We start from the raw sequence: 70,870 nt of genomic DNA, 5'->3' as shown, positions 1-70,870 counted from the left end.
GGTCTGCTCTGTCTTGGTCTCTTGCCTCTTCGTGACCCTGCTCCCCAACAGGAGATGGAAAACCATCCTGTAAACAACTGGTGAAGGTCAGGGGAAGGAAAGCCTGACACCACTTAATGAAAGACAGTTACAGACAATCTTTTGCTCAGTTGTCCGTGTCTGGGAGGCGTGGGGATCTTCGTGTTCAAGCTTTTTAATTTCCATTCTAATTTGCAAGTCATAAAGAGAGACAGTATGCCGTCCATGGTCTCGCGCTTAATTTCTTGTCACCCTAATCATGCCAGTTTAACCCTCACTTGCTTGCCTACGTGTTTGTTATGCTCAGCCCTAGCTACCACCTCCTCTGTGAAACAGCTTGCCCAGGTACATTAGTAGTGTCCGGCTTGCACTGCAGATTTGGGGTTCTAATGCTATTCCAATGACTTCTACCCAGATGCATTTGAGAGCTACAGCCCGTAGGAAGAGTGGAAAACAAAGAAACAAACCAAAAACAAACAAAACGAAAAATCCCAAAGCCCACAACTGCCTCCTTTTAAATGTTTGGTTGGGTGGTTTTTAAATGAGAGGGTAGGAGTAAGAATTACTTTTTCCGTGCTCTGCCTGCCACTTCAGAACCGCCTTTTCCCCCGGTGCGGGACACGCTTCCGGGGAGTCCCTGGCACGGCTGTGCAGTACAGGGGGTGGGCACAAAGGCTGGTCCCCTTTCCGTGCTGCCGGCAGGGACGGGAGCCCGCGGCGGCCCCCGGCGCTGGAACGGGGGCGGGCGGGGTTCAGCACCCTGGAGAGCGGCCCCGCTCCCGCCCCGCTCCGGCGGCCGCTCCCTCTGCGGGGGAACCGAGATCTCCGCACGACTCAGCGAGGGGCACATGTCGAAGAAAAAAAATCTATTGACAGCAGCTGGGCGCTGTGGCTCAGTGTCCTTATGGCTTTGGCGGAGGGATCGCGCGAGCTGCCAGGGACTGGTGGTGACGGACGCTCCCGCAGAAGTGGAGCTCAGAGGATTGTTCTGCTCTCTCCCGTGACAGGTTTGCGTTACCGAGCCCGCACAAACAGAGGGAGAAGCAAGGAAAATCACCTGTTCCTTAAACAAGGCAGCAGCCTCGCGCTGCCCAGCTCCAGGGTGGCTAACTCGGCTCCGCTGCAGGGGTGTGAACTGGCATTGTGTCCTCCTCTTCCTGACATTGGCAGAGTGACTCCGGATGGCCGGTGAACCCTTGGGCGGGGCTGTGAGAATCCCGGGCAGCAAACGAGAACTAGGGAAGACTTCATGCAGGAGGAGGGCAAAGAAAAAGGGAACAAACCAGCGCTGATTTCTAGCCTTAATCAAAGAGTTCCCCATCTCCCCCGTAGGGCGCACATAGAGGCATTCCCAGGGACGGTCTGCTTTGTGACAAAAGGCTCGCTTTAAAAACAAGCATCTAAACAACCATATTTCCATCAAAGGTAAAATGGCATCACAACAAACGTGAGAATATCCAAGGAGCTGTAGCAGAAAGATTCAGCTTTGCAGGCCATGCATAGCCTGGAAGTGAAGCCTCCTCCCCTTCCTTATCCTCTTCCACACAATGAAGATTATATCCTAAGCAACAAAGTAAAAAAAAAAAAAGTACTACAGAGAGCTCGGTGTGGCCTCATCTTCTCAACTCACATTAGTGGAGCTTACTGAGAAATTGCTGGTTTTATTTCCTATACTACATCAAGTCTTGAGTGCATTTTTCTAACGGCCCCAACCAAAGCCAACATATTAATCCTTTAACCAAGCAGAGAGACTCAATTTCCCAAATCAAATTTTAAAATATATTTATTTGAAAAGAGAAAACTGTGTCTCTCAACTGACAAGAGGCTGGTTTGCCAGTGAGAGGTGCAGAACAGGGCAGGTGTTTATATTTTATCAACCAAGTGGCTCCTCAGAACACATACCACTCGCTGAAACAGGCACGAACTTTTTGATTGAAAGACAGTGGTAATCCTGAGAACTACACCGGAGGCGCTGGATTCCCAAACCTGGGGAAAGACATATACCAGGGAGCATCCATCCATCCATCCATCCATCCATCCATCCATCCATCCATCCATCCATCCATCCATCCATCCATCCATCCATCCATCCATCCATCCATCCATCCATCCATCCATCCATCCATCCATCCATCCATCCATCCATCCATCCATCCATCCCCTCGGTGCTCCCGGGCCGCCCGTGGCCGGTGCCGGGCTCTCCCGGCAGGTGGCGCTGCCCCGCCAGGAACCGGCCGGGACGAGCCGAGCGGGGCGCGGGGGTTCGGGGACACGGGGACACGGCACCGGGACACCGGGAATGCCGGCATGGCACTGCGGGAATGAGGCCGTGCGCTCTGCACGTCAGAAAAGGTCCCTACACAAAGCACATTTCGCAGAACCACAGAGCGGTTTGGGTTGGAAGGGGCCACTGGAGGCCATCTGGTCCAACCTCCCTGATCAAGCAGGGTTCTTCGGAGCAGGTTATTAAGGATTGTATCCAGACAGCTTTTGAATATTTCCAGTGAGGGGGATTCCACAACCTTTCTCGGAAGCCTGTTCCAGTGCTCAGTCACCTGCACAGTAAAGAAGTTATTCCTCAAGTTCAGGTGGCAGTTCCTATGTTCCAGTTTCTGCCCACTGCACCTCATCTTATGGCTCAGCAGTACCAAGAAGAGCCTGCCTACATCCTCTCGACACCCCCTCTTCAGATACTTACATACATTGGTGAGGTCCCCTCTCTGTCGTTTCATCTTGAAGCTAAACAGGCCCAGCTCCCTCAGCCTTTCCTCATAGGAGAGATGCTCCAGTCCTTTAAACATTCTCATTGTCCTCTATTGGATTCACCCCAGGAGCTCCAGGTCTCCCCCGTACTGAGAACCCAGAACTGGACATAGCAGCACATTCTGAGCCACTGATCATAATCCTCTGAGACCTGCCATTCAGCCAGTTCTCAATCCACAATGTCCAGTAAATAAACAGCAGACCATCAATAGTTCTCTCTCTCCCCACCTCACCCCACCCCATCCTGCGTGAAGGTGCTTTACAAAGGAAGTTTTAAAATCAAGTGCCTAGATTAATTAATTAACCAATTAATTGATTTATCTTCTTCAGGAAACCCTTCTTTTTCTAGTTATTCATCTTTGGCACTGAATTTTTGGCTACATATTGTCTTTTCTGTCCTAGGATAGAAAGGGTGAAGACCTGAATCATTGTCAGGGCGCTGACAGCCTGAGAAAGAAAAGGAGAATCGATGCAGTTTTCTGTGAAACAAGGCAGAAAGGGGGTGTGAGAGAATCAGTCCTGCACATGGAAAACATTGCTGGAGAGCCTATGACACAAAAAGTGATGACAGGTTCTTGCAAAATATGACAGTTCAAACTCCAAATGGTTCCCTAAACTGGAAAAGCACTCCCTCTGTACCCATTGTGACCCAGACATTTTCAAGCTACAAATACTCTACTGGCACATGAGGCTCCCATGGGCTTACCAATGTATCTCTGGGCCATTCTGAGCCAGGAGTCAACATACATGGGGAGCACGACCAGCTACAGCCACTGGCAAAGCAAGCAGTTGTCTAGAGCAGCAGGCAACCAGACATGGCCAAATGACCACCAGCTCCAGTGCCTCTATTTCCTTTGCCAAAGCTCTAGAAAGCCAGGCCAGAAGGTGTGGACCCTGATGTGGTAAAAGGAAGATCTCTTTGAACCTCATACAGGCACATTTCCACCACAACTGTAGGGATACCAAGCCAGAATCTCCCCCCACCGAGTATTTTTCTTTCCTATTGCAGAAGACACCTGGACAATACCCTTTATTTATAGGAGAATGTGTCAAATTTTGGTTCTTTTTCCTGCATAGCTGAGAAGCTTTCAGCCAGCTCTGCTAAACACATCAGGACAAAACAGTTCATCACATAACAGATGCAAATTGATCATTCAAACAAAGGAAAAGTTTGTTTCCAGTGGGGAAGGACAGAATTCAGACACATCTCCAGAAGATTAAAACAATAACTGGGAGAGGCAATCTCCCTGGTTCACTGATTCTGCTAACTAAAACATAACTGGGTCTAACCTGGAAAATCTAGCAAGAGATTTGAGCAACAAAGGTTACTTTCTCCTCTGGTGATCCTTCTGGCAGGTGGGAGTAGAGGAAGAGGTTAGAGTGGAACAGGATTTGGGGAATGCAGTCAGGAAGAAGAGGCATGAAGATGAATGGAAACAAGAGGGAAAAGAGAAATAAACAGAGAGCAAGCAAAGATGAAGGGCAAAAACTTAGTATTCCCACACAGAGGAAGATGCCTCACTGGGGGAAAGAGATAAACCTTCATTGAAAAAGACCCCAAAATAAATGAGTACCTAAGACTCTTTTCTACCCCTTTCCTAAGAGATTCATCCTAAATCCCATACCAGGACATCCACCCCCTTCTTGCCTTCCTTTCACCTCTATTATCAAGCAGGCACAAGCACGAGCTGAATACAGCACAATAAACACATTGCCTGGCTGCTTTCCTAGGCCAGCACCTCCCCACACCAATCCTGCAGCGAGATACCCATCCACCCACTGCCAGGCCACCATTTATCTGCTCCACAAACAGCAACAGCTTCCAGCTCCTCTGGCAACACAGCAGCTCTCCTGGCCCCACAATAACCTATTATTTTCAGCTCCTTAATAGATCTTGCTCAATTTCCAGTACACAGTCAGGGACAACCCCGGTTTATACAAGGTTGCACGTACTCTCCCCAGACTCCCAACCACTCAGAAGTCATTCACACCTATCAGGATGGTGACAAAAGAAAAGCCTTTGGTTATACTGCTGATTACCCTGGCAAAGATTATGATGATAGTTTAAATTTTATCAACATTAGTGACCCAAAAGCCATGATTGAAAGCATTCAAATGAAAGACCTAAGGCATCCAGATTAGATCCTACAGCACTGGGACTTCAATGGCTCCATCTTCTCTCCAGCTTGGACAAATAGGGTGACACAGCATATGCTACCACCAAATGGCCCTTTCTACTTTGTTTTTTTTAACAACCCTCATGTGAGAAGGAGAGGCACATGAGTGGATGGTTTGCCATTACAATTAGGTCAGCTCATAGTCTATTTTTTTTCCTTAACTACTTCATTATATGACTTCTGGTACAGCTAAATGTGGCAAAGCAGTTCCAGGGACACAGGGGCCATAGGTGTCTCCTCTTGTCTCTGAGGGAACTTCTGTCCCTGGACAGAGCAGCTGCTACCAGCAGCAAAGGGTATCTCTTGCACAATGCTCAGCCACGCTGAAAAGTCAGCTCTTAAAGGAAGATGGGCAGCAACTTATTATTATTACCATTATATTCAGAAAGTTTCTCAAGAGACATTATATAAAAGGCTGACTATAATCTTTTTGCTCTTTCTGGAACCTGTGGTACATGGAAGACTATTGATAGATGCTCTCAGTAGAAAGCCACCTGAAGCCAGGTTAGTTCTCTGTCAAAAAATACAGTTTTATGCAAACACATTCTGGATTTGTTTCTATTGATCAATAAATAATAAGTAATAATAATAAATAACTTAATGGAACATACCCATAGGGTCTCTCATAGAAACACTGCTCACTGATCACTACAGCATCACTAAATAGTATGTAAAGTCACAGTTGTAAGGGTTCAGACTGACACCAGCCCAGATGTGATGAGTATTGGACAGCCCATGAATACTGGCAATGCCTGTGTTCCTGAATGCTGACAGGCTGAAAGATGAAGTATCTTCCATGTTGACTTTCTAGACCACTTAAAATTAAGTCTAAATATGAATTTTGGAGCTAAGTTTAGTCTTTGAGTCTGGAAAGGCATGAATTTGCAGGAGTCTGGCCTCTCCTGGAATATTAGGTCCTTAATACACAGTGTGCACAAACATAAAAATCCAGTGCTTGTTTTCAAAGTAATGTGGTCACTGTTTTTTTCTTTAAACCCTCATTACCAAATGGAATGCATAAGAAGAGCCAGGAAAAATATGTTTGTATTTACTAGGGAAAGAAAAATAGAGAGGGAAGACGTGAACAGCATTATTATATGTGATGAATCTCCTGTTTATTTTAGACAGTCTGGAAATTGCCTTATTTTTTTCAATTGGACGACCATTTTTTTCAATTGGTGTCCTTGTTAAAGATGTGTTCCACTCCAAACCATAAATATTGGACATCCTATTAGCAGTGCTATGAAAGAGAAGGAACTAGATTATCCCAATGGAAGGCATTCACACTTCCTCCTGACTTGCATTACATTCGATGTAAGTGAATCTTCTACACTCCCTCCATAGCAAAGGAGATTCTGTTCAGGAGCCTTCTGTCCTCCCTTTGGAAATGTCTGGGAAGATAAGCCTCTCATACATGCCATCTAAAATTGGTGTCATGTGAATATCCTCTTCTGGCCTTACAAAATTCGAGGCTATGAAAACAATAAAACACTATTCTTTAATTTGACATGAACACAAAACAGCCTTTTACGATTGTGCATCTGAATCTGGTTAGAGGGACCCTGGGATGCCACCACTTTGACCTTTTGTACTTGGCACTGTGCTGCTCAGGTACAAAGCCAAAAGTGGTCACAAAGAAACCTGCACAGCTCTGCTGAGTTCACACCAAGCTGTGTAAATGTGGCACAGTAGAGTATGGCCTGATGAGGCAAGTTTACACACAGGCTGCAGCGAGGGGAGAAGGATCAAACTGAAACAAAAATCCTGTCTGACCTCCTAATTTTAAATCACCTTTTAGATCTTACCCATTTATTGGGGAGATTAAAAAAGTTGTCATACTCCTGAGGAAGCTAACCTTCAGGGAGGAAAAATCCAGAAGGAAGCTCTAGACATTGGAAAGAGAAAGGCTATGGTGCACAGAGTCACTTATTCCTGCTACAAATCCACCTTTGCCTGGAGCCAGGTGCTTATGAATTCTGTCCCCAGGCAACAGAGTAATCAAGGGAACCTCTTTTCATATCTCTTGCTGTCAGAATTTCAACTGCCCTTCTCAACAGCTCACCAAAAGAAATTTTTCCATGTGTCAATTGAGCTTCACAAGCCTTCTGACCTGGTAATAATTCAGCAAAACACAGACTGGGCAAGAAAATTTTGGGGAGTGGGAATCCCTGGTTTTACCTGAAATGAAAAATCCACAGATCACTGTAGCAGTTTTAGCATCTTCTGTCTGTTTATTCTGTTCCATCCGTGTACACAAATAACTGGTGTTTTTCTGGGTTTTAGCCCATGTGAAAGAGAAAAGATTTGGCTTTCTGTTTGGATGTCATAATATTAATAGAGAACATCTTTGGAGGCTTATTACAATGCAATATTGCCGATTCCAAGTGTTAGGAAAATGAAAGAAAAAAAGAGGACATAATGAATCATTCATCCCCACCCTTCAACAAAAATCACGAGAGTAAAAATGGCTTCAATTCCATTTGTTTACCAGTTTCTGAACATTTCTGTGTCGTCACATTACTATTTCAGACTCTTCTGCCACAATGAGAGCTAGGAACTGTCTTAAATAAAGATTCTCATTGTCTTTAAATCACACAAATCCTGAAGCTGAAGCCTTTGGGGGAAAAAAAAAATCTAACAAAATAAGCTAAGAAGGTAGTTGAGATGAAAATACCAGAGCAATTAATGAACCATCAACACTGAACAGGTTCCCAAGGTTGGCTGTGTTGCAAAACCCAGAAAATATGACATTTGCTAGAACCGATTTAAAATGCCTGAAGTGAAAAAAGGGCCAACATACTACATTTTGAATATTAACCCAGATCAACTATGCACAATGCTCCTAGGAAAAAAAATAATTAAACAAACACCCCCAAAAAACCAGCTGGGGCTTTGTTTTTATGCCAGCTCTCCCAGTCCAGATATCTTATGGAGTCAGGAAAAAAGCTACTGGCAGGAATAGCCCTGTGTAAGAGTCTCGAAATGTGGTAACTAAACATTATTATAAATTTATTTCATCTTGACACACAAGCCACCTCTACAGCTGTTTTATGATACTGTGAAGGTTAAACTACTGCAGAACAAGTACTCCTGCATGCGGCTACTATAAAAGTGTCACTGAATTATTTCTAATTTTAGTGCCCGTTGTTCTAAAAATTGCTTCCTGCTGCACTCCAAGAAGCAAGAAAAAAGGTGATTCACATAAACCTAGGCAGCTGAGGAACTAGATGGGCATTTACTGGTGGAGCAGAGCAGCTACAGGGTTTGTATTGGACTAAGGCTGAGGAAGGACTCCCAGGGGGCTTAAGCTGCCATGGTCCACAATGTCTAAGTCTTGTAACTGATTTAGTGATGCTGCCCCACTTTCTGGCAAACTAACAGAGACAGGTATTTTCAGGGTAGGATGAGACTCCCTTAGTTCAGCCACCCAGCTTAAGATGATGAGTTGAATCACACCTGACAATAGCCATTTGTCTGTACTAACCATATAATTAGTTTGGGGAACTAGAAATTTTATTTACTTTTTTTTTCAGGTGAATATTATCCAAGTGTCCAATAAAAGGTAAATTGGCAGAACACCACTCCACCTACAAATACAGCTACACCTCCACCTCATGGGACTCAAATATCTCACAAAAAAAGAGGGGGAGAAAACAAGCTCAAACAGTAGATACTACACCTTGCCAATATGCTTGGCAGAAATTAATGCTTTCAAAAGCCATTTCCTTTGCTGCTATTCCCAAATACCATTAAAAACAAACAAACCAAACAAAAACAAAAACAACCAAAAAAAAAAAAAAAAAAAAAAAAAAAAAAAGAGAGAAAACACCATTATCCATGAGCTGGATCTATCTAAGAACATAACAAAGATGACACAAAGCCATGTAAGCTAAACAGAGATGTAAATCACTGGTCTCTGTTAGTGAGATTATCACCAGCACACAATATCACAGAATTGTTTAGGTTGGAAAAGACTTTGAGGCCATAAAGTCCAACTGTTAAGTCAGAACCACCTCTAACCCTGGACTCCCACAAACACAGTAGCAACTGAATAATTTTATTCTCAGAAATTGCTGGATACCGTAAATACCCTTAAAATGAGCATAATGGAAATTTTAAATCACAGGTTGTCAGTTTTTTTAGTTAAAGAAAGAATCAAAACCAACAAACCAGTTAACAAAGAAATCATGCCTTCATTGTTACCAAACAGACTTTGTCACCCCATTTATCTTATGGGGATGCTATTACTGTTGATATGGGCAATTAACTGTATTTGGAAAATACATTTTTCAAAAATTATCTGCATTTTCCATCATCAGTTTTGAGCAGAAAATTACTTGCAGGGAGAAATAATTTCAAGACCTGCACCTGAGTTGGAGTAAGCTGTTACAGCTACACAGAAATAGATGATCATACACCAATTTATACAGGCTGAAAGAATGGTCATTAATTCATGCCTAGAGAGTTGGAAGCTTCCAGCTATGAGGGAATCTTTTGTGTCCCCCAGGTGAATAAAGCAAATGGTCACATAAGGCCTAAGAATTTTCGATACTTAAAAGTGGTAGATGTGTGGTCTCTCAGCATGAAAACTATTGTGTGAACAACATTGCAAGTACAATCCCAGAAGTTAAACATAACCCCTCCTCCCCCCGTGAATGCTTACTGCTGATATCTATATAAACTATTTGGTATTAATTTTTTCATAAAGCAACTTTTACTCTTAAAGAGTTTTATTAATACAACTACCTTGTTCGGAGATGCAACTTGTCTTGTTCACGAATATGATGCCTAAGTATGTGCCTAGGATGCCCTGATTGCAGCATTACTCAATGGCTAGTAGTACCAGTATCTAGATTGCTTCTGTGCAGAGGGGCGTTATTCACCAAGAAAGGTGTGTTCCAAGTTGCTCTTTCTTAATTCAAATGTGCATTTGATTTGAATGCATACTTTACCCAGTGTTGCTACCTGAATCTCTGACCAATCAGCATCCCACCCAATGTATTTGTGTGTGCACTGAAACTCCTGGATGCTGCCAAAGCATTAAGCAGCCTACAGAAAAGGGTGGGGAGGGAGGAATGTGCTTCTACTTCCTCTTCTTGGGCAGAGCAGACAGTAAGAAAGACCTCCTTAGTCCAGAGGTTCGTACAAAACCAAAAGGTTTAATCCACCTATCCTTCCAGTCTGGCCGTAATACCTTTGCTATTCATTTTAAAAGGGAGTAAAAAAATTAAATGTTATTATCCAAAGGCCAAGATTCCAGTGATAAGCAACTGAAATATAGTCTGGGACTTTAATAGTAAGAGCTAAAAGCATGCTCTGCAACTGCGGGGCAACATTTTACTAAGTTTGGCCGAAAAGTCTCCTCCCTTCATCCCCTCAGGCTTCTGCTTAGCTTAGACAATATCACAAGGAAGGGCTGTTTGCCCAGAGGTTTTCATTGCGAATTTGTTGGGGATTTTTGTTTGTTTGTTCATCCACATGGCTTACTGCCAGCTCATGAAAACTACAAGCCTGTCATCAGGAGTTCACCCAGTCTGAGAGAGGAAAAACAATAGTTAGAAGTCAACCTGATACCATACCTCCAAAACGTCACAGAATAAATCACAGGAAGAGATGTTTCGGTAATGTTGTGACACTTCCCAGTTTCAGTGATGGACTACAATGAAACATCAGTTTGTGTAAGCAATCAGGAGAGGTTTGTCTTGACATGGACAACGCAGTACAAGACATTAAGATCTTGCATTTGTGTAGGCACAGCCTCACCCACAGGTTTGCATGATTAACATTATCCTTAAAAAAATACAACTCTTTCCTTAGCCCCTGTCAAAAAAGTTTCTTCCAAGTTTTTTCAGGGCACATTACACTCAGTCACAGGAAAAAAAAAAACCTGAATCATGTTGAGCTGTACTAAGAAGACTGAAGAGGATTCCCTCAAAACACGAAATTCTACTTTGTACAGCTAGTATTCCTGCTGAAGGCAGTGGACAACTCAGATAGAGCCAGCTGAGAAGATCAGACTTATCAACTGCAGATAGGCAAGAGAGGAAAAGCATCGGGTCAAATCCCAGCTAGTGCCAATCAGTGTAACTCCACGGAAGTTAAGAGGGCTGTGCCGATTCAAGCCAGCTGTGGATATAACTCAGTGTGTTTTGCAAGTCTATTTTCAACTCTTCAGGGCTCTGCTCTGTTTAAACATCCACAACACCCACTGAAATTAATGAGAACTGTGTGTGCAGAACACTAGTATTACTTTTTAACTATTTGGGAGGTGCTCAGACACTGTGATAATGAGCACCATATATTAGAACCCAGACAGAATGGTATTGAATCATCAGACCCTTAAGTGGGACAGGTCATTAATCTTTTCCTTGGGAGAGCATTTCAATTTTTGCCTTGGCAAATGAGAATTCATCATTAATAAATGTGGGGGTTCTACGTTTGCCAAGTCCCAGACAAAGTGTGTTTTTCCATTTGCCTTGGGCTTGTGTAAGCTTGCCTAAGGAGGCCAGCCTTGCAGTTTGAGAAACACTGCTAGCAGCCACCATACCCTCATTCCCAGCTAAATTAAACCCTATTATGCTGTAATTAACCTTGCCTAACTTGTTCTGAGTTACAGCAGCAGGTAAAAATTATGCTTTTCCTAGGCTGTACCCAAGAAACATTTTTACGTATCAGACTTGTCTACTCTTCAAATATTTCCAGTTATTCTTGGAAGCTCTTCTCCTGAAGATCACAGCTCAACTGCAGACATCAGAACTCTTCTTGACTTCAGTGAGGGCAGAATCCCCTGCAAATTTACTCGTGCACCTCATGTTCATGCCAGATGGCAAATTTTTGGAGCAAACTGAAGTCCATATAAGCAATGGCGAAAATACACATATACAAATTGTTAGGTTTAAAGGTTTAAAACATACACATAGCCAGGGCTCTAAGTTTTCTTAGTCAAATTTAAAGCAGTAAAATTCGATTTTATGAATTAGTCCATCGCCTTTTTTATTTAAATGCAAGTTAAGAAAGATAAAAAGAAACCTCTTACATTTCTAGTTTCAATTCAGTACTTGGGATATGGGTGAGAAGAATGAGCGCAAGGTAGAAGAGAGGAAGAACTTCTCCTTTACAAAGCTACACTTCTATAAGAAAAATAAATTGTTGGCAGAATTGCAGTTTTCAGACTTCTTTTTTTCCCCTCCTCTCTTAAAAAAAATCAAAATTCTTCAGCTGTATTTTGAAAGATCCAGGATTTTTGCTAAGGTCCATTTCATTAAGTCCACAGACCTTCAAGCCAGGCCATCATTGCCACAGTTCTAAAAGCAGACATCCTTTGAAGTAATTCAACCACGTTAGGACAGAAAGTCCAGATGTCCTTTAGCTGCCTGCAATAAGTATACATACAGAAAATACAGTACAAAACAGCACAAGACAAAGGCTACGCTGCCCTAAGTAAAAGGGCAATCAAAGACAAAAGAAGTGCTATGACTGAATACATCTTGCATATTATTACCAGTGGAAAGTTAGGAAGCCCTCTGGAGAATGCAGCCTAGAGAGTCAATCTGATTTTTTTTTTTTCAATCTGTGCATCTGAGTGTATGGTGCAGATAAAGGAGAGAACAGATGGTTATGCAGTAAGTGGATCACCCTGTCTCTAGCACAGCCAGATGACAGCAGCTGCAGCAGCAGCAGCAGGATTTATCCTACCTGTTCCTTTTAAGTTATTAAACTCCTCGGTTCCCACAGGACACGAAATAACGTTTGTTTGTTTGTTTGTTTTAAGCACTTGCACTGTCTTTGCTCTTTCCTCCATCCCCGGAGCGGGACCCGCGGCCGGCGGCGGGTGCTGTGCTGGGCCCGTCCCAGGGGCTGCGGGCCGGGCCGGGCCGGGCCGCTCCCGCCGGGCCCCGGCTCCGGCTCCTCCTCCCGGGGCCGGCCCGCGGCTCCCCCGCTCCGGCTCGCTCCGCCGCGGGCGCTGCAGGTCTCCGCCGCTGCCGGCCGATGACCGGGCCTCGCTGGTCAAGTGGTCCTAAACATTTCACAATTATGCTAGAGAACTGTTGAACTGTTAAGAACCACTGCACCAAGGAGGCTGAGGGTCCGCGGGGAGAGCAGCGGGGCGGGGGCGCGCTTCCCGCCCGCTCCTGCCCCGGGCTTGGCTCTTCCTTTCGCCGCGGCGGACCTGGGGACGAGACAGAACACACGGGACTGGCGGGCGGGCGAGGACAGCGCCCGGAGACAGCGCCCGGCCCGGCCCGGCGCCGCACGCCCGCCCCGCACTCCTCGCTCAGCGCCGCCACTTACTGATGGCCACCGTCCCGCGAGCATCCCGGCCTTGCGCTGGGGCTGGGAGAGCTTGACGGCAACACGCTCTCTTTACAAAGTGGAAAAAAAAAAAATTTAAAAAAAAAAGGAAAAATAAAAAAGAAAAAAAGAAGTTTAAAAAGAACAAACGAAACAAAACCAGCCGTTCTCCTGAGGGGCCGCAGCTCGGCGGCAGCCCGGGCCAGGCGCCCGCAGCCGCTCCCCGCCACCCATGTGCCGCAGCCACCCCTCTGCCGCGCCTGGCCGTGCGGGGCCCCTTTATACCCGCGCGGTACCTCGCGGTGATGAGCCGTCCCCTGCGCGGCAGCCAGGAATGCTGCCCTCGCCCCTCACACGACCAGTTTTTCCAGGCTGCCTTCGCACTGACGGGGCGGTTTTGTTTCCAGCCATCATCTGGGGCGGCCGAACGTCAGCAGGTAGAGAAGGACAAACCTGTTCCGAGGCGGCGCGTTTCCTCCCTCCCTCTCTCCTCCCGCCGCCCTCCTGCCCTCCGCCCTGCCACCGGGGGAAACTGCTCGACAGGTTTCGCCGAAGCTGGAGGTGGCTCCGGGGGGTGAGTAAGAGACTCCACCCTGCGCCCTCCCGACAGGCGCTGCCGCTGACGGGCCGCCTGCCCTCGCACCCTTGCCGGCCCCCCTCGCCTGGCTGGCAGCCCTGAAAAACAAAACAACAAAACAAAACAAAAAAAGCCTTAAACCGGCACGTCACGTTCTCCGGGGGATTTCACCGCCGCAGTATGAACGCCCGGCCTGGCCCGGGCTCCGTGCTTGTGGCGTCGCGCCTGGCGAGCATGGCCGCTTCCCGCCCGGCCCGCTGCCCGGCCCGCCTGAGCTCTGCTCTCCTGCCTGCCCTCCGCGGCGCTCAGAGCCCGCTCTCTCCACTTTCCCCACCGGCCAGTGTTCTCTGAGATGGGAAGGCAATCTATAAAAGCCCTCTGACATCCGTAGGTGAGCTGGCATTGTGGCCATGTGCTGCCCAGCCCTCCTGAAGGGTGGCACAGGTACCCATTTCTGATCTGGAAGTGTTCATTGTCAGATTGACTGTCTTGAGTGTTGTTTCAGGGGTTTTTTTTGTAAATGACACGAGAAACCACCTGCTGTGCACGAATGGCTGGGTTTGCCCTGTCTTCCCCCAGTATCCCTGCAGCTCTGCTGCAGTTTCTCCAGGTACCCTGAGGAGCCCCCACTGGGGAGCACCAGGCCTTTCCAGAGGTCACTTTCTGCTCCTGAATGTTCTTGACCTTGGTTTCAGAAAGGAAGGACTAAGAAGCCAGAACTGAAAAACGTGAAGAAGGTCCTGATGTTCAGAGGTGTTGGACAGCCAACAGGGAGGGAAGATACCCTGAACTTTGACTAGCAATGAAATCGAATTCATGGAGGTTCCAAGCCGTGTTGTTGGGGTGAGCTGCAAGGCCCTCAGAGTGGGGATTATGGTAACCCCACAGGCAGCTTCCCCATGGTGGCAGGGGCAATGCTGGTTGTTGGTGGTGCCAGGCTGCCTGCACTGCCTGACCACATGCTGCTCTCGCCAGCCAGCCCAGGAGACACCATTTCAACTAGATGTGGATGGTAAACCTGGCTCTGCTAGTGACTCAGCCTCTGGCCTCAGCTAAGTCGCTTTACCACACCTTGAGAGGGAGATAATGCTTACCCGCCTCATCTTATGAGGCTTCACTAATGTTTATATAGTGCTTTGAGTGTTTAAAGAACTGAGTGCTGTTTATGCATTTTGGTGTTCCAGATCCTATGATATTTGGCCCTTTAAAAATATATAGGAGACTCAAGCAGTCCCAGAGGAAATGCCCATACAGGAGGCACTCCAGAGCAGCAGAGCACGGAGAAGGCCTTGTGGCTGTGCACAGCTCGTGTGAACATGGTGCTGCAGCAGAAGCTGGAGTGCTGGAACCAGAACAGGTTGCTCTAGGAGCCTATGCAAACCTGATGCTGAGGAAGCTTCCTGGATCTAGGCTGGAGGCATTTCAGTCTGCTTTGGTAAAGCCAACTCCTGCTCTTCTGCTCTGCCCTCTCACAGTCAAACCCAGAGATTAATTTTGTGCCTTCTTCCAGATAGCCCAAGCCATAGGGGATTTCTGGACCATAGGGGGTTTCTGGACCTTCTCATTCTCCCAAAAGGATATTCGCTTGCCTTGGATAGAGGAGGGTGCAGTATTTGTGAGTTCTCTCAAAGGACACCTCTGTCTTTGGCATCTGTTGAAATCTGTGGAAGCAGGACTGCTATTTAGACCCTGTAAGAAGAGGTATTTGTGCTATGATACAGTGTTCTAGGTCGTCCACTCCTGCCAGTGATGTGTACAGCATGTGCTGCATGACTGCATGGGCTGTATTTTATATATAATCCTTCACTGACTACACTGGCAACTCTCACCTGCCTCTGACAAACACAAACTCACACCCACACCCACAGCTCACAATACCACCCAGCTAAATAATAACCTGACTGTCCATACTAACTGGGTTCAAGAGTCCTTTCCAGCCAAACCAGTCAGAACCTGCTGCTGCACTGGTGAGATATATAATCCCCAGGGATCCCATTGCTGTTCTGGTCCTGGGTCAGACGAACATGACAGATGGTCCCTAAAGGACTCTGAGCACTAAGGGGGAACCTGCCTGAGGCAGCCAGGGCTCTCTGAGGTACCAGAACCTGTATGGTGTTTAGGCAGGATGAACCATCTCCTGCTTTGGACTTCTTTTTAATAAGTGTCAGTGGTTTTACAGTGAATGGGTAAACATACCTTTCATTTAATTATGTAAGTATTTAGTAGGTTCTGTTTCTCACACATATACCCTCAATTATGAAAGTAAGAAAGTTAACATTGTGTTTCCTCCCTTCACAAAGTAGAGTCTTAGAGAACAGGCTAAAGGCTTTGAAAGACAGAAGAGTAGAGGTGCCCAAAAGTGGAAATGGACATGCAGCCAAGGGATGAGCAATGTATTGTTCTTCCTCTATGAAAGTATGAAAGGTGATTGAAGCATTAAAATAATAGAATCAGTACTGAAATTTTATAGGGGAGAAAAATGAGGAGTATTAGAAGGAATAATAATTATTCCATTGTTTCTACTCATGGTTAAAACTAAGTGTTGTTTATGTCAGCAGGACCCGAATGAAAAGGACTGTGTCACCCCAGCATGGCCTCACCACACTGGATGCTGAGCTCTCTGACTGCATCTACAGTCCTGAAACCTGGAGGAGCAGCACACTGCAATGTGGATCATTACATGTGATGGCTTGAGCCCCTTGTACAGCAGGCAGAGTTTTCTTGGATGGGGAAAGCAAATACCAGTCACCTGATGGTGTCAAACAAAGAGGGCAGCACAAAAGGAGACATAACGCCAGGGGTGGTTGTAGGAGACAAAGAGCTGGTCTGGGAGGAAGTGAAGATGAAGGGTAAGGTTGTGGGAGGACATAAAAGGCTGTGCTGTTTGCATGGCAGAATATGGAAGATCATGAATGCTTGGTAATGAGGGGAGGATTATATTTCAGGGAGGTTCTGCTTTGAAAAAATGGAGTTATGAAAAATGAGTGGAAGGTGCTATCATTATTACCAATCAATATCCCTACACTTCTTTGGCAAAAGCTCCCAATACTTTCCTTGTAGTTCCTTAGTCCACAGGTAACATTAAGGAAGGTCATAGGACAACCCAAAGAACTATTCCTTGTGTGACATGGTTTATCTGACAATTTTGGACTTAAATCCAGCACTCAAACTAAGCATGGACATGGAACTTACCATTTCTCTGCTTATAGTTTTTATATTCCTCATTATTTCCCTACTCTTGCTCATTAATGCTCACCTAAAATTAGGCTGGAAGTTTCTTTAAAAAATCTCAGAATCTGACATGTCCTGTAGAGTACTTTTAGTATTCTTGGGTCTGGTAAACAGAAAAAAAAAATAAATAATCTCTGTAAGTGGATTTTCTACCTCCCTGGAAAATCAGCATTCCATATGTTCATAGCACACAGTGATGGGGCAACTTCATGTTTACTTGAGTTGGTTTAAACTCATTTGTCAATACAGCAGCCCACTATGTGTCACATGTAAGCATAATAATAGCTTGATACTAACTTGATTTGCAGTAATAAACACCCTGAGAGATGGCCTAATGCTTCCTCATATAAATAGGAAGCCTTTTGAGATTACTGCCTAAGTAATATGAAGTGATTTATAGATAAATGGATGAGGTGGGATGTTTTTCCAGCCAAGAACTTTTAGAAAGATTGTGGTTTTGCTATTCAGATGGTAGATTAATATAGAAGTGCTGGAAATTAAAATATGGCTAGCAGTTTCTTACGAAGCCAAGAATTCACATTTTATTTGAAATGCTACTATTGTGTGCACAAAATTTTGATTAAATCCAAAATAATCAATTTAGTGGGAGAGATATTTGTATCTCAAATGCCTTATCTAAGCATACAGTTCAATGTCCCTGAGCACTACTGAGGTTACATACCAATTTAATGTGTAATACTGCTTTTCACCATTCTCCTTGTTCTGGCTTAACGTCTTGCTCATTCCAGAAGCTAATTGTGTAAATTACATTATACAAATTAATGTAGTTTTCCCCTTTTTGGGAGAATTTTTCAAGTCAAGCTCTGTCTGTATTCAGTAGCACAATAGCAAGCAGCAGATTACAAATTTTCTGGTTTCTATTTCAAATTTTCAGTTTAATTGTTAAGCACGTCAGTTCTTCTAACAACAAGTCTAGAACAAGGAGACCTCAAGGCTTTGCACCCTTCCAGGCCGGTTCAGTGGGTACAATTTCCTGTGCATCAGCAGCTGCAAAAAGAAAAATGTGTGAAGAGCAATGCTTGTCCTGCAGAGATGGTGTGTGAGCTGTCAAGCAGATGTGTCCTGGGAGATCCATCCATCCCTGCATTGAGATCCTGATAATAAGGAGAAGCTTCAACTCTGGCCCTAAAAAACATTAGGAAAAGCACATTGCAAACAACAAGGACGTATTTTGTGCAGCCCTGATGTAGATTTTACTTTGCCATGACTTTCCACTGTAAGTTCCAGAGCCCCAGCCATGTGTTGAGATGATAGCTGGAGATCACATAAGCACAGAATAGTCAGGGTTGGAAGGGGCATTTGGAGATGATCCAGTCCAACCCTTCACCAAGGCAGGGTCACCTGGAGCAGGTGACAGAGGAACACATCCAGGTGAGTTTGGAATGTCTCCAGATAGGGAGACCTCTCTGGGCAGCCATTCCAGTGCTCTGCCACCTTCAACATAAAGAAGTTCTTCCTCACACTGAGGTGAAACTTTTCGTGTTTTAGTTTATGGCCTTTGCTGCTGTTGCTGGGTACCACTGAAGAGAGTCTGGCACCTTCCTCTGACACCCACCTTTGAGACATTGGTATGGGTTAATGAGATCTCCTCTGAGTTTTCTCTAGACTAAACAGGCCCAGCTTCCTCAGTCTCCTCATAAAGGAGATGTTCCAGTCTTCTGATGTGGCCACTGCTGGACCCTCTGCAGTAGCTCCTTCTCTGCCTTGTACTGCAGAGTCCAGAACTGGACAGAGAGACGTGTGCATGAGAAATTAATCCACTGAGTCCTCTTTTGCAATCAGCTCTCCCTGTGGTATTTCAAATTTCAGGAAAGCATGGTCTCATGGTTACTTTTTCATCTCTTCACAATTAATTCTGCTTTCTCTCTCTCTCTCTCTCTCTTTTTTTTTTTTTTTAAGTTGTAATAAAAGTTCAAATTAAATAGCCAGTGAACACAATTCTGACATGACCAATTTTGAATGCCTCACTTCCTAGATACCTGACTCTATAGACCATAAAAAGACCTGGCTTTCATTAAATGCCAGCCACCTTTTACTCTACCATGAAGTTTCAGGCTAAACCCTGGAAGCTAACACGTAAAATCTCTCATTTTTTCTGAGCATTTCAGCTGAGCAATTAATATTTAAGGTTAGCTGCTATGCATTAAGTCTGCTTCAATAACTTTATAATTGATTGCAATGCTTAATTGTGATAGCCATCACAAACCTTGTAGCAACTTGATTTTTCATATTCACCAACCAGCTGTTTTTCCAGAGTTGGCATGATTACATGTCCTGTCCCATAAAACCATGAGAAAGGAAGTAATTACTAATTATTTAACCATCTATCAAGATTTCCTAGGCTTTTGCTGGTTCAAGCTATTGAACATACAGAGTCAGAGTGTGACTTTGCACTGACGTAGCATGGTAATTTTTAGCAGCATCTCGTATTTCTGGTCCTTGGAATATAGAAGTTTCTAAACAACAGTGGTGAACAGTGACATAGTTGTGGGCAGAGATCTTGGTCAAAGTGGTCCAAGTAAATAAACTGATTTATTTCACATCACACTCTTGTCAGACAGTAGAGATAATAGGCCAGTTGTCTTTGCCCTGAAGCCCTGGAGCTCTACAAAGATCTTTGCTGGATGCCTCAAGGGTGCTGGAGTCATGTCATCCCAATCTGACCCTTCAGTTGGAGTAAGAAATTCAAATGTGCCACTGAAAGAATTTGATGCATTGAAATCCCAACTTTACTGGGCCCTGGTCACGAAGATCCACAGCAAAACATTCTCGGGAAGGAAGCCACACCCCCTGGAAGATGCAAGTGTGATTATTCATGTACAGACAATCAGCATCAGAGAATCTCCCCAGCACAGCAGCTTCTTGGATGTGACAGGATTAATTGACAACTTAATTGTCTGTTCTAATTGTGATAACTTCATATCTCTCAGCAAATGATTGTCATTAAGATTCCTTTTTTCTTACCCTTCTTTCTACTGAATTCTTTTCTTTCTACTAAATTGCCAGGATTGTCATTTCCCTTCTATGCTAATAATTAATCATTTCATGTAGAAATAATCAGCTGGTGTAAACAAACATAATTGTTATCTCTTGCCCCTTTCGTAGCACCTTTTGCTGTGTGGAGTCTCATCTAATTTCACTTTTAAGCCCTTAAAACCAGGATTTGGGACTGTCAAACACCAAGCACAAGAGCCTAATGGGATCTACAACAGTGGCACTAGAGGAGAAACACATTAATTATGCACATAAACATGTAATAATGAGGCTTATCTGTACTCAGAAGTGCTGCAGAGGAAACTTAGCAGGCAGCTTTGGCCAGGCAATATCTCCCCTGGCCACCATTCTTCTGATCCCATGTGGAAGCTGAGGAGATGTGAAGGAATAATGTGGCTTGAGAGAGTGGTTATTTATTGCTGTGGTATTTACTGCTGCTGCAAGACAGGGAATGATATCTCAGCCTTTTCCTGCCTCGTTGTGCAACGTGCCACGCATCAGGTCGCACAGTGCTGAGGCCTGGCAGGGCCTGTGTATGGAGGAGGCTGCGGAGCAAAGCTGCAGGATGTTGTTGGTTGGCACCTTCCCATGGATTCCCTGTGATGTGCAGCATCCTGGAGTGGGAGGGAGGTGCTGGTGTGAAGCTCAAAACGCCAGTGGGAGTACACAAGATATGCACCGGCTGAGCGTGTCCCAACAGGAGAGCCCTGGCAGGGCAGGCTGAGGGGGAAAGGGGCACAGCTTCTGCCCTGCCAGCCTGCGAGGAGCGTGGGCCACACTTGTTATAACCTCCTGGTAATCCAGGGCAGATTTGGACATCAACGACCAAATCTTTTGACCCTGAGATTTGAATCGACTCTTCCCAAATGGAGCCACGTTGAGTAGTGCTTTTAGTGTGGTTCACACTAGACATTTTGCTGCCATGATTTAGGATTCCTCTCAGCTACCCTTTTGAGACACAGGCTTCTGCCTCTTCCCATTCAGCTGATCACAGGTAAACAAATGTATGTATAATGAAGTCTCTAAAGTAATTTTCAGATAGACACTTTGCAAAATAATAAATCTGGTAGTACGAGATTTTATTCTGACTCATGGACTATCTAAGATGGCAACATTTGAGTCCCACAGATTCATTTGTATGGTTTAGTAGAGTACTTTACATATCTTATAAGCTTTCTACATTAGTAGCTTTTCTAAAAGAGTCACTTAAATTAAAATGCTGTTGGAAACATGCAATCAAACACCACTGTGTCATAAAACATTGTTAAAGAATCATGGGAAGACTAGTCTTACTAGTCTAGAAGATGATTATACTGCTGATAGAGTCCACTTGGAAGAGACACAAACATATCAGCTGTGCTTCTGATAATATATGCTGTGCACATTTGATCAGTCCTTTATAAATTTCTTGTTTTCACCCACTATGCAATTACTTCAGGTTTATCTCAATGATCTAGCAAATTGCTGGTAACTAAAAGGATTTTGTTTCTTAACTGCTGTAATAGGTCCTGCAGAGGGATGAACCTGGAGAAGGGGGTTACCCCCATGGCTGCATTTGATCACTTTGAGTCCCTTAGTGCTTTGTGTAAGTGGAACTGGGCTCACTTTGTCTTCTTGGCACCAGAGACACACTTCCCTCCCTACTCATCTCACTACTTGAACAAGCCTTTAAAATGAAGGAATCTTCCATCTAGATCACAATCCTTTTGGAAGAAAGTTGATCACACTCTTCAGAAGACTGCAAATAAAGACACTGATTCAAGGAGGGGTTTAGTTCCAGATGAGAGATTTCATTATCACTCACTGCTGAACGCCAAAATCCTTGTATGAGACAACTGAGACATGCTGCAGTATAGTAATTCTAAGTTAAAACGTGCAAAACTGGAGGTACTTAAGCCTTGCTGAACATGATTTAATTCAGCAAGTACTGATCAGGCAGTCAATCCATCCGGGGGTCAGCCAACCTTGTCAGATGTCAACAGTTTACAATGTCAACATTCAATAGGAGAGCAAGCACATGCTGATTTTTCAAATAATTAAGAGTGCCCGTCCATGACAAAAGTTTTATAAGAAAATCTCCAAACAAAAACTTATTTTCAGCCATCAGTAGAAAAGAAAGTGGTTGCATTCAGGAAAGAAAAGCTGTAGCTCAAATCAGACAGGAACTTGGACATGTTAGTTGTGCAAATCTCTGCCTTCTGCAGTGTTAAGAGAAGTGCTGACATAGGCCAAGTAGTCCCTATCCCTTGGCAGTATTAGCTGGATCATTAGGAAAAAGAAACAAAGTGGAAGCTGGGTGTTGTCTTTCAAGTGAAGAAAGCTGTAGAATTGATGTAATGTTTGACTTTTAGAGGAGGCATTCATAGCGTCTCCTCTGTGGAGAGGCAGCAGAAGTTCCAGCACCAGCATTCATTTCCAGAACGTCACTGCAACTTAAAACATTCAACACTGGAAATAAGCCCAGCATTTGTGCAGCAGTTTCAAGTGTCACATTGTTGATTATGCCTTTATGCTGTTCTACAGTCACTGCTGGTACTTTGTACAAAGGATGGTCCAGACCCTCAGGAGCCTTTCTGACACTCACGCAGGTACAGGTTGGGAGCCTGTGCAGTTTCCTAATGTGGCATTTGACCCAGTGGTGATTCTGCAGGGCAAGGAAAACTCAGCCTGACCACTTGCGTTATTACACTGAGGCTGGAAAAGAATGAGAGCCACTGCCATTTACTAGCAGAAACTAAAATGCCATGTTATATTCCAATTAAAAACTGATAGTAAATAATATCACAACCTTTTCTGCACAAAAAAAAAAAAAATCCACCAAAACGAAACCCAACCCAAAACCCAAAAGTAAATTTATCTAGCTTCCACCATGCCATTTCAATGTGTACTGTGTGTAAAATACCAAGCACAGATCTGCAGATGATCTTCACAGTGCTGGATCTCTCAAACTGCAGCTGTATGTAGCTATGGAAGGGAGTGTGCACATCATGGGTGTCTGGAGCTAAAGCTGTTTGAGGAGTTATGAAATGGACCCACAGTTAGTTCTGGCAATGGAATGAGTGTGTTTGCAATATCCATAGCCCTGTATGGCTGCTTAATCTGCAACTCTTTACTGAGCAGAAGATTGCTGGATAAAAAGAAAAGTGTATTGGATCTTTTCAGGAATGGTCTGAAGGAGAAAAGTTAGGATGTTTAAAAAAACTAAGCTGCCTCTGGGATGTCTACCATACTTTAACTATTGAAAGACACTGCTGTAACTGAAACATATAGGTAGAAACAAATAGGAACAATTTTATTCCTTACTAATATTTAGATTTTACTTTTGAGCAATAACTATGCAAAACTTAATGGTTACTACACACAAATAGATCCAACATAAGACTGGGAGTTATCACAGAGAGTATAATTATGATTATTAAATCACCAGCACGAAGCAAAGGGTGTAGTAGACGAACAAGACAACACAGGATCTCCAAAGTGTTACTGAAGTTAATCTCCAACATTGAGTGAAGAGCTGAAGTTCCTGGCCTGGGTTGGGTGATTCTTGCTTCAGCACCCTATACATTTAAGTTATGTTGAGTTTCTCTTAACACTTGTAGATTGTTAACAGTTCCTGAATGAAATTCTGAAATATATAAAAGAGATCCAGTTCTTTCTCAGATAAACATTAAATTTGCTTCATATGTCTGCCATTAAAACACACTGGTTTATTTATAATACAAATCACAAATTTTCTACAAAGTTGCAGAACGCTCTTAGGCAAGATGACATATTAACAGGATATATATTTCTGGAAAGATTTGTAAGAAAGTAGCTAATACTGCTTTATTCTTAATTAAAACATGAACCAAACAATTTCATTTTTGCTTTATGAGCTTCTAACTAAAAGTCTTCTTACTGGATCACATCTCAAAATGTTGTACTTAATGTCTTTACCTGGCTTATATGCAGGACCAAATTGGTTGGCTGTTTTCTTCCCTGTCCTTCAGTTTTACTGTTGAGACCTATTATTTCAGTAGTTCACACCAGAATTTTTCAAAAGAAAAAGTTTTTTTGTACTATAGATGGATATTTTAGAAATATGTTACTGTTTAGAAAGTTTTCTGTAGATCAGATGGGCCTTTATTGAAAAGTATGAAGAAAATACTGATGCTTCTGTCTATCCTGCAGTCAGTCATTTTGGTACAGAGGTAAAGAATGGATGCTGTTGTGAACAAATGATGGCATCTGAGAATAATTAAAAAATAGAAAATATTCTAATGCCAAAAAAGTCACTTGTGGAGAAGTTTATCAAGGGATTGCCTGGTTCAGTGCATCAACACTTAGACTATTGATGAGGCAAGATAATAGTTCTGAACACCACAGGAAGAAGAGTCTGTGCATGATTTTACTTCTGATCATAAAAATTTTCACAAACATTACTTTGCTCCATACATCATCAACTTTATGTATTTACAGATAAGACACCAAAATATGAAAAATTTGATGGTGATTTTTGATGTTAGATCTCATTTATTTAATTCTGTATTCATTTTATTCAATCTAAAGCATGTTCATTGCTATGTAATACCAATTATTTAATGAGACAGCTTAGTTTTTGCGACCATAGCAAAGATGTGCACTACTCTTCACATTAATCAAGTATTTTTATGTTTGGGGTTTTTTTTTTAATTTGAGTATATACAGCATTTTCTCGGACTGCATGCACAGTTCCCTTGCTTTGGTGTGATCTGACATGCAGTATACCTTGGGAAATTTTTAATACTAGCAGGCTCAGCAAGTAGTCCTTGCAGCTTTTCTCCATGATAAGAATAGCTGCGGGAAGGTTGAGTAGTATAAAGAGGAAAAAGAAAAAACTATCTGCACTTCAAAGATTCCCTTCAGATGTAGCAGATAGAAAATCCACACAGATTACTGCAGAAGCTGTAGGTGAAATTAAAAGCTGCCATCTCCAATATATGCATTTGCCTGAAGTATTCTCTATGTTTACATATGCTAGGGCCGACACAGCTGTACATATCGTCTTCTTTATTTAGTCTGAAAGTGTTGGGACTTTAAACTTGGGGTCTGTTAATACTGAGATCCCATTTACAGTCCAAAGAATTATGTGTCCAGCATGTAGCAATCTTGATTATATTCCGGTCAGGATGTGGGAAAGATGCTATTAGAAACAAAACAATCAATTCACTCAGGCAGTCCCACAAACATGCTTTATGGCATCTGCCTCCTACTCATTTCAAGTGAGGGTTTATAGTGACACATTGGTGAAGATTAGTACACAACTGCAGGCAGATGCCCATGACTGATTCAATTGTTTGCACTGACACTCGCAATTGCTGTAATTGCAGCTGGAGTGATAAAAGTCATTGCAAAAAAACAGACAAAGCGAAATCAACATTGTTCCTCAGAGATTTTATTAGTTGAATCCCAGAAATGCACAATCCACTGTTTTTCCTTGGTATGAATTCACCACAGCATTTCCATTTGCTATGCTTGCAATACTGTCCTCAGTGGTTTAACGTAAGAACATTCAAAAAACCTCTTTAAAATCAGAACTTGTAACAGGAACAGCCTTGCATTCCGGCCTCACTTGCTTAAAAGATTTTCTTTCCAGAAATGTGATTAAAAAATAAAGGCAGCAAATGATTTTTAGACAATCAGTATGATCCTAAATAAAGAATCTTTCTAAGCTGTAGCTTTCCTGTATGTCCCAGGCAGCGCTACCATTGTTCTTTTCCTCCCATAACAGCTTAGCACCATTAATGCTTCAAGCTGGTATTTCTGATGAGGAGTGACCATCTTCTACAGCCCCTGGAGAAAGAGAGGATGGATGTTTAGAATGGGCAATATCCAAAGCCTGCCCGAGAACAGATTGTCCTGTAGCCTGCCAAGCCAGTTCTCATGCAGTGCTGAAGACTTCCTTCAGATTGCCTACACTACTGGTGGCTCAGTCCAAAGGAATTATGAGGTGATCCATGGAGGAGTTGAGGATTAACACATTCACTCCTCACTTACAAAAGAGAAGGGATTTTTGCAGACCTATTTCAATGAAAATGGAAATCCCTTTGCAGCCTAACTCATATTCTAGAGGTATTTTAGCATTGCCATCCTGACTACTGGAAAACTTTCATTTAAATGCTCAAGATTGTGATTGTATCTAATCCTTCTATATTGGGTAAAACCAAAGAAAACCTCAAAACTTTAAAGGAAAGCAAAGAAATCTGCCTGATTGTATCCTTCATTAATATAATGAAGTAAAGTGAAGTATGGAGAAAATCAAAAATTCCAGTTGCAGTCCCCACTAATATCTCTCAAATGGGACATAGAAGTGGCCAGATAACCATCGATGCAGCAAAACCTTTAATTATATTTTGTGCTAATTTTAATAAATAAAGGAGATAATCTCCTCCCAATATTTAAATTGGGAGTAGACTTGCCAATATATGGGAGAAATCTAAATAAAAAATACATTGCATCAGAAAGGAGCTCTGAGAAATGAAAGGTGAGTGTTTTAAATGCTTCCAGTTACAGCACAGCACTGGAGTAGGTCAAACGCCCCAACAAGTTCCCTGTATAGAGACACTTCAGATCTGATGCTCTGAATACGAGGCACACACACAGGGCCAGGGAAACACTGGATGATGGCAGCACAAAAGGGATTCATGTCGGGCACAACTGGGCATCTGTCTCTGCAGCCTGAGGAAGAGGGAGGCCATGGCACTGCCCTGTCCTGTGGCAGAGCAGGAGCAGCCCCTGGGCACAGCTCTCTGTGACAGAGCTTTCTGCAGCCCATGAGTGGAGTACAACTAGCTCTGGTGTCTGACAAATCTGGCACACGTTTCCCATGTGGTTGACAATGTTACACTAGGAGATTGTCTGGTTTAGGGTGCTCCACTGAAAGCCAGAAGGAGAGGGCAGTTGAAAATGCTGCAGGGGGCACAGTGGCTGCTCCTGAATGGCAGTGGTGGCCGTGCAGCTGTAATGGGGAAGGGAACGCTCCTGTGCTGGGGCAGGGCACCCTGAGAGCTGGGCCTGGCCAACATGCCTGATAAAAGGCATTTCCTCTCCAATGCAGGCAAGACAGAGGAGCCTTTTATTGCAACAGGCTGATGGAACATCACATTGTTGCCCTCAGTGGTTTTATTTTAGTAGCTTTTACATTCCCAACCAAGTTCAGAACTACACTGTGGAATGCACAAAGAAGCATTTCCAGGTTTAAGCAGAAACAACAATAAACATTAGCCCCACTCTACAAGGAAGGATTTAAGTATTCAGAGTCAAATCAGAAACCAAGACAGGGGCAGCAGATGAACCCAGATGTCCCATGGTGTACTAGGGCTTAAATACAAGATCCCTCTTCATACTTGTGCTGATGATACATTTCAGAACTCCAGCACTTGAGAACAAAATCTTACCTTTCCTATTGCCTTTGTCTAAGGAAGTCAAGAACCTCCTTCTGTCCTGTAGCCTCTGCCTGTAAGTAGAAACATGATTAAATCCTGTCATCCTGTGCACCAGGACATGCAAATACTCACTTGTGAGAATTAAGACTATGTTACCACAAAATAATTAAAATCCAATTTAAATTTTAATTCCTCTGACATAGTTGAGAAAATTCTTGTTCCAACTATTTATTACTTCACAACAGCACCAGATTTGACTTTGTAACAAATTCTAATCCAGTTTATAGCCCAGCGTATATTTTTCCCAGATTAGTATTATCCAAGAGCACGTGTTATTACTCAGCTAGCACTTCAAGGGAGCACAGCTGTATGGACACTTACTACTTGGAGAGGATTCCTGCCATCATAACCAGTTTGGTCCAGGTCTGCACCAGCCAGGTACCAGGCATACAGCCCATCCACATCGCCTTTAGCTGTAAGGCTGGAAAAAGAATAATTAATATTGGTTGTAAATCTTTCTGCTAATTTCAGTGAGCTCCTGGGTCCTCTCAATGAGCACAGCAGGTGAAGGCTAAACCAGGCTCAACATGGATGCCAGGGTAGAGAGGTAAGGAACACTATTACAACAGCTTTGAATAGCTGAGCAAGCAACACAGCTTGATGAATCAGTTCCTTAAATTATTAGGGCTGTGCTATAAGTACTTACAACAGGCTAGTTTCACATAGTGGGTGTGACTATGACCAAAGGGGAAAAAAAAGTCACGCAGTTTCATATTTCACAACATAATATTTATCTCATGGAATGAGTTGGGGGGAGGGAAATGGCTAAATCAAGGTGCAGCTGAGTGAGAGCACAAGCACATGTGCCAGCAATCCACAGGATTTACTTAAAACTCCTAAGAAACCCCCTTCACAAGTTTGCTCTCAGTAGTTATGACATTAAGTACATTTATGTGATATTATTTGGACAGTAACACAGGTATATTTTGAGTTTCACAAAACAATTTGTAGGATTTAAATGGGCAGCAAACAAAAAAAAGAAAAAAGCTTTTCAAAAATTACCTCTGCCTGCCACATATAACAAGCAATAGAAAGGATCAGAATGAATCATACACGAATAAGTTAAAGTTTTCAGAGGAATGCATACTGGGTTATTTCGTTGCACATCTGCTGCTGTGCATTCCTATCCACAATACTTCAACTTTATTTTTAACTCTCATTTTGGTAAAAGGGCTAATAGTCTGTACATATGCAAAGTCATGCCAGTCTGTACCAAGCCTGAAGACAGGCTGAACTGATGGGAAGGTTAGGAGGATGACCTTCAGTCTTTTCAGGATACCAGCATCTGTAAAGCTTCAGACCTGAGTTTGCCATGAGCTTGCAGATTGTTTCAGCAGAACCCTGCTGGTAATCATCAAGTGAGGTTGAATCTCATTGGGAGAGGGGAAACCTCCCCGGCATTATTAAGTTCAGAGTTTGCTGCCTTAACCAGAGCTTGTTGTGGGTGACAAGCACTGTGCTGGTAACAGGGATGGAGATGGTGATGAGCTCTTGGGAGTGATGACCAAGCCAGGCAGACATGGTGAAGAGTGGAGAAGGCTCAAGATGCAAGGGACAGTCATGGAAGAAACCATGAAAGCAGAGCTGCAACATTCACTTCTCTACTGGGTTGAAACTACTTCTGTTGTTAATTAAATCACTTAAGTACCTGAAAATATGTTTTCAGGGGAGTGGATGCCTCTAATTGCAGCAGTCCCAGAGGTTGGGCACGAAAAGGGAAAGTAAACAGTCTCTGTGTTCCTCCATGCAATCCCTAGGTGACCTATGGCTGAGGCCTTTGGGGGACAGGGAAGTGGTAGTGGGGTACTAAGAGGTTTAACAGTGCTGCAGTCTGGCATCATGAAGGAAAAGATCAATAAATCATTACTGAGAACTGCCATCACAAAAGAAAAGGCCTCTCAGAAGCAATAAGGAAACAGAGGAAAGCAAAGGAGGTCCAACAGGCAGCTCAGTGGGAGGTTAGTAAGGAAACTGGAAACAGGAAAGAGGCGAGCATTAGTCAAGAAAAAGTGTAAGCATTAGTAAAGCGAAGAAATCGCTTAGCAGCCACTTCTGGAACACATGAATTATATTTATTTACAAAGACTAGTCTGTTGCTGTTAACACTGTAAGGTCACAGGCTAAGGAAGAAACAAGAAGCCTACCTAGAGAGTTATGAGAGTATCACCAACACTGGACAGGAGAGCACATTGTATTTGCCAACCAAATTGCATCGTTCAGCCATGTGCAAAGCAGAAACCGCTTTGGACAAAGACTTTCAGAAATATTACCTGCCAGGGCACCACAGCTACATCTCTGCAAGCAACAAACAAGGATGGCTGCACTTACTGAAAAATTAACTGCCTATTAACAGCACTTATTCTGAAAGAGCAATTTAACTCTCACCGCAGAGGTCAAAACCATGATCTCCTGTGAAATCAGAGCAATCCAACTACACAGAAGTATCTTCAATTTTGCAGCAGCCATTTACTGATCAACTGAGAACCTTATTCTGTGGGGACTGTGACCAGAGAACAAAGGATGATGTAGGTTGTGAGAAAAATTAGATACCAGTCTAAACAGAAGATACCTACTATTTACTAGATTGATTATCATCAGGAGCACCACAAAACATTTTCTCCAAATCCAGATTACCATAGTCAAGCCATACACATTTGGATTTCCTTTACACACAGTAAGTGTACTTCATATACTAAAATATATACAGAGGACTTCTCAATTTACACTATAGGAACCCTGGCTCTGTATTTGTCTCAAAGGTATTTATGCCAGCAATGCTAACTACAAGTGCAACCTCTAAGCAGCAAGTCCATCACTATTATATAATGAAATGGAATAAAGATATCTTCAATATACCAGGATGTTTAGAACCTGCTTTGTTGATAAAGAACTATCTACCATAGTTTACTAAACTGACTGATACCTTTGACAATTGATAATCCCAGGCATCCTGCCTATCAGTACTCTTGCATTCAGAAAATTATTATGTATCCAGTTCACAGTTTCAGCAGGGCTAATGTAGCCATGATGATGGCAGAGCTAAGATATTGAGAATTGTGACAGCGCTCTCTATTCCTCCAATTATACCAGCATCAAGCTGCAATTTAAGGAGTGCTCTGTTACTGCCAGGGGACCAGGAGTGAAGCTTGTCAGATCTCAGAGGGTTTACCACAAGAGCCAGTGCAGTTGTAGATTTGGGAAGTAAAAAGTACAATGAAATGACACCTTGAGGTTCCCTCCTGCCTCTTCACTTATTAGGATTTCATCTTTCCCTGGAACACAAAGCTGTACTTTATCAGCAATTCTCCTTTTTCTACTTCTATATAAAATAATCAGGACAGACTTTCTTTTTTTTTCAGGTGTGTCATCACCCTGACAAAAGAGGAAAAAAAATTTTTCTTATTATTTTTTAAGATGAAGATCCAAAGAAAAAAAAAATTCCAGCAGTCCAGCACAAGGCATGGATTGCTCTGTCCTCAACACATTTGGGAGTGCTGGTCTTAGCTTGTGTCTCCACATGTCTCTCAGCTCAGACAGACTTCTTTGAAAGACAGCAAGCAGTAGAAGCTTGGTCCTTATTCCTCCAGAGGCATATTTACCCTTCCTCCCCCAGCCCTACCCCCTCTCTTTATGTTAAATTGAAGAGGCATCTTATTCTGAAAGGTGGTGATTTTGAAAGGCTGCATCCTTGTATATATCATACCATATCATAGCATTTTATGAAATTTAAGAATATGAGGAAGCTGATTTGGCTTTATGCCTCTGTTTAATTTTGTGAAGTACAGACCTGAAGTACCTCAATTCTACACACGCTTTTTTCCTTTTACAAAACAAACACAAATCAACTGTTTACCAATTCCAGAAGTCCAGAAGCTTTCAGAATAAGTCTTGAGTGTCCCAATTTATCTCACCATGGTTTGGTTTTTCAGACAGATGACAATACTACTGCAATATGAGAAGATATTCTGACATTTTTAACAGATTACTAACACTGAGATCTCATTTCGAAATAAAGCCATGAACCAGATACCAAACATCAACAAAGTGATTCTAAAACCAGACTAACACCTCTCACTTTAAAAAAGACATCAGCAAATGAAACCATGAAAGATTTAATAACTATGTGCATCTCCACTTCCTACACAAGAGTTCCCACTGATACTTGTCCAACCCTCAGTTCTGGCTGGTACTCCTTTCCCTCTCAAACATCACCAATGCCAAATGAACACATTTATTTTTATTTTAGCTCCATAATCTTCCAAGTGAACTATTCCATTCTATTTTAAGATCATTAGTCGAAACAGAAGGAGGCTGAGCAGACTATTAGAACACAAAAATCACTGTTCATGGTCTTTCGTAACAGTCTGTTTGAGGATTGGTAGGTAGCAAAGAGGGAAAACATGCTTATAGTTTAACTCAGAGAGAACTGCATGGGGGAAAAAGTTAAGTTTGCTAAGTGCAGAAACACAGAGCTTATCAGAAAGCAAACAGCTTCATCCTTCTAAACCCCAAAAACTTGACATACTGTCTTGGTGACAAATTCAGACCGGTAGAAATTTCAGCTTAAGGCAAAAGATAGAAGAAATGTAGGAAAATAGTTCAAATTAGACAGAGGGGAGATGTTATAAACAGCTGGTTCTATATGCAGCTTGACCACGTGGCCATGTTGACTGTCATGAAGGTGCAGTGCCTGCAAAGAGGGGGCTTAAAACAAGAGAGCAGACAAAGTGAGCCAGAGCATGCTGGAAAAGTGAGTGTATCAGTAAGGTCATCTGAGGACACTGTAGAAGTACCAGAGACATTTTGGCAAGAGGACAAACACCAGCACCTCAGATTTAGTAACTCATAGGTAGCTGAATAACACTCTATGGGAAAAGTCCACTTTGTTAGAAATGAGTATGCCAGGCCCTCTAAAACAGCAGAGCAAATGAAGAGCTTCAGCTCTACACGAGCAGGGAAGGAACAGCACTTCAGTCACTGACCACTGCCTGGCTTTGCTCCTGCCACACAGATCCAGGTGCACAATGATCTCTAAAAAGCTGTAACAAACTGCATGAGAACCCCATTTTGTAATTTTGTGTGAAGAACCCTTTTCCTCTTCTTGGGTTCTGGGTGGGGGTTTTTTTGGTTGGTTGGTTGGTTTTTTGTTTTTCTTTTTTTTTTTTTTTTGTTTTGTTTTGGTTTTGGGGGTTTTTTTAAGGTTGGTTTTTGGGGTTTTTTTGCTTTGTTTGTTTGTTTTGGACATATTACTGCCAGGTCAGCTAGCCAAACTGGTTCTGCACATGCCACCAGGACTAAGCAAGGGGCCCAGTTTATTTGCAGGGGAATGTCATTCCCCAAAGCTTTTGGCAGAGGCAAACTGCACAAAGCAAGGGTTTAGTTCTATCCTATCACTTGCAGTGCTCTGGGAAGTGACTCCATGGTAAAAGCCTTATTACCCTGTCTCCTCTGAGAATGTTATGACAATGGAAGCACTCCAGACAGTGTTCCTTAATTCCAGAATTATATCCTCTTAAAATTAAATATATTGATGGTGAGCAGCAGTTCACAAGTTTAGGGGTTAAACCTATTTGTCTATTTAATTTACTTATTTTTAAGAACAATACTACATACTAATTGGAATAGAAGCCATTCCAATATAAGTGAAAAGTGGACTTTAAGGCAATAAAAATGATACATTTTGTGCAGCTTTATTTTTAAAGACAGATGTTACAAAATCACACCTTGAACAGCTTCTTTTCACCATTCCTCAACAAGAGACTTTGGGGGGACATGGGGTATTTATTGACTTCCAGCTCACTTATCCTCACAGTCCTCTCTCCTTTGGAACTCTCTGAGTTATTGGCTCTTTGAAACAGAGTTGATTCTTAATTTCATCACTTCACTTGTTGCCTTATTATTCATCTATCACAGAAAGAGTCCCCTCATGTGCCAGGGACTCAACTGTTTATTGAAAGTGCTCCATTTTCGAGTCTCCTCTGAAAAGCCATCCCACTCCACACCCATTTTAGGGCATAGCACTCATATATCACATTTACCTGCAGAGTATTGTTCCAATATCCTCCAAGTCATGGCTTGAAAGGTGTGCTCCTGTTTCTCGTAACAAGTTAATGACTGGTATGTGCCTTTATGAGAGAAATAGAAAAAAATGAGAAAGTGACTTGACTTGGAGTGGCTTTTTTTCCCCCTGAATCCAACACTGTCATATACACCAACAGTCAGTGAAAGTTCTCACATTCTCTTTTCCACAATCACAGAACCAATGAATCTTTTCCAAGGTGACAGATGCAGTAAACAGAGCTTTCCTCCCGCTCAAAAACTCATTCACACACTAAGTTCAAGGAAGTGTTAAGTTCAACTCTAAAAAGGAAAGGGATGCATACCCTTCTCTTCCAAGAATTCTTAGGATCTTAACCTTAATTCTAGTTTAATTCAACAGTAGAAATATTAGTAACTGAAATACATGCAAACTGGGAGAATATTTATTACATAGCATCATTCCTTTATTTTAAAGACTACAATACCCATATAGATCAGTCTTAAATAAAACATTGTGTCTTGCAGAGAAGCAATGAATCTTTATGCTAATGGAGAAGCTAATTGGATTTCAAAATGATGGTAAGTATTCTTGTGAACCTCTGTCAAAAGCACATCTTTTCCTAAATTCTTCCTCCCAATATCTTTATTATTGATTTCTACCTGGAGACTTTAGGAGGTCTTCCTTGTCCTTTCCTTTGAGATAAAGGGACAAATGAGATAAAGGGACAAATGGCACTACCAGCCAAGACCTACACCTTAGTCAGACTAAGAAATTCCGTGCAAAGGTTGCTCTCTAAAGGTACTGCTGTTGGTAGAAAATAACATGAGAAGTAAAAAATCTGCAAAATACATTTTTCATAACTAACCTAGTGGAAGTTTAGAACTAGGTTTGAAAAGGAGATGACAGAATGCTCCTCTGTTAAACAACTGATCTAGATTACAAATCAAAACACAGGGTTTTTTTCTGCAGAAAGAGCATGATGACCCAATAGATCAGGAAGAGTTTCATAGATCCTATTTTAACTAAGTTGCTATAATATAACACTTCAAAACAAGGAGGTAGGCTTATCATTTAATAGGAAATACATAAGATTTTCCAACTAAAAGATCATCTGTAGTAATTAAAAATTAAAATATAGACTTTCTGCTTAATCACTTGGTGGTAGCCATTGGCCTTTCCATTTTTGAATTGGACTAAACTACTTATCTAATCTCTCTGCCTGTTTTTAGGAAATTCCATCTTCAATCAGAAGTTACTTTACAGTTATCCACATAAAGCCTATGTAAGCTTGAAAATGAATTATCCCTTGAGGGTGTGGTAAGAAATTAAAGGAATGCTACTTATTTTCATATAAGATCTTTAGTGTCTAAACTAACCAAAGAACTATACATGTCCTATAGGAATCATCATAACACAGGTTATTGACCCTAATAGAGAGATTTTTTTTTTTTAAGTTGCACTTTGTTCCAATTGACAGCTGAAGAAAAAGATCTTCCTTTGCTTCACAGCAAAGCATTGCTGGGACAGCACATGCCTCAAGTTTGTTCACTTATCTAAAATATTTTCTCAGGTGGGTCCCTTACGACATGGCTTGTCATCCACAAGCATCTCCTTGAGCCAGCAAATAATGGCATGGTCTCCTACTTTCCAATCCATGGTGAAGCATGAATTCTACATGCATGAATTTCTTAGTTTTAAGTCTTAATCCAAACAGTAATTAGCTGAAATGATTTTTTTCCTGAAATAGATTAAAGTAGAACATGTCTCTTCACTCAGGCTCTCATTGGGCACCGAAAAGAACATGGGGAGTGTCTGTTTACTCTCCAAGGACTGCCCTGGAGTGTTCCTTATCTCCCACCTTATAGAGGAAATCTCAGCATGAAATGAGCATTTTTTAAAACAAAAGCTTTGCTATAGGACAGCACTAGAAGATAAAAGGCTGCTAAGCATGCTGTAATGTTGTGTGGTATCTTCCCTCAATGTGCTCCACCTACGAGGTCTGTATCTCTAGATACCAGCAAAAAGACATTTTCTCTTCCTTTTGTAACTATTTACTCCTTACTGGTAGGAAGAATCTCTCTAGAAAGCCCTTCACATCCCACTGACACCACACAGCCATTACTGCTCTGAGTGGGACCCTGTAAATATTTGGTACAGACAGATTTGGGATCATTTACCCTGCTCATTTAATACAGCAAATTTAAACAAGGAAAAAAAAAGTGGCTTGAAATAAATTAAATTTGTAGGCATTGTAACTGATAGTGTTTACATTAAATGCTTACAATAAAACATTTCTAAACAGAAGTACAATGTCCTGATGCGTCACTCAAAGTCACATTTCTTGGTGAAGTGGAAAGAAGTGCTTGTGCACTACTGCTTGTTAAAGACAGGGCAAGGGAGAGGAAGAGTAGGGGCAAATAGTAATGCAAAAAATGTCAGATTTAGTACTGTAGCTGTGAAGTGCAGATCTGTCCAAGGAAGCAAACAGACCACCTCTGACATTCCCACCACTCAACATGAAAACTATGCGGGAGGCAAGGCACTGCAGCTTGTTCCTACTTGCACCCCAACGCTATCTACATTCTGAACAAACTTAAGCCTTCTCCAGAGCACCACTTCTGCTGTCTTGTACCTACCACAAGGGTATTATTTGTATCTCAAGAGGCTGGCTGTGAATTTTCTGATACTGTTATGTCTTGGGCACATGAGATGTATTTGTCTTTAGAAATTGTTTCTTTAAGTGCTTGTCTCCTGTGGCTTTACAAAAGCCTCACAAGGGTCACAGTTGAACTGATCTGAAGTTCAGGTGATGTCATGAGACACGAACTTCTTGGGAATGGCTCAAATGCAATTCCTCTTCTAGAGTGACAGCACAAAACGAAAAACAAAAGAACTGCTGGACAGCCAAAGCTCACGGTGCAGAGGGATGGCAATATCCTCTTGTCAGCCCTGGCTTGCACAGCTCCATGCTCATTTTAACCCCATCTGTGAGCTGTTCCTAACCCTCCCTTTTCCTACTGTGTTCCGCCACCAAACCACGGCTCTTGGTCAGAGACAGGCTGTAGAAACATTGTTATTCTGCATATGTTACTTGAGATAGCTTCTTAGTAGTATCAGTTGTTCATCCCTCTCTGAAGAAGAAATAGACAAAAGGTGTTTCTAGTGTCTCATACCTGCTAGTTCCATTGTTGATAACGCTGGACATTAAAACTCGCGTGTATACTAATATTTTAATCTATTAATATCAGAATATCTTATTTGGTGCAGTCTTCAACATTCAGCACTATGAGGAAAGTTTGAGTTCCAGGTACTCCTACCAGTTTATGAGGGCTCTGGATTCACAGGAATCCAGGTTCTGTACAGTACCTATCATCCCAGGTCCTCACCTAGCAGACACTTATTAAAAGTGAATCAACTTCAAAAGGGATGAATCATACATGTGAAATTAACACACATGTAAGAGTTTGCAGGATTGGGGCCTTAGGGTGCACACCTTCCACCAACTCTCGTTAAAGAAATGCAGGTGTAATGCATATCCAAACTTGACTGGCTTCATTCTTTTTCATGCTTGCTCCCCTAGCAACCAGAATGGTTATGGCAGGATCAGCTTAGTTTCACTTATTCAGTTTTCTGCATGGTATCAGTGGGAATTTTGTGCTCAAACACTGTAAGGACAGGCTTCAGTGCACTTCTTGGAGTCAGTGGTGGTTAGATTTTCTCTCTGCCTTAGATTTCCTGAAGTAATGTAAATGTAACCTTGCAAAATATCAAGTATTTAAATTCATATTTATGTGGGAGGTAATTTTACTACCTCTAATCTGATGTTCTCACAGCACTGTATGAGCAACTCCCTATTTTCAACCTTTTACCACTGCTCTACAAGTAAATGGAAGCACTTTTACTACTTAAAATATACACAATTTTTTATTCAAGACATTTTCCTGCTTAGAGAGTTTCTGTTATTAAAAAAATATTATTCTATTGTTTTGAAAATGAATTATCCCTCAAGGGTGCTGTAGGAAATTAAAGGAATGCTACTTATTTTGATATTTTGATATGTTAAGCAACTGGCCTAAATTAACAGTGGTCTGTTTAGCTTCATGCATAAAGTGAGTGAGACTACAGGCAAACTGCAGTTACAAATGAAAAAGCGGAAATGCAGTCGTTTATTTCTTATTTAGAAAAAACAAAGAGTCACTTAAAGTAAAAAAATTTAAGAGACCATCAATGACATAAATCAAGTCACTAGTCTATCAGCTGACAGTGCTATGTTAAGAAGCTTTTAAGAAGAGACATAACTCCTGATCATCTTTATAAATTAATAAATGGAAGAGAGAAATCAGTCACCATTATACAGGTTTGCATGCTGGTTAAAAGGCAAGCCACTGAGCAATGTTACATAAAAGACTGGAAGAAAGCTATTTTTAAGATTAGTGGATACTGTACTGCAGTTAAATGCCAATTAAACAAATATTAATTCTCAGAAAATGGGATTAAGCTGATGCAATGTTCAGTAAAATTGAGAAAGTTACAATATTAAACAGTTTAAAGCATTTACTACTCATTATCATCAGTTTTCCCCCTCACCCCTTCCCTCTCTGCCACTTTCTATCAGGATTATATCTTTGCTTTCAGCTTGCAAGTGTTTAATAAATAGAATTTAAATACTTCTGTAGCAGAAATCTTTTTAGTGGGTATCTAATTACACACATATACAGCTGTCTGCTCTTTAGCATTCTCCTTTATATGCTTACCAGTGTGAAATGCAGTGTGAGTACACAGCAGATCATAAATACACATTTATGAGATTAGTTCTAAGTCAACTCTTCCTCTCATTCCAACAGTAGAAACAAAAAGAGAAACTGAAAATGGTTATGGTGCAGTTTCCTTTTACAATTCCCTGCATCAAAATGGGTGTGCAGTTTTAAAGAGCTTAAGAGTCATAGTAGGAGTCTAATATAGGAGTGGCAATTCTAAGGAATCCAAACAACAAGCTCATGTGAAATTCCTCAGGCGGTAGATGGGTGTGGTAAAAAAAGTAGGTGCCTGATTTGCAGGAACATCTAATAGTATCTAATGCTTTAGCATTTTCTCACATTGGACCAGAGCCACCTCTCTTCAACTCCAAGGTTATTTGTTTGATTTGCTGTTGGGCTTGTTTTTGCTTTAAGACTGCAGAGCTTATATATTCATGAGGTAAAGCAACAGCCACAAAGCTGCCGGGGACCATGCAGGAGGAATGGCAATAGCACAGCGTGGCCAGGCCAGACTCCAGTTCTCACAGTCAGAGAGCCTGGTGAGTTTTCCACATCTTTGAAACAGAAGAATCCTTCAAGTTATTCCTGCAGCCCATGGTTATCCAGGACTGTCAGACCTCCCAGGGAGCTAACTCCATCTTGACAGACCAGGTGAACCTGTCAACATTAGAAAGCTGTAGGAATATTTAGGGACATTCACCCATGAAGACCATGAAAATTCAATGACTCGGAGCTCTTTTACAGGAAAAAATGGCTTTTCTCCTGCTATGATACAGACTGAATATGAGATAAGGAGCTGAAAGTGGATCAAAGACAAGGAGAGATTATGGTGTGCAGCTTCTAACATGCTGGAAGACCAATGGCTCTATGAATCCCCAGGCTATACAAACGAAATCTTAGAAAATTAAATTCTGATTACTGATAACTTTTATATTCTGTGATATGGCCATTCCTTAGGACTATACAACATGAAAGAGACCCATAAAGTGCAAGTCCGTGACTACCATTCAAGAACTGCTGACATTCATAACAGCAGGAAGAGGAAATCCACAAAGTAGGCAGAGCCATGCAACCATCCCATATAATTATGAGTGGGTGGAAGGGAAAAATCAAAAAACCAGTCATTCAGCAAGAGACTCGGGAAAGCACTGGTGGAAGGCAAAGATTAAAACATGTCAACCTACCAGTATATTTTGTGCCAACTGAAACAGTCTGGTCTTGATGAGAAAGGGAAGGGCAGAAAGAGCACAGACAGCCCATGGTCCTGCACTCTCACTTCTGACAATCAAAAGGAGTGATCAGTTTGGCTCTGTTTTATAAGAAAGCTTCAGAATAAAGAGTGGAGCCCTGAAATTATGGACAAAGACTTGGCAGGAGGACAGCAATAATACCTTATGCTAAAATTCTGCATGCATACCAAGCTGCTTGCTTTCATTCCACATTATTTTAAAAAATCTTTTCATTTAGGCTAGTCACATCCTTTGAAATAAGCTGATATGTGTTATTTTAACTGCTGTCATTTACACATGACTGCTGAGACCAGACAAGACCAGAACACAGGATGGATGGATGGAGTTGAAATCCAAAATGACAAAAGGTTTATAAACTTTATATAGAGCAGTACATAAATTGTTACCTGAACTTGATGGCATTCATCAGCGGGGTAGATCCATATCTGTCTCTGGCATAAACAGTTGCACCAGACATCAACAAATACTCAACTAAGGGCAGGTGCCCTTCAGAGGCTGCAATGTGGAGTGGAGTTCGGCCGTCGTAGTCTCCACAGCTCAGGTTTCCACCCTACAAAACCACATATCCTTCACATGCTAAAAAGATAATGGCTGCACATTAAGCTGTTGCAAACGTCACACAGTAGGATGTATACAGCACATTCTAATTCTGCCACCAAATTGTTAAGCCTGTCAAAGTTTATCTTGCAGCATTGTTTTAGTGCCAATAAAGATATTTATTCCACCTCCTGCACGTTTCCTGCTGAGATATGTTCTTTATTACAACACACCATACAGCAGCTTTGTGCCTGTAGACTGCTAATTGTTCTTGTCTTAGTTAATTCTTACTTTCAAGATATATTTATCCTTTCTTGACACCTGTTACCAAAATCAATAGTAGGGTAAACCAAGGCAAAGAAGGGGGGAAAAGAGATGACAGGGAAACGCCTGTTTCTTCTTTGGGTATAACCCAAGTTCAGAGCTTTGGGGAGAGCCAGAAATCCTGAATTAGCACTGCACTGTGTTTTGCTTAAATATAATTTTCAAGCTCTTTTTTTTTATTCCTGACAGATTTACATCCAAAAAGTGGATATTATGAATATGCATAAAGAAAGTTAAGCGAAAAGAAAGCAGCACAAATCATTTTAAAATGTTCCAAAGTTAGCAGATAAGAACTTGCATTTTAATCTACCTGTATTTTGAGAGTTCAAGAGAAAATGTAAACAGCTGAAAACCAGAGAGGGACAAGAACATACCAGTTCTGAAAGGCAAAGACCAAGAAGTCTAGAAACCATTTGTAACCATCATAACACCTTGACTCTAAAACTTAGGTTGTCACTTTCCATGAGCATGGCTTCCTATCATTAATTACAGTTCTATTTAAAATTTAAGGTTTTATACACACTGTTCATTTTACATTACCATTTCTGCTATGGCTCTTAGTGCATCTATGTCACCCAGTTTAGCTGCAGCACAAGCCAAAGGTGGAATTAATGCATCTCGCACGGCTTCTAACTCCTGAGAAACAAATAAAATTAAACACTTAATATCAGCCTTGCCTCTAATGTGATTGACACCCAAGTCGTAAAAACACTGCCCTTGCTTTCATGTAAAGTTTCCAAATTAGTCATTTGGATATTTAGAAATGGTAGCATTTAGTTCTTGGAAGGAAAGAAGTCTCATGTTTATGTTACGTTTTGTCAGTCTCACATCCATAAGATTTATATTCCTCCCTGGCAACAGTACAAGTACCTGATATCTTTACAAACCATTTAAGGTGCACACACTAATTGTCATCTCTGTACTGCCATAGCTACACATCAGTACAGTAAGAGAAACAGTGCTGGTGGGAGTTGGAAAAGACCATATCCTCAAGACTGGATCAATTTTATTAATGTTATTCCTCGGGTATTTGTGTAACCTGTACTTTCAAACCTACACCGACAACCTTCCTAGGCTCCCTGAATATTCTCCCATTTCTCATGCTTACTAAAGAAGAACTAAAGAATGCATTCAGTATTCATTAGTTAATGGAACTAAAGAATGCATTCAGTATTCATTAGTTAATAAAAATCTCATTTTCCCTGAACCCAAGTCAAGAGAAAAGTGAGTATTTGTACAACCAGTACTATATTATCTAATTTATATTATATTTTCTAATTGGGAGGGACTAAACACCACAAATTACACTTGTGCAGTGCTTCCTTAGTATTAGCCTTCTATGACTGCATGTACAATTAAGCTGTTTTACCCATTATTATTTGGATTGCTCCAAACTGTCAATACATTTGACCAGAAAAATACAAAGCACTTTTTTATATCATCAATACCCTGAATTAGAGCATCTGTCTGAGGCTTGTTATTGCAACCAGCCAGCCAAAAAAATAATCCCAAGATAGAGCTACAAAGAGGGGGGGAAAAAAGTTAATATGTTTTTAATTGAAAACATTTTAGTTATAGAATTTTCATTGTGTCCTTTCTCCCTAACTCCATATGCCAATTTTCTTTCAGCTTTGCTGTTTGTCTTTAATCTAGGCTCATTTAATTCAGTTTACAGCTTTACATGATATTAATTTTAAATATTTAAGTATATACCTCCTTGCTGCTGATACTTAGAGATTTGGCAATCACTTGAATAAACTTGCTATCTCTCAAAGAGATCTTGGCTCCTGTGGGTACAACAGTCATTTCTCCTCTTAGATTCTCACTCAGCATCTGAAAAGCAAGCAATCAAACCCTTTGTTAGCAGAGGAAAAATATGGTGGTAGTCTAATAAAAAAACCTTAGAATCAAGTTAGAAAATTGTTTGGAGAAAATTATGGAAACTAATTGAATGCAGACAAAAGATTAAAGAAATAGTTACTGTCCCATGCAGACTGCACGTTTAAAAAGACAAAGGAGGGAGAGAGACGGGCAAACAAAACTTTCTTCCAAAGCAAAGAAAATCAAAATAAACACATAACAAAACACCCCAAATTTTAGAATATGCAGACAAAAGTTCCCTAGTGGGGTAAGCTGCAGCATACTTAAAAACACAAAGATAATGAGTAATGAGCAGAGTGAGGCTTAAGACCAGAATATTCTGAAATGCTGCCTCTTGCCAGCATTCAGAAACCTCAGGACTCCTACACAGACTGTGTACATAGACCTCAAAACAAAGCCCAGTGCTGCCTGTAGACAGTCATGTATTTCCATGGGTTTTCAAACAGCTCCATTAGCCCTGATTTTCTTAAAATTTGGACATAGATCCAGCTTTGAATGCAGAAAATCTACAGTAGTACCAGTCATTAAGTATCCAAACAGCCATGTAACTGTTTGCAGGATGGGTGCCTCCAATATAACTGGGAAAAAGACCAAATCAAAATGTAGAAAGGTCAGCCAATTCATGTGTAGAGAGTACTTGAATAGGGCAATAAAGAAATGAAAATACTCTAAACGACAGATTCTGGGAATCTTGGAGAACATAGATAGAAGCCAGTCATCAAGAAAAAGCAACTAGTTTCCTCAATCTGACAATTTTACACACGGGCACTCTTTCAGGAAAGGTTGCTGATGCAGCTATAAAGCACATAGTTATTTCAATTAGAATTTTAAAAAGCAGGATTGTGAAAGTTTGCAAGAAACAGATGTGATGTTGGCAGGAGGAATGCCCCAGGTTTACTTATGTCTAGGCATGCCCTTTATTAAAAAAACCCTCCAAGAGCTGACAACACCATAGCTGTCTGCTGGAAGAGTCCCATATACATGTAACTCAGAGGATACCAACTGCTTTGGCACAGTTTTAGAATTTGACAGGTTGAGATCATTGCTTTACACGAGTAACCTTAGCAATTGGCACCTGTGCTAAAAGCACCCAGTGCAAAACCCTGTGTGCCTTATTCAGTGCTACCAGCTCTTCAGACATTTGTATGTGTCTGGGGGCACATTCCTCACTCTTCATGTTGAAAAAGAATCCTAAAATAACCACGCCAGCTTCAGGAGAGCTTCTGTCTCTTGGGAGACTATTGTTTGGTGATATGTTTAGCTGAAGATATTGCCACAGACAACATATTTCCAGGCTTTCTTCTTCTCCTGGGCTCTGTAACTCATTCCTGCCCAGGCAATGCAGCACGCTATTCCCTTAGTTGTGCCAGCACAATTGTTTGTGGGTCTGTACAATGAGTCAAATGAGGAAACCAATCCTGCATAACTCAAAGAAATTGCAAAAGTTATTTTGTTTTTCAAACCCTATAAAGGAGGTCCAGCACACCACACACAAACACTGTGTAGCACAATGCAAAGGGAAGCACATGAAAACGCAGAATTATCTTGTGACATGGTACCTAAAACACTTATCATCAAATCCTCACCTGAGTAAGTCAGCTATCTCACCTCAGCAAACTGGATCTCAAATTAAGTTTTAACTCACACACCCAGGCAAGACGCCAGCTGGGAAGGTTTCCCCTGTCCCAGGTCAAATAAAATCCACTGTGCAAGAAGATTAAAGTCTGCATTAAAAAAAAGCAAGCTAGTGCATGTATGATTCAGGGTCAGTGAGTATGCCAGAGGGGTATCACTGAAGAGCTGGGGTTTCTGAAGTGCAAACACATCCAGTACCCCTGGTCCTCACAGCACTGTGTCATCTGCCAGGCATGTCCTTTACACAGAGCATGTTCTGGGCATCCTCACACACAGAGCTCCTCCTCCTTCCATTTCTCAGCTTTAGCAAACAACTGCAAGCTCAGAGGCTGAAACTGTGTCTAAGCACTGTAAGTGGTACTTCCAGCCGCTACACTTAGCATCACAGGTATACAAATATGTTTGTCTCAAGAGCTGCTGCTGGTTGGAAGATGTGGAGAATAAAAGAATGATTTGGTTTGTTATGGTAATATAAAGCACCATCCTGAGATACACATGTGCCTACAGTGTTAAGTCTGGAGAGTGACTCATCATGATGTCATCTCACAAAGTGTCAGGATTAAGATTTCACTGCATACAAACACAGAAATTCATGCATTCCTGCAGACTGCTGCTGCCTTATCTAATTCATAGCTATATGTTCCTTGTATAAAAGGAACATGATTAAACAGTTATGTAACCTGCAGGAAAAAAAAGCCTTGATTAAACAACCAATGAACAGCAAGAACATTGTTAAAGGGACTCCGATTTTAAGAAGGGTTACAACTGGTTCTAGAATAATCCTCTACTTTTTATGTATTATAAAGTGTATCTCCTTTTAGAGAAAGAAAATCTAATACTGTTATGAATAATGCTGTAAAGGAAGAGGCTGTAGGCAATATTTATTTTCAGAATAAGCTTTGTGTGAATGAGTCTGGGATTAAATCTTCACCACACTAAGATCAGTGACAAGATCTTTGCTGACTTCAGTAGGGTTGGGATTCTGTCTCCTATAAGAATTTCCACATAGAGTTTTCAGTACAGAAGTGTCCAAGCTAGACTACTACCATTTAAAGATGGCATTTGTATGGCTTAGTCGTGGTCTTCACCTGACTTACGCAGAGAATTCTTTTCTCTCCCTATCTTCATACATTTGTTTGCTTAATAGTATTTTCCATAAGAAAAAAACATGGGCTGTTCACATTACAGTTCTGGAACCAACAGCTTTTAAATGCAAGAGAAAAGCTCAAGGAATGAAGCTAAGCAGAAGTTAGCACAGTAGATGCAAAACTTAAAGTCTTTCAAGGTCACACTGAAATATTTACCTGCCTCTTCTCCTCCCAGCTAAGGTTTCTCTTGCTGAGCGTGTATGACAGTTTAGTTAGGGCTGCCTCTGGTGTCATATCACCTCCAGGAATTACTCCAGCATCAGCGAGAGTCTGAATAAAGAGGAATAATGATTCTAATTAGCACAGCATTCAGAAATACCTGCACATACAGAAGAGGAGTAGCTGCACAGAATGCAGTGTGCAGCCAAGCCTCCACTCTCTTGCTCCTCCTACTGTAATTTTTGTACTTTTAGTTATCAAATACCAAGCAAATACTAGAGCAATCTGAGTAAGTTGACTTTTACTTTAAATTCCTTTTCCTGCAATAACACTGAAGAATTCCACCAAATGCTTGCCACGGTCGCTTACTATGCTAAAAGGGAAAGGTTACAGGTCCATATCAGCTATCTGCAGAGTTGTCAGATTCCCTTTATTGAAAAGCTGGAGTTACTCTGTTTTAACCCAGTGGCATTTTGAACACTGCCAAGTAGGCTGTTCTCACACAGACATATTTACCATTCTTTTATGGGGCATTGCTTTGGATGAATTCCAGCACTACAGCGTGCTCACAGCGGGAGTGCTTTCAGATCCTTGCAGGCTGCACTAGCAGTGTATGATTTAGAAGATACAGCTAAAATACGTAATTTGCACAGTTCTGACAAGAACAACTGAAAAAGATGACCTTTTAAACTTATCTTTCTGGTAGTTAAAAAAATGAAATGTCTGAACAAAAGCAAAAAGAAGGAGGATCTTTGCTATGATCAGCAAGCGTTTTAAGTGTACAAGACAGCAAAGACAAAGATTTCAGATCTCTTGTCATTAAACTGTACCTGGGCAAATCACAGATTGCCTTTTTTGCCATAATGTGATGTCTCACAGTAAATCATCCTGAACTAGGTTCTTTGCACTACATTTTACTTTTAGTTATCTTGTATACAAGCTTCATCTTAAAATCTTGTTGTGGCTTAACAAATATTTTCAGCAAGATACAGAGCCTTAATTAGCTCATTAACAACCTCTGGGAGACCCAGAGTAACATTTTTTAAAGTCCCATGGGAAACCATATATAGAGAAGGTGAGAAATACTTCCTGTACTGCAAAGCTAAGCAAAGAACAGTTAGGGCTTGGGTCAGTGAAAGAGGAGGAGGAAGGGATTTCCCAGCTTCCTTCCTATACCTAAAGTCCTCTCAATTATAAGTTTCTACGGTGTGGATGGATCAGAGGCCAGACATTCAGTTAATTAAAACAAACACTTCAAGGGAAGCCAGGGACTCAGCTGACCTACCTGACTAGCTCGAATGAGTAAAGACTGGCCTAGCCATGTGAAAAGATCTTTGAAATATTTCATTTAAAGAAAAATCAAAGTAAAATTAACATTACAGCAACTTTACAGCATTCACTCATGATACTTCCTCCACTGAGCAGCTCCTCAGGAAAAAGAGAAGGCAGTGAAAGAACAAGTGTGAAGTAATTTTGTAGGACTTGTCTTGGTCAGTGTTCTCCTCAAAGGATGCCAAGAAAACAGGGCAACCTCCAACAACTGATGCTGAAGCAACATAGTACAAACTCCATATAAAAAAATGGAAGCCAGAAGAGAACACATTTCCACACAGTCTTAAAGTGGTTCAGTAAGACCTGAGCAAAATCTTTCAATTCAGTATATCAACAGTCTGGATCAGAGTGCAAAAAGCCATTTTAGATGTCTACTTGGAGAATCTTTTAACCAGAGCATACGAGAGGGATTTTCTTCTTCTTTTCATTTAGCAGTTCATTTCAAACAGAAGATCACATACAATCTGGGGTTCATTTTCATGTTGTTTTTCAAATATAATTTTGGTGTCTTTTATTGACTTAACTGCTGCTTCCCTTTCAACTGAGCTGTTCCATACATTCTGCCTATTTCTACAGTATTTGCTACAAAGCATGGGATCTTTGCAAAAGTCACTAATTCTCAAAACATCTCCATTAAGTTATGCAAAAGTTTTACCAATATCCAAATAATTGACCATATCAGAAAATACCAAGTTTGGATACTAAGGAGGTATAAAGAAAATCTTACAATCTCCTTTTCTTTTTCCTCAAAGCAGATTTTGTGCAAATATTATCAAAAGCTGTGTCAAAACCAAAACTAAAAGAGGCAGGTTTCAGCACCAGACTGGAGTATTTAGGTTTGCCATGCAGTCAAAGAAGAGGCTGGCTCTTCTACATGAGTGAATGCTCCCAACAAAACCAGGTGTCCAAGAGGATGAGTCACCCTCTGGTAGTGCTGCTTGGCTATGTAGTGTCTGGTCCTTTTCTAAAGGCCAGTTAAACCAGCTTCTCTCAAACTAATACATGCAGCACATATTCTAATATGGCTTTGTGCTTTTAGTAGTCCCAGTGATGTTGTGTTTTGGTAAACAGTTGAGAAACACACTACAAAATGCCCTGAATACTAACAGCACGTACACAAAGCCTGCTTTAAGCCAACCCTCATGGTTTAAACTAAACTGATTTCCATTCTTTAATACAGACAATTCCTTAGATACTGTTCTCCAATCTCGCCCTGAATTCAGTTGTACTTCCAGTCAAATAAAGAACTGGGATTTGGAATATTGCTTGCATCTACAGGCTTTCTTCTTGCTCCTACACTGTAGCTAAGCAACTGTTATCCTATCAAATACTACTTTATTTGATCATCTGACCCTTAAGCTAGCTTTTAGATCAGTGTAATTCCTCTGAGAGAGATTCTACAGATCTAATGCAAAGTGTCCTGGAGTACTGCACATGACAAGAGTGAGCAATCACTAATTTGGGATTTGTGTTGCCTGTTTTGACCATTCAGACCAGGAGTAACAGGATCTTGTTTGTAGATATATGTTGAAATGCTTCCAGCTTAAGATTTTTCAGATGTAGTTATTTTATGAACAACAACTTTACAGTTAATAAACCTGGTTTTGTATGCTGGGACTACTGGAAGTTTAAAGCAAGTTGTATCAGTAGGATGTTTCTTTTATACAGCAGTGGGGAATGAAGTGGTTGCACACTCCTCACCTGTCCTGTTGCATAGACTGTTTTAACAGCCCCACGTAAGCACTGGGTGCAGTTCAGAATCACCACTTTGCGTTCAGCTGCTTTCCTCAGTTCTTCCAGTAAATCTTCTCTCTTGTCTGGGGCATTGCCACTTCCATAAGTTTCGAGTACTATGCCCTCAATTGGAGGCTGAAGAAACGCTTTTACCTGGTTAAAGACAAGACAGGGAACAGAGACAAAAGGTGTGTTAAGTCATCCTTAAAATTTTCACGTATGGTACAGCATTTTTAAAAGTGGTCTATTCCTGCTATAGTCTTCCATCCAGGCTCTCATGCCTTACAGTCTTCTTACATCCTTCTGTGCTTCCCTTTTGCAATAAGTGAGACTGTAGAATGAGCTTTAAAAAAATGAGACTTTCCCTCTCTGCCTTCCTTTAAAATTTCTAGAGGGTTAGATTTTAAAACAGTAAACTGTTATGTACAGTCATTAGCTGATGTGAAAAAGGATGCTGTTGTTAAAGTGCCATTAACAGGCTGTACTGTTGCACCACTGTTTGGTGCAACAAAAAGGTACAGTTACACCTATGAAATAAATGTTGAATTATTAACTGAGATTAGAACTCCACACCCCTGCCCAGATTTTTTTGCTTTAGCAGAGTTTTGTTAACCAATGTCTGCCTAAGAGACAGAGTGTTTCACCTTTCAGGAAAGAACATTCTAATGAAGTATGAAGGTTTTAATCCCAAACCAAATTGATTTAACTCAGAGACACGTATATATTCTGGGCCAGTTGATATTGAAATAGATATTGTGCCTCACTGTAAGAGAATGTCATAACAGAATGCCTAGAAAAGTTCTCTTCCTAGAAAGATGTATTTTCAACAACCTAGATGTTTCCTTGCTGATCACATATGCTAAATGCAATAGACTGTAAACCCCCATGAGGCTAACTATGCAGTTGGAGTTTTATTGCAAATACACCACCCCTCTGTCTTTCCATCTGTTCATATTCACCTAAAAAGAATAGTGATATAATTGGGGTGTGCTGCTTAAACGACTGGATTCAATTTTAATAGGTAAGAGCCACAAAAGACCTGTCAATTTAATGGAACTGATATTAGACAAAAACTTAAAGTCTAATTTATTTAAAATCACAGTCTGCAAAATAATTTCGAAAGACAAAAAAATCCCACTTCTCATTTTCAGCACCAAAATCCCACTTTTAATTTTTAGCTCTGTATGAATGCTGAGGGTCATGTGAACCATCAGTGTGAGACAAAATGAACCTTGAAAAAGAAACATGAGTTGTAGAAATAATCACACTCCACCCACCATATTGTCTATTCTTTGACAAGATATCTATTAATATGCCTCAATATGCACAAGAATAATATTTCCCTAGTCACTGTAGCTTGCATCTGTCTAGAAAACCACACTTGACCTATTTATGAATCCCGATAAGAAATTAATTGTAAGTTCCAGAGCCCACACAGTTTATACAAAAGATATTTGAAAAGCTTTTATCATTTATGACATATGAAAATAGTCTTTGAATGCCCCAATATTTTTTTAAAAATGCTTATCAGAAGAAGACACATCCTTTCACTTCCCTTCAAACCCCAACCAGTGCTCCAAACAATGCAGCTTTCCTACAAGTATTTGAGCTTCACTTCACCCATTTCCAAAATGAAGTGGTGACACTTACAGCAGCAGCGGTGATTCCTGGGAAGATCCTCAGAAGTCCAACATTCCTGTTCATGTTGGTGTGAACTCGAAATTTCTTTGTGGTATTGGCTCTCCAAACTGTTTCCCAGTTTACTATTAAGAGAAATGGCCTTTTAAATTTAATATTAGGACATGGTATTGAGTACACTTGTAATACTTCATGCTTACAACTCTGCTTTTAAGATTGTTCTTATGCAGGGGATTCATGAAAGACAATGAACTTTTTAAAGAGGAAATGAAGGCACATTTAAGACAGAAGAATTAGCAGCTGGTCTGGCATAGGTGAGATATTTACTTGTCATACACTGACCTGAACTTCACTGTTATGCAGCTGGCCTGACACAAGCCTGGATTCATGTTAGGAAAATAGACTTTGATCTTCTCAGACGTAAGAGATGACAAATGCAGTTACTGTTGCCGCTAATCACCTCCAGAGTTTATTAGGTAGTTATTAACGATTAAATAAAATAGCAAGGATTCAATTAACTCCGATTATACATTTAGAGCCAGAAGCCAGCTGTTTAACTAATAGTTTGTTTGTGTTGCATTATTAGAAGCCAAGTCATGCATTATTGATTTCAAAATTTTACTACTTCAGTGTAGTAGTGCAGCATTGGTAACATTGACGGCTCCTACAAGGCAGTGGAAGAGGTTTAACAAACAGCAGCCAATAGCTCAGAGCGTCGTGCCTCCATGAAAATAGACCATGCTGTAAAGCTGCCTGCTTCCCCTTCATGAGTTAAGTTTTTGAGATTTTGGAGAAACTCCCAAGCAGCAAGACAGATAAAAGATCTGTGTGCATAATACCGACTTGCTCTCAGCCATGCAGAGAGTTACTCACACCAATTACTGTTGCAATTTCTTGCAATCAGCAGACAGCCACTTCCAAAAAAAAAAATCAAGAACAAATTTAAAAGCCTCCATTGAAGCCTGCTGTATTGTCACATTACCAGATATACTAAAAACTACACAATCCATTAAGTCAGGACAGAAAATAGCATTCTCCTATAAGACTCTATGAACTGTCCTTCCCTGTCAGCAACTAGAGCCTCTGCTCTTTCTAAAAACTGCCACACACCATTAACCAGGTCACAAGCAGTTGGCTTGGCATTTTTTGTCTATCCTGTATTCTGTCACAGTTCAGCACATGGATTCCTACTGCCCTGGGAGTGGGAGAATAGAAATATAGACCCTCCCTCCCTCTTTCTTTCTTTTCATTCTTTGTTCTTTCTTTCTTTTCTTTCTTTTGTTCTTTCTTTCTTTCTTTCTTCTCTTTCTTTTGTTCTTTCTTTCCTTCTTTCTTCTCTTTCTTTTGTTCTTTCTTTCCTTCTTCCTTCCTTCCTTATAAGCTGTCCTGCCTGATTCTGAAACTGCCTGGCTGGACTTAGTAGTTATCCAAGTAGCTCTCAAAGGCCTCCAAAAGCTTTCCAGAGGCATTTAGGAGGAGGAACCCAGGGAAGTGCAGAGCCTGTGCATTTGTTCTGCATGAATATGGCCTGGCTAACCACATTCAACATGAACGCTGTGCTTTAAGAAGCAGCACTGTTTAGCAACAAATCCATTCTTCTAAGCCTTCTAAAAAATAGGTTAATTCTTTAAAAGCAGCCTCCTCTATAAGAAGGCATGGCAATAAAATTTTATCACAGCTTGTTTTTCTTTTATCCTCCATAAGGTAGGAGTCCCTGCCAAAACTTCACAAATGCATTCTACTACGTTTGGCAACTGTGAGCATCCCTGATGCCTGTAACCAACTTGAAGAATGAACTGAGGAAACCTGCCTTGGCATAGAGCACTAAGACATTGCCAAAAGCAGAAGACCAAGGAAAGAGATCAGAGGACAGGTTTAGAAGTCAGACCTACACCAGGCCTATACCTGTACTCTTGGAGCATGCTCTACCAAATAACATCTCCAAGATAAATTTAATGCATGCAGACATAGTATAGTGATGTAATTCCAAATTATATTAAAAAGGAGATAAAGATTGCCCTGCCCCTGAGTTAACATTCGCTTGGTCATGAACCTCGTCAGCCTACATAACATATTTGGTGCTGCAGACTCCAGAGATGTCAGTTTTCCATTTGCCAAACAAGTCTAAAAGGCAGAACAAAAGGCAAATATGATGCAAGAGCCAAAGTCAAACAAATATACATAGAAAACTGACTTCATCTCAGATCTACTCAGAACTGTTCTAAGTGAGGCAGGACACCACGCAGGAGAAAAACGAAATTAGAACACATCCTTTGCATCCTCCATCTCAAAGTTTAAATCCCCAAAAAGGAACAGTATTTATGTCACATAGGTAAGTTCAAGCATCTTCATTGTACTGAATAAACCAGCTGTCTTGCTGTGTCATACCACACAGCAATCTTCTTTTTTTGTTAAAAAACCCAAAAACATAAGAAAAACTAACAGTTCTTAAGTAAGAAATTTATATACAAGTAAGTGAAGTATAAAAAGCTGCATCTCCTGGAGTCATTCATTAGGGATACTCGGTTTTGGCACAGCGTGGAAAACAGTAACCTGCTCTGACTTGGGTGGCATGTGCTTGTGAAGAGTTTAACTGATACAGCACAATGCATCATGTAAATGTGGATGCAAAAGTGAGGAACAAACACAAGTTAGTTACTGGTATGGCACAGCAGAAAGAACGTTTCTAAAGCAGTGTACATAAAATAAAGAAGGAATGGCTATTTACATACTGTACTCATAATGGCTTAGGATAGATTGCTCTATTCAAGGAGACTGCATTCAAAATATTAAGGCCTTCTGTTTACTTTCCAAAACCAAACCATCACATAAACAATAGTCTGATATTTCCAATCTTTCCCTCCATACCAAACACTATAGCCTGTAAAATTACTGCCAAAAAATTATATCCTTAACTTATGCAGCTTTATTCACACACATACACAAAATATGGTGATTGGGTTAGTGCAAAACAAATACAACCTGACTTAAAATAAAAGTAATTCTACACAGATCAGAAAGCAGCAAATCCCCCTGTTGTTAAGCAGAGCCTATGTCACAGTACAGGTTTCAGCTTATAACAGGAGAGCAGCAACTCAGAGCGACACCTCCCTTAGGAGTGGTGACTGAATTCCGAGTTATGAAATCAAACAAGAAATACGGCTTTTCTTGATTGCAGAGCTGCAGACAAACAGCAGTGCTCTCTTCTCATCCTTCTCTGCAGGGCTATGGGCAAGCCTTACCATTATATAAACTGCCCCAGCGTTCATTGCGATTCGCAGCAGCAGCCAGGGGGTGGGGAGCACAGGCCAACCTATGGCTGTGAACTCCTGCAGGAGGCAAACGAGCACAGACCTCCTTTCTTGGCATTTTGTTATAAAACAATCAATATACATCTTTGGGAATGAATATTTCAACCGACTGGTATTGCAGTCAACAACCAAGATGCCTGCTTAGAAGGGAGCAGGGATGGGGACCAAAAGCACTCCAGTGAAGAGAGCTGGTATATGCCTGCATGCATAAATGACCTGGGCTTTCTATACAAATAACCAACCAAGATGCACACTTGGCCAGTGACTAATACCTTCTCTCTAATGAGATCTGTGGGTAGATGAACTCAAAAGGGCCCTTAACTGTCTGCTGCTGCACCACATCTGGACGCACAGCCACACAGGCTCTGTCCCCTGCACAGGTTGTCTCTCATCGTATGGTCCTGTACATGTGCACCACTCCCAGAAGTTACATGCATGTGTGATGAAGAAATTCCAGCCATAGTAACAAAGCAAGTTTCATGTGTCATTCATTAGAACAATCAGGAATAAAGCAATCAATTACAAAATATACTGAGAATCTTTAAAGATTTCAATAGAAATAGTCTTCCTTGTCTGTCCTATTTTCAGGTAATGTATTTTATCTGATAAGCTCTGAGATTTTAGAAATATTTCTTATTATTTCTGTACTGTTCATTAATACAGAGATTTCTGATTCTGCTGCAAAAAGTATTTCCCATCAGCACTGCGTTTCTTACTCAGCTCAGGAGTGGGCCAGAATTTTTCATTTCTTACAGGAGTTTCTCATGCTAAGTTGAAAGGCCTAGGAAAGTTGATAAATCTGCTCATCTAGAACTGGTCAACACAACTCCTAGGCATTCCTAATACAGCTAAGGATCTGGCTGAGAACACAGCCAGTTACGGGATTAGAAATCCCCTGGGAGCCTCATCTGAAAAGGGAACAGGATAAAAAATGGATATCATAAATGAAGAAGAGAGTTGGAAGGGTAAGGGGGGGAAGAGGATTAAGCTTCTCTCTCTCCTCTCTAGCTCTGAAGTAGACTGTTGCCTTTATATGCTCTGCTGAGCCATGAACAGCATGTCTTCTCATTCCTGTGCACCAATCCACTACACTCCCCACTTACTTCATCTTGCCACCTCTCCCCTTCTGCTTCCTTGGAATTTTCATTCCCAGCTTTGTTAGAACCAGGGGGCCTGAGGAAGAGTTTCTGCAATGGCCTACTCCTCCTGGCATCCTCGGGCTGCTCTCCATAATGCTGAATCAGCCAGAGTCAGCCCTGTGTACAGGAGGATTAAGACATATTATATAAAGTCATTCGGAAAAAGAAAAAAGTGAAAAGATGCTAGATTTGTTTGGTTTGTTTTGAAAAGACAAGTGTTTCCTTGTCTCCGTGAAAGCTTCATACGTGGACTGTTCAAGCAAACTCAAGAGAGACAGAGATGTTTCAATTACTTTGGACAAAATAAAGCAGCACCAGTAGACTGCCCTTACTATAAACTATGTTCTTTCAAAATGAAACAATCCTTCAATAGTCACACCGTCATCTTGGATAAATGATGCTATCCTAACTGGGTAATCAACTGAAGCAAATAAAAATAGAGCCTATCATACCATCAGTTTTTAAATCAGAGATCCCCACTGATCCCAATGAGGCATTTACTGAAAAGATAATGGGTCCCAACATGGGCCATAGGAAGTGCTTAATAACATTCTCATTTTTCTACTCCAGACAAGGAATCACAAAACAGTTCATTCAAATCTAAGAGAGGAATAGCATGCAGCTTGATTTCCTTATTGATCAGTCAGTAAACGGAATTTATTCATACCCTGTTTGATGCAGTTCATAAAATCCCAAGAAAAAAGATTCTCCCCGATTTACTACAACAATCAACTGTCAGCATTGTCAGAGACAACCTATTTGACACAGCACAAGTGGCAGACTCTCTAACTGAGAGATGTCTTACAGACAACTACAGTATTTCACAGTCTTCCTCAGTTTGCATCTGGCTACTGCAAACATAGCACTTTGATCCTGGAACTTTGTTAAGTGACTCCCACTCATTAGGTGGAAGAGAGGAGTTTATTGTTCCAGATTGCAGAGTGCCTTTCTCTAGCAGTAGTATCCATTCAGAATGGCACATTGCATGGCACAGGGCTAGGTCTCCTGCAGCCACTAATGGCACTTAGCTGAAGAATTCAGGAACTGTTCCCATTTTTTTTTCTAATAATGGAGACTGTCACCAAGTCCTACTCCTTTTTAGTACCTAGTCTATACAAAAGCAGCTCGCATGGTTTTTAAAACTGTCCTTTAGTATGTCTTCTGGCCGGTCCTCATTTGGCTAGATTCCAAATGAGTATCTCTTCTCTCCTCTCCAAAGCAAGGGTGCCATTTATCCAAGAACAGTCATTTAATGACTTTGCAAATGGGTACTGAAATCTTCAGGTAGTTTTTCCCCTTCTTAAGAAACAGCCACAGAAAAATTACAGGGAGCCTGAGTAAGTTCAGGGAAAAAAGACTTCACATATTTTAGGTCTGCTGTTGTCAGTGTGTTTGCAGTTCAGGCAGGTCCTATATATCCAGTAAAAAATCTTACACAATGACATGCAACAGAAAATCTGTTGAAGCTGCAATGACTTTTTTCCCCAATTTCGGAGCCCAGCATGGTCATTAATGAGATGAAACTCTTTGTTCTTTCAGTCCTAACTCCCTCATTTTATCTTTGGAACAAGGTTTTTCCCTGACACAGGGGCAACATTCCCTCTGGTTAGTCTGGATCTTTAGTCAAAGTCAGCCTAGCTCACATCTATATTCAATAGATAAATGCAGTTGAGTCACAAAGTCTCAGCCTTGCTAATATTTAAACAGATTCAGAGCAGATGAAGTGAAGTCGAGCTACAGACAGGACTTTCAAAGATATTTGACTTTAAAAACGACATTTCAACTACATAAGCACAGGTTTTTTTCAGCTACAGTTCTATTGCATGCGGCATAAATTACACGGCTTAAGAGATGATGTTGCTTACTTGTAATATCAACCTCAGCATTTGCAAGTGGAGGCAGGTTAGGTGAGGAAAAGGCATTGAAACTCCCAGCATCCACCTTAGTCACCCTATTTCCCCTGTACAGTTTATTATAAAAATACAGGCACACCTGCAAGACAAGTAAAGAAACAGGTCTATGAATAAGCCAGTAATTAAAAGATGCTGTAGATAAATACTGTAGTCCGTCCTTTATAACGTGTTTTCCAAATCTTTAAAGCAATTCAGAGGCTAGTAGATGTTTACAAGTCTAACCCTTTCAAAAAGTGTTGGCACATCTGTCACACATTGGTTTAAGAATTTAAGAACAAAAGAAGTTAAGAGCTAACTAGTTTCATAATCCTCTCACGAGGCTTACTCTAGGAGACACCAAGTTTGCTTGAGTCCACTTCAGAGACAGAGGAAAGAAACAGTGTGAACTTTTTAATAAATTCATGAGTTATGCATAAATTCAGAGTCCAAAACATAAAAAGAAGACCTGGTGAAAATGAGGATAACTTTCAAGAGTTACCACGCATAAATAATTATCTTCCTTCTCAAGTCTATTAAAGTTTGTCAACTTGAAGGAAAAGAGATACCTCAAAGCTTTTATCAGTTATTAAGATCTTGGCCAGTCAGCTGTTGCTGTTGCCTTACAAGAACTGGCTTTGGGAGCATGGCAGAAGTAAAACAAGGTATAACCTGACCCATTTTCTCTCTGAGTTTTGGGCTGCACAGCACAAACAGCAGAGTACTGAGACTATGGAGGTACCTCCATGTTCATTAGGTGAATCACTCTCAACACTTCAGTCTTCAGGAACAGAGCTAGAAGACACTCCTACAGTTCTATTGCAACTGGAGAAGTTCAAAGTAACATTCAGTTAAAGAACAGACAAGTGTTTCAGATCCCACATACTTACAAGAGTACCTCTAGTTTCAAGTCTGTTGCAGTGCACGTTTCAGATTTGAGAGTCTTTCTAGACTGCGTTTGGGCAAATGGAATATGACCAATGTGAGAACAGCACGTGCTTTGCCATGCAAGCACTGTTACCTCAGCTGGAATCCATTCATCTTCCTGCTTAAGTGCAATTCCTTACTGCCTACCAGATATTTTTGTATTTGTGTCCTGGCTAGAGGGAGAAATTCAGCTTCTTAGATGGTCTTCCCAGGCAAACAGACCTCAGGAATCACGAATTGCCCAGCCATCAGCAGTGCCCCCAGAAGGTTGTCTCGGCCATCGTTCTGCAGCTCATAAATGGGCACCTGAAGAGCAGAGACTGGAATTACACCCTGGCCCTTATGTAAAGCCTACATAGCAGAAGAAATGAGTCCAACTTATGCAATACAAATACATGAATAATTTATGCAACAATGATTTATAAAAGAAAAAGTTTTCCTTCTTCACCCAAACTATTTTAGACTGCAACAGATGGCAAGACTTCTCTCTCTGCTTAACAGAATTTTGTAATTTAAGTGCTTAAAAACTAATACAGAGATTTTTCTCATGTGATTAAGAATATTAACACTGGTTCAAGAAAAATATAAAAACTAGCAAGTAGGCACAGTTAAAAGTGACTGAGCATAGGAGAAGTGATGATAGAGAAAAAAAGCAACACTCCCAGAACATACAGAACTGTCACTATGGGCTTCACAACAGCTCTCTAGCACTATCTTTCCTCATAGCATAGTAAAACTGAGCCAGCAGGTTATTACTGACAGAAAAGGGCAAGATTAAAAACAGAAATTTAGTCTGCTGAGTGATGATTTCCATGCCTTTTCAGACTGCCTCTTTATTAAAAGAGAGTGCTTCTTTCAGCAATTATTAAAAAGAAAATCACATGCTCCCTTGCTGGATTATATGTCAGATAGCTCTCCAAGCAATAAAACCAAAAAGAAAGTAAAACCTTGGCTGATGTATCACGACTAGGCTGCTCCACGTCAAGACAGCAAGTAGGAGCCTACTCCTTCCTAGACTTTTGTATTTTGACTTCAAATAGACCACATGTGAAAGGGAAGTTATGAATTGGGGAGGGGAATTTTACAATGTGATGTTTCATCTTTCCTTTGTGATTAGAGCAGTATTTTACACTCAAGCAAGCTATTCTAGTAAGACAACCCCTCCCCTTCAGACAATATGCAAAGGGCTGATCTCCAGCTAAGGGAATAAAAATTAATAAATGTAGTCTTTAGAGGAAAGAAAACAGACCTTAGATCCTTTGTGAAACAGAAATAATAAAAAATGCATCTCATGTTTTAAGTTTATTTTTTTTAATTATAAAGAATGCAACAATGAGTAATGTAAATTGAGATAACTGATGAAGTTAAAAATACTAAGCTTCAGGGCTTTTAAAGAAAAGAAGACAGCTGACAACCAGTGGCCACCTGAGGCTGGAAAAATGCTTCTCATATAAACCGATTAATACACAATGGCCAATGACAAGCTCTTATGTTTTTCTCTGAAGCATCTGGCCCCAGCCATAATGAACTCCTGGTCTGATTTGGTACAGAGTTGTGAAGTCATTAATTATAAAATTATGGGGCAGATCCTCAGCTGGTGAGCCCATCATTTCTCACTCATTTCTGTGAGCACTGTGACCATTCACCCTGGCCAGGGACCTGGCCTACACTGTGCTAAGGTGTACAGTGATAATCAGGAAACAGTCAAGTTCTGCATATAAAAAACAAAAATGAGGATTCCTGCTTCAACTTCAAATTAATTCCATTACCTGAGATCCTGTCAGAACAACAGTTTTGCCCAGGTTCTCACACATGAAGGACAGGGCTGAAGCTGTGTATGCCATAGTATCAGTACCGTGCAGGATCACAAAACCATCGTACTTCTCGTAGTGCTCCTGGAGGTGGAGAGACAGTTTTCACACTGTTAAAGCAATGCCCTGTACCTGTACCAGCAGGTGAGGTACACAGGGCATTACTTCCACTGATGCAGACAACAGCACAATGCCTTATAGGGTACTGCACACACAACTCCTCCTAAATTTACCCTGTTTCCAGTTTAAATACAATTAAGGGTTAATCGGACACTAAGCACTAGAGCCAGTAATTCTGATTATGGAACAGTCAAAGAGATTCTTCTGTGTATACATATTAATGCAGCGTTTTTAAACCAGAAGACTCCTAATTAAGAAAAGCTTAGCAATGGCTTTAAACAGGAATGTTAACATATGCAAATTAGTCGTATAGTCTGATTTCTTGTTGCCGCTTTTACTTTAGGGATTACACCATTTACAGGAACAGATTAGGCAAACCAGGGTTATCATTATACAGGGGGAAAAACAGTCCCTTTAATCCATGGCAGACAGGCAAACTACCAGTGTCAGAGTGCCCTCTTCTGATGGAAAGCCATTCTTTCCATAGCAGAACCTGGGGGAGAGGTTTCTTCTTCATTAATGGACATTCACCTGCTGGTTTTTGAGAAGGCCTTTACACTATCAGGCACGTGCAATATCAAAATGAATTTTATAAAAATTTTAATCTACATACAATTCCACACAAGAGGTAGGGTTTTTTTTTTTTAATGCAAAGCCATGAATAACACTGCTCATCCTATGACAATAGCTATCTGCTGGCTTTTGGAAGAAAAAGGAATTGGTTCAGCTACTTTAAAAATGACGGACATAGCAAACACTGCAGGGAGAGACGCTGATGTCTCTAGTGTAACTTGGTAACATGGAAAGGATTATACAGAACTCTAAGCAGATACATGAAATGCCAGCATGGGGAGGAAAAAAGAGGTTTAAACAAGATTTCTTTTTAATTATACTCCTCATGTTACACTAGGCACACACAGTTGGCACCTCCTGATAATAAGGTCACCTCCAAACTCATTTGTAGGTTCCTACTTGTCTTTTTGCTATTTCTTCACTTATACTTATGTCTGTCTACCTGTTGCTACGTACTGGAAGTTTTAGGGGCTTATCTCTTCTAACAACTAAGCCAACACAACAACTGCCAGTGTTGCAAGGTCTTTCTGCAGGCCAAACTACAATGTGATGAAAAAACCATGCTGCAACCATTCACTAAAGCAGCAACAACGTAAGGATGTTTCAAGAAGGGCCAAGAGCACAGAAATAACCACCTGTCCTCTCTAAATCAGCACACTCACAAATTCTTTCAGCCTTATTAGATGCAAAAGAACATAGTTTGGTTTAAGCTTCATAATGGAAAAGATAAGAATGCCATTTAAGGAGATATCTCACAGAAACATCTTGGAATGTTTTAGTCTGGAAAATCATCAGCATGCTACAGCTGTGGCAGGCATATGTCCAAGACGAACACAAAGTGGCAGTGTCTGTACACAACCTGGAGAGTAGAAAAGGTTTCTTTTTTTGCCTTCTCAGCACTCTTCATTTGGATTATACAAACTGGACATACAGAGAACCTGTGTACAAGAAAAGAAACCACCTTCTTTTGTAATAAAATTAATATGCCAATAAGAAAAAAAAGGTAAATTCTCTCCTGTTCAGCATGGGATTGCTGCTTTCTCTCAGCCCTATGCTTTTTCCAGCTGCTCATCCTAGACACTTTCCATGCTCACATCAGCTCCATCTCTTCTGTGCCTGGGCAAGATGGATTTGACAGTATGAGCAACCTCCCAAGTTTGGTGGTTTCAGGATGAGAGAGCCTGAAGGTGAAAGACTGTTACCTGAACCTTCAGCATCATTCCCTGCATTATTGAACTGTTCACACGCATTGCTACAGCATGGTGGAAGAAGAGAATTTACACTATAAAGCACACTAACACAGAGTGGAAGAGAAGTATCTTCATAGCCCCACAGTTATTTATTTCTGTCAGCTATGTATGGATTTCTGGTGTGAAGCATTTGAAGTGTTTTGCAGTTTTACTTTTTCTAAAAGCACACAGCTAAGTTCAGACAAGGGACAGGAGCACAGAAATGCTAATTTTTTTATTCTAGAGAAGGATGTAATGAGTTTATCTGTATATGCAGAAATTTCTAGGGCTTTAAACATTTTCCACTGTGGGAAACCTAACCCTAAGTAGCATTTTTTTCTAGTGGTTGCAAAGCCAAAGCTAATCCAGTCCATGTGTGCCCAGAGTAAGAAAGGCATAAAGTCATTAAATTATTTTCTATATCAACTATTTTCTATAGCCAACTATTAAGCTATCTGAATACTCAAATGATATGTAACTGAGCAACCTTCATCTAAGTTACCTAAGGATTTTATTCAACATTTTTTGACAGTGAATTTAAGTCGATGTTTTAGGACACATCAATCTACATATTATATACCTTATTCAATCACAGATGCAATTTTTTCTATACATATTATTGTATGGAATTATGGCATGGCTTATCCTTGGAAGAACAATGCAACTTTAAGGAGTTTACAACATTTTCAAATGAAATAAAAATTCTGCAAACTTTGCAAGCACAGTACTTCTTACTTTGCAAGTCACTAATTAAGGTACTTTACATTTAAAGAAAGAAATATATATATGTATAGTTCTACTAAATTGTTTTATTTTCCTAAGCATACTAGATAGACTTCTAGTTTTGTTTAAGTGAAAAATGTACCTCACTGTACCTCAAGTTTCTTTGCAATTTTGGCCCAGTCATCTGGTGTCATGTTGGAAGAATCAAGCAGTGGTGAGAGCTCAAGGATTGTGTAAAAAATTCTCTTGTTTTGCTTAGAGAGACTATGAAGAAAGAGAATTGGAAAAAAATCTTAGCATTAATATAATCTCATCACTTCTGATTATTTCTTCAAATCAGTAATTTTCACACTTTTTCTCCCCATCCCACAAATCTAGGTGAAAAATGTCTTAAATCTAGAAATTAAATTCCTAGTTTAGAAATTCATCACTTGATGAACTTGATGTGGTTTAAAGCATAAATAACTAAATTTAATTTAATTATAAATACAACTTGGGAGGCAGACACGGGTGGTTTCTGGGCTGTGAGTGCACATTGCTGGGTCATGTCCAGCCTCTCATCCAGCAGACCCCAGGTCTTTCTGGGCAAGACTGCTCTCATCTGTTCATCCCAGCCTGGATGGATACCAGGGTTGCTCTAACCCAGGTGCAGCATCAGCATTTGGTCTTGTTAAACCTCGTGAGATTCACATGGGCCCAGATTTTGAGCTTGTCCAGGTGCCTCTGGATGGCATCCCACCCTTCATGTGTGTCAACAGCATCACTCTGTGGTGTCACCTACAAGTTTGCTGAAGCTGCCCTTGATCTCTCCATCCATGTCATTAATGGAGATATTAAATAACACTGGTCCCAAAATAGACTCCTGAGAGAGTCACTAATGTCCATCATGACTCTGAGCCATTGACCACCCCCTTCTGGCTGTAACCATCTAATCAATTCTTCATCCACTGAACAGTCCACCCATCAAATCCATCTCTCTCCAATTTAGAGAGAAGGATGTTGTAGGGGACCACACCAAAAGTTTTACAGAAGTCCAGGTAAAGCTGTGCTAGCTGAAATCGCCTTCCTGTCCTCTATGTGCCTTAGCAGAGCTTCTAGAAAGATCTGTTTCATGAGTTTCCCATGCACAGAGGGGAGGTTGACAGGTCAGTGGGTCCCATGATCTTCCTTTCTATCCTTTTTGAAGTTGGGTGTAGTATTTCTCTTTTTTGAGTCACCTGAGACTTCCAATAAAATCTGCAGACTCATTCCCCCTATGAAGCCCCTAAGACTGTTGCATACAGCAGAGAGAGCATTTAAACAACGTGTTTAAACTGACATCCTGTACCTAAGAAGTCAGACTTCACATGAAAAACTGCCTTGCTGAATATCACATTTACACATGCTAAGAGTAACTTTAGAAGTCAGCTGAAAATCTTTGAGAAGAAAGCTCTCCTGAGAATATACTGTTTAAATAAAACATGACAGAAACCAGCCCTGTCTTCAGCTTCTGATGCCTCTCTCTAAAAAGAGATCTTGTCATTTCTCGTATATTGGCGTTACACACCGATATACAAAGTTCACAAAATTTTCTCTCCTCAGGAACTCACAATATTTCTCAATCATCTAGTTAAAATATCACTTGGCTAGCACAAAAGGCAAGATGGCAAATTGCCACAACTAACCTCCAGAAACAGCATTCAGCGGTGCCAGAAAAACAAGACAAGATTAGTTTTTAAACCTCAGGTTATTTTGATGTGAATGATTGTTTTAAGCATTTCTGGCTTTCAGGGAAAGATATGCCAGAAGTATACTTAGGACTCATACAGGTATATTAGTGTAGTTCTGTTATGTTTCTAATCCCTTAAGTAATTAGAAGTTATTCTAGGAACATGTCATAATAGAGCTCCATTTTTCTTAGTGTAAGCATCATATTTAACTCAAACTGTATATTCACATAAATACTACTGCACCAGGTGTCCATTAGATTTTTCCTTTACTCCTTTTCCTGCTATTTGCCTTTTAAGTGGCTACTTTAAAAAGCTTTATAGAGAGACTTCAATACAAAGTAGAAAAAAAAATAAACCTTTTATTTTCTTAAATATCCTGGTTTTCTCCTTAAAGATTACTGAATATGCATTTTTAGTCTTATAGAAAACCAGCTATGGTCCCATTTATTTTTGAAAAACTGTGTAAAATCATCCTTTGTGCAAAGTTAACACGTTTACAGGGCTACAGTCATTCATCACAGCTAGGGAATATTTCAAATTAGCATACTGCCCACTAAATAAAACATATAAGCTTATTAATCATTGCCCAACAGTTAAGTAGCAATGCAGATTAATTATAAGCCCATTGCTTATTATCATAATGTTGCATAAATTTGGGAAAAACAATCAGCTTTTAGGGCTTTTAAAAACAGAAGGCCTGCAGAATTAAAGCATGAGGCCTATTTACAGATGCATCAATTACATGCTACTTTTCTAGACATATGCTGAAGATAATTCACATGGAGCTGTATATAGTTTCTCAGTTTATGTAGAATACTTGTGTGTTTGCACAACAGCAAATTAATATACAAAGAAAAAGATAAAAATCCAGGAATAGATTGCCCAGAATGGTTACTTGTTGCCCAATTTAAAAGTTATTTCTCAGGCAGTTCTAAGGCACTTCATTGCAAATATATGACATATTTTTTATCACATCAAACTTTTTTTTTTTTATCACATGGTGAACTTTTTTCTTTTAAACTAATACAAGCATTTTTGTTAATCTCATTATAGATTCTTCATGTCAAATGCCTAGAGATGTAATTACCTGAAAAATAACAAGATACTTCCTAACCCTTCTGTACTTACGGGAGCACCAATGTGTTCTCTGGGAATTCATGGGAGTTGTTCAGTTTTGTTTCCTGGGCATATGACTCATCGTGCAGCATCGGCATCGTTTTCAAGCTGTTTACTAATTTATTGGCCTCAGGAGCAAGCCCTTAAAAACAAAGAATAAAGGAAGTAAATAAAGGAGCAGGGATGGAAGGAAGCAAGTGGCATGGTAAGGAGGGAAGACAAGTTACAAAGCAGTCTGCCTATCCTTCCAAATTAAACCATCTATTGCCAGCTTAAAACCATGAAAAATTAACATAGCTAATAAATACTCATGCAGTTATTATTTTCTTGAAATAGATAAATCCTTTATTTAAGAGAAACAATGTTTCAAATCTCCTCCACATCAAACATTTATGCTTTTACCTATTTTTCATTGTTGCTTGTCTGCAAATACTTATCAGAAGCAGGAACAGGAAGCCAATTTATCCAACTAGCAGAAAGCTACCATTCTCTTTCATGTTTGCCATAACTATTACTATTACTACTTAGTAATAGTAGCAGAAGGCTTAAAAGGTACCCAGCATCTTTCTGTACTATCAAGTTGTGCTATATACTAGGTACTTTCCACTAGCAAGTTTAGGACTGAACATCTGAACTGACAAAAGGTAAAAAGGTGCATAAACCTCTTAAGAGAAAAAGCTGAAAGTGTGGATGCATCTCAAACTCTGCTCTCCTTCTCCCTGCCCATGATGGGGTCTGTCTGTGGCACAGACCCTAAAACAGTTTAAACTAGCTTAAGAACATATTTAGTGTTTGGTGGACCTGCAGATGTTCTGGTTGCAACCAGGTATTTCAAAGGGAATCTGCATGTTGTTCTCTGTTAGCCAGAAAGGTACCTAATGTTGTGATGTTACAGTCCTCAGCATCATAGAACTGAGTTCACCTGTGAGCCTAACCCACAACTCATCTTCCCAGCACCCTGTTTCAGGAATGACAGCAGCAGTCCTGGCAGCCAGAATCAGAAGCCACCCTGTTTTTCTGAAGTCTGACTTCTTAAGTCAGTTTTCTTACAAGGAACTTCTAGCAGAGGTACTTCCTTCTGGACTTCAGGATTTTGCTGTCAAGTTCAGTTTAATCTCAGTGTTTCACATCACCTGTTTACATGGCTAACAAACTACTAAACCTCATTATTCTACTTCTGTTAGTTCTAGTTATTTCTAATTTGAGGCCAGGGACTTCTCTACTATTTCCTAGTTCTGTTTATATAAACATGATTCTCATCCAAGTTAGCATCTTTAATTATTTTTGGTTCATCTTCAAACAGCAAGATTTATTTCAAATGGTCAAAATGCAGACAATATTTTTAATAGTATTTCTGGCTTTTTTCATTTACTTAACAGGCTGATGAAAAATTCTTAAGAACTCCCTGCTCTCCCTCCTGGCTTGCCTTAAATTAAGAAGGGGGCCTCTTCATAGCCAATTTCCTCACAGGATAGCAACAGCATTTGAGTGGATTTATTTGGATTACTGCCAGAATACTTTGTTTTACAAAATATACTTAAAACACTTTCAAGCCCTAGATACTTCATTCATTCAGCTATAATCCCTGCTTTTCCTATTAAGGATGTTCCTAGCTTAGTCACAAATGGCCACTTCTGCCGTGCTTGGGCACTGAGTCATTTTGGCTCGGAAATGCAGCCCAGTTTCAAGCGTTTCCTGTGTGTTTTCTGATTATTCTTCTGTTTGTCCAGTGCTCATCTTGCCCTGAATATTGACAATGGATTAGACTGTTTATTTTTTGTATTTGCCACAGGAACTGCAGAGCTGATGTACATTAACATTCTTTAATCCCTTCTCTTTAAACGGGAGTTCCTCATCTCTTAATCACAAATCTGTCAGGATTTTTCTGTAATTGCTTGCACTGAACGTAAACCTTGTTTTTTAAGGCATTCTGCAGATGTATCCAAGATGACCCACTTACAACCTAGACAGCCCCTCACATGCATCCACTTCTAGCAGTGATTTCTTCTTTACAGTTTCAAGAAGCAAACACAGGGGACCTCAAGTGCAACGGTTTTAAGAACACTTCTACTTTATTACACAGGGAAAACAGCTTTTGTGAGCCAAGCTTGTTGACCAAGTATTTGAAGCAATTTCACCCCTGAAGAGAAGAGGCAAGCTTTGTGACTTGTCCAAATAGCTCTCATCAACTTCTGTCCTGTCCCTTGTTAGCTGGCCAGCCCTGGCATCACAGAGCAGGTGGACAAAGGCAGAATTGCAAACAGGCACCTGTAGCCAAGGAGTACAATCATGGTTCTGTCTCACCTACAGCCCAGGCCTCTGCTTTTTCTGGTGCTATAGATAATTCAGTTATAGCTACCTGCCAAACAAGATATCCTACAATCTGTGCTGCTGCAGGGAACAGGGAGAAAAAAAATATTAATTGCAGCAGCTACATCACTTGGAGCTTTCAGAAGTGAGGTACACAGATTTTAAACAGAAGCAGGTTTGGACTACAGCAGCCAGTCCTTTGGCAATCTAGTACGTCTAAAAAAGACACATAAATTAACTAAGCTACCTAAGTAGACTATTCAAAGATAGGTGATCTTTCTAAGGCTATTTACCTTAGTGCTACTTGGATTTGTTGGGTTTTTTTTCCCTATTACAGGTAAAAACTAGGAAAAAGAGCTAGCCCACATGCCCAAGGAAAAGATCTTCCTGAAGGCACCAGCACAAACTTGATGGAAAGATCACTATCACAGTAACCTCACTCTGGAGTGCAATAAGGTTCTCTTTCTGAAATGAGCTACTGATAAGCCAAAAGAAACTAATGTAGGAGGAAATAAGTAGGAGTAAGAAACTTTAAAAATGCACTGGAGTGGCTTGACAGCAAAACCATAAATACTGAAAGAGTCTGCACCTGAGTCTGGTTGTCATCCAAGACACAGAAACTGAAACAGACTATTTATCCTCTGAAAATGACTCCTGCACAGGTAACGTAGAAAATAAATATGCAGAAATTCCAACAAGAATTTCCAAGACGTGCTGGAGTTGCCAGATGAGCTACTTCTCTTCACCATGCTTGAAGTAAAACACTTGTAATCCTAGGAAGGGTTGTAAATAGGCGCTTTCCATCCACTGATAAATAAAAGAAATGAGCATCTATTGTATCTTCCCTTGAAGCATGCTGCCTTTCCCATGCCCTTTCACTAGCTTATGTCTGAACACTAAAGACTGCCAAATATTCTGAAAGAGGTACTCTGGCTGCTCTGCAGCTAGATGTGGGTATGAAAAGCAGGTCAACCCCCTCCCCCCCAGGATGCTGCAAGTCAGCATCATTGGATCATAACTGTTAGACTGTTTGCACATGCTTTAATGATTGACACTTGTTAAGCAAAAGAAAAAAAACAACATACAAGATGAGAAGAAGTTATAAAGTTCATTCATAAAAGAAAGAGACACATGATTATAATTTATTCGCTTAAAAAAGGCATTTAAAAAGCTGAGGCAATAAAAGTAGGATATTGTTTTAGTATAAACAATGCGAACTGAGAAATGCAAGTCAGCACACGGCATTGAAATACGGACGTTTTTTACAACTTTGACAGATTAAAAATAAAGATGACAGCCATAAAAAACAAAGAACATCTTATAACGTTTTTACTATAATAATAAGGATCAGCTAATCACCATCTCCTGAGAAGAAAGGACATGTATTTGAAATAAATCAAATCTAGGAAGCTCCAAGGTGAAGCCCCAAGTGTTTTAATCCTACAAATAAGAAGCAGAGACAGTATTATTTCAGGCAGGGGCACAAAACTCTGTAGTAGGGATCACAAGTACCCATGCTTTTGAATCTAGACAGACACATCCTGTGGAAGCCCTGGGATGCTTCACTGCCTTCCAAGTAAAGGCGGAAAGAAACTAAACATTCACTCATCAAAACTGGACTCCTCCCACTCCTTATGTTACCTTGTTTCCCTTTAATCCGACTCTGGCAAGCACACAGCCCTACAGCAAGTCAGACCCGACTGAAATCCATTTTTTCCTCAGACACATTAATGAGTTGATGTTGCTAGTGCCCCTTGGGATCTATGCCTACTGAGTGATGATCGAGGGGTGCTTAGGTGCCATTCCAACCAGCTGCTGAATTGGGGGCCTGTGAAGGTGTCAGGTGAGTTTGGGCACCTATTTGCTGACATTTAGGGGCACCTAAAACACATTGCATATACCTGTAGGTACCTAAGAAGCCTTCAGATAAAATGCGGGCATTATACTGACACATCTCAGTACTCAGTTTTGGATGTAAACATTTTCCAGCTGCTGAAATAGAGATTGGCATATCTAGTCTTTTCATCAGTCTCCCCCTCTCCCGGTAAGGTAAAGCAAGGCAGAACTCTTCAGTGATGTCATGAAGGCAAGAGTGAGTCGGAGAGCAGCAGAAACCTGCCCCAAGGCATCCGATCTCGCTCATCCTGACACCTGGCAGCTGCCACCCTTGCATCCGCTGCGCCTGCCAGGTCACCACTGGAAAATCCTTGTCACAGCTACCAGCTCCAGGGGCCCACGCTCCTCCCAGCAGGAATGCCGAGCACACGGTCTCTGGGTGGCCGGTGACAGTGGCTCATTTAGGGCTAAGAACAGCCAGCATGACTAGTGCGACTACGTTGGTTTCATTTTCAGAGCGCGAGGTAGGGCAGAAAGGACGCACGCTGCAGGAAACACGTTGTCCCTGCCAAAAGCCGCCGCTGCTGCTGTGACGCTCACAAGGATGCCCATCAGCTGAGCTGCCGGGTGAAGCAGCTGACGGGAGCCGGGGATTAGAGAGAGCCTCTCGCAGCAGCGATGCCGCACCGCGAACCAGCCGGGTCCCCGCGGTCGCGCCGTGCCCAGGCAGCCCCGGCCGAACCCCGACGCGCTCCTCGCGGCCGGCCCCGCTCCCCACGGCCACCCCGACACCCCCGCCGCCGGCCCCTCACCCTTGACGTCCTGAACCATGCCGATGGTGCCGCCCGTGTTGATGACCAGCACCCGCGCATCGGCCTTGGCGGAGGAGGCCGGGGTGCAGCCGGGGCGCTCCTGGGGCCGGCTCCCGGCCAGGGCTCTGAGCAGGGAGCGCGGCTGTCCCGCCGCCGCCGCCGCCGCCGCCTCCATCCCGCGCCGCAGGATCCGCTACCTCCCGGCCGCCCGGACAACGGGGAGTTATAGGGGCGGGAGGGCGGCGGCGGGGCCGCCCCTTCCCGCTGCCCCGGGGGCGGGGAGAGCCGCCGTGCCCGCCCGCCCGAGCGCGGGCAGCGCCCGTGAGGGGCAGCGCCCGTGAGGGGCAGCCCCGGCACCGCCCCCTGCACTTTGCGCTGCGGACAGCGCTGGCCGGGGCGGACGTCAAAGCCCTTCATGCTTGAAGGAGAAACGAAGAGCGCGTTCTGGACTCGGGGAGGAGAGAGGGAACACAGGGCTCAGGGTCAGCCCGGCGACAACACATGCGTCGTCCCCTTTTTCCTTCAAGGACGAGAAGGTGTGAACTGGCCCTGCTTACCTGGCCTCAGAGGCGACTCCTGCCTACTCAGCCTCTCCCCAAACTGGCAGCCTGGCGCGGGCAGCTCCCCTGCCTCTCCATTCCAGCGTCCTAATCTGCACCCTCAGCTTCCATCCAGATGGATTCTTCTGAGGATCCGGTAGGACATCAGCTGTGAGGAGGCTGAAGTTGTTTTCAAGGAAATCTGATAAATCTTTGGGTCTGTTGTCGTGAGATTAGTTATTACTGGGTAACTGCAATGCAAAATATGCGAAGAACGGGCTAAAACCCAATGAGCCGTTTACTGGGGACAGCGACTGCTGGGAGGCACGATCTGCATGAGCTGAGAAGTAGCTGCTGTACAAGCACCTTGAGGCTTAAACATGTGACTGAAGCGCCTGAGTTACTCAGTACGTCAAAGGAAGAACATACTTCCTGGAGGAACGTGCTAGGGATTTTTTTTGGCTCCTGGTAATATGAACTTAATTTGTATCCTGCACTGCACCTTCTAAATGAAATGTAACTCAATTTCAAGGTAAAATTAGGGGCCGTGGGATAGTCCAAGCAATTTCTTCTACTTCCAATTTCTATAACTTAGTACTCCAACAGAAATAAATTTTATGTTCTTCCACAAAGTTGTCAATCTCTCGTAGTCTGAGTGGCCCAAAACGTGGCACAGAATTCCAGATGTGGTCTCACAAGGGCCAAGTAGTGGGCAGTAATCATTCCCCTGTGTGTGCTGGCTGTAATTGTCCTGCCAGTGCAGCTTAGCCTTCACTTTCATCGCTGCAAGGACCCTTTGCTGCCTCATACATGATTTGTCCATAGGACCCCCAAGCCCTTTTTGCACAGCTGCTA

The 70,870-nt window shown here is 41.4% G+C and overlaps 1 protein-coding gene across 1 annotated transcript; it reads right to left on the bottom strand.

The window, feature by feature from the left end:
• Window positions 1-25,470: 25,470 nt before the first annotated feature.
• On the bottom strand, window positions 25,471-69,741 carry ASPG (asparaginase). Its single transcript, XM_014871877.2, has 16 exons — window positions 69,477-69,741; window positions 64,531-64,660; window positions 61,846-61,957; window positions 59,007-59,132; window positions 57,460-57,543; window positions 56,287-56,413; window positions 49,984-50,096; window positions 48,301-48,486; window positions 45,265-45,378; window positions 42,158-42,277; window positions 40,985-41,080; window positions 39,970-40,133; window positions 33,575-33,661; window positions 27,858-27,957; window positions 27,489-27,547; window positions 25,471-25,884 (listed from the first exon to the last, which is right to left on the bottom strand). Exons 1-15 carry the CDS (start codon window positions 69,649-69,651, stop codon window positions 27,494-27,496), a joined length of 1,788 nt encoding a protein of 595 aa, XP_014727363.2. The 5' UTR covers window positions 69,652-69,741; the 3' UTR covers window positions 25,471-25,884; window positions 27,489-27,493.
• Window positions 69,742-70,870: the final 1,129 nt, after the last annotated feature.

Source organism: Sturnus vulgaris, chromosome 6 (assembly GCF_052056855.1).
Source record: "Sturnus vulgaris isolate bStuVul1 chromosome 6, bStuVul1.hap1, whole genome shotgun sequence".
NCBI classification, from domain to species: domain Eukaryota; kingdom Metazoa; phylum Chordata; class Aves; order Passeriformes; family Sturnidae; genus Sturnus; species Sturnus vulgaris.
This window is presented reverse-complemented; position numbering and strand designations above follow the sequence as displayed.

Coding starts and splice junctions, on each gene's coding strand:
- ASPG (XM_014871877.2), bottom strand. CDS start 69,651: ATGGAGGCGGCGGCGGCGGCGGCGGCGGGACAGCCGCGCTCCCTGCTC. Junction 61,958..64,530: donor GAGAACACATTGGTGCTCCC/GTAAGTACAGAA, acceptor CTTTCTTCATAG/TCTCTCTAAGCAAAACAAGA. Junction 42,278..45,264: donor GCTGGGAGGAGAAGAGGCAG/GTAAATATTTCA, acceptor CTTGCTTTTCAG/ATGCTGAGTGAGAATCTAAG.